At 42.0% G+C, this 53,591-nt stretch overlaps 2 protein-coding genes and 1 pseudogene across 2 annotated transcripts; all 3 read right to left on the minus strand.

Moving 5' to 3' along the window:
• Nucleotides 1–559: 559 nt before the first annotated feature.
• Nucleotides 560–3,273, minus strand: LOC118924503 (cyclin-G1-like; annotated as a pseudogene).
• Nucleotides 3,274–3,453: 180 nt separating this feature from the next.
• GCSH (glycine cleavage system protein H) lies at nucleotides 3,454–19,813 on the minus strand. Its single transcript, XM_036909348.2, has 5 exons — nucleotides 19,564–19,813; nucleotides 15,459–15,538; nucleotides 14,218–14,281; nucleotides 8,489–8,620; nucleotides 3,454–3,585 (listed from the first exon to the last, which is right to left on the minus strand). The coding sequence occupies exons 1-5, from the start codon at nucleotides 19,709–19,711 to the stop codon at nucleotides 3,488–3,490; spliced, it is 522 nt and encodes a 173-aa protein (XP_036765243.1). The 5' UTR covers nucleotides 19,712–19,813; the 3' UTR covers nucleotides 3,454–3,487.
• Nucleotides 19,814–29,873: 10,060 nt separating this feature from the next.
• LOC118924536 (polycystic kidney disease protein 1-like 2) lies at nucleotides 29,874–50,945 on the minus strand. The gene is given in 10 exon segments (XM_057492898.1): nucleotides 29,874–30,321; nucleotides 30,323–30,542; nucleotides 31,486–31,491; nucleotides 32,394–32,523; nucleotides 32,525–32,615; nucleotides 41,062–41,209; nucleotides 43,706–43,816; nucleotides 47,304–47,489; nucleotides 49,629–49,793; nucleotides 50,645–50,945. Coding segments are annotated over 10 exon segments (1,806 nt in total).
• Nucleotides 50,946–53,591: the final 2,646 nt, after the last annotated feature.

Consider the following 53,591-nt stretch of genomic DNA (forward strand, 5'->3'; position numbering starts at 1 on the left):
GTAATGATTTGTATGTTATTTATTTACCTACTATCTCTAGGTTCTCATATCTGCTGTTTATTCACTATTGTGATAGTGGCTGAATCTACTAATACTACTGATACTAAAAGAAAACCCTTTTCTTGTAGTAACTGGGAAAATGATAGGGGCAAGCATTTACTCTTGCTCTGTGTGTGTGTGTACATATATATATTTATAGTTAATATGTGTATATACAATATCCTCCCTCAAATATCAGCATACCACAGCTGGCTTTATTAGAGAATATGCTGTATTAGCCATTTAAAAATACCACTTGGCACTCTAAATATGCTTAAGCTGTAAAGAATATTCACTATTTAAGTTAGTGTCTGAGCTCATAATTTCATTGTCGACTTCTCCCATTAATGAAGTGGAAACCTGAGTGTGGTACTTACACCTTTCCTTGTTTTTCCTCTTTTCTGACTTAACATGAGAGAAAAGATGATTTCTTTTGATTTTATTAAAGATGACCCTAAAAAGCTGCTTAATGCTATCAGGCAGTTAGATCTCTGCTTACAAAAAACCAGATCTGTGACCCTTTTTTTTTGCATTTCAATAACTTTATTAAAAGGTATATCCCTTAGTAGCAAAACTTAATGGTAGTTGGTTAGTTTAACTCTGCCAACTCAAAATTAACACTGATATATTAAAAATATTGGAACATAACATCCTTTGGGAAAACTGAAAAGTTATCCACAAAACACAGTTTACAGAAGTGTTATACTGTGGTTCTTTAGTTTACTTTCCAGTTATTTACCCATAACGTGGTGTCAAAATTGGGTGTGGCCATCCTGGATGAATTTGGGCTGCACATTGCACTGAGTAACTATTTACAACACTTTTAAGATTGTAGATCTCCTTACACTGACTGACTGACTTAGAAAATCCTGAGCACTATCTTAGCAACCTCATAATTATGAAGATGCCACTTTTCTTAAGATTTTCCTTTTGGCATAGTAGGGGCAATTAGTTGGAAGTATATTCTCTTCCTTTTGAACAAAACTCAAATTTAGAAACAGTGGCAGTATTATACAAACAGTCCTTAGTAAATACTTCTGGTGTGTTAAGTTTTTGGAGTGATGTTGATTTGAGTTACTAATACAACAAATTTTCTTGATAGAACTAGATTGAGGCAGATTTTGCAACATCCCTTGTTTTCTAGAAAACACATTAAACATAATATGTCAAGATTACTAGATCTGCATTTGTTTGCTTCATATAACATGCTCTCAAATTTAAATGTAATTTTTATGTAGCAATGAAATCCACATCTCTGGTTAGTCAATTACTTGCTTTATGGATGACAACAAACCACTTTTACTGCCTAAAATAATAATACTTGTTATACCTTAAAAGTGCATTTGTGAAATGTTGGTTTTGATATGCCTCATAAATTTAAAATTTAAGTAGGTCACCATTTTTAGTATCATCGAAATATAATATATTGACCCAATATAGAAAGTTGGATCAATGTTAGAAATGAAGATTCACAGTTTATCTTGACAGGCTTGTCATTAGCATCTCACATTTATGCTCTGAACCTTGATTTGTATGCTTCACAAATGAATTAAAATTTTTAGCATAATTCCCACTGAAGGATAATATTAGACAGTTCCCCCAAACCTGAGAACATTAATGCTACTCTAGTTGTGATGTTTTGAGGCCTCACACCTTAAATCCATTATATTATAATGGAATTAATAGCTCAGGATTGTGGAGAAGGGCTTCAGAGGAGTTTTTCATTGCCATAGTAATTCAGTTAAGGGACCATTTCAGGAATTGTTGAAAGGTGGGCTATTTTGTAGTAACTGTGCTTCAATTGCCATGCAGTACACCCAGAAACAATCCATTTCAACTTCTGAACATTTGATTTGTAACGCTTTGACAAATATTTAGTTAAACACTTGGATAAGAGTTCTTGCCAGAAGGTCAAATCTCTGCCATTTATTTTGGAATGTGTCCGAAGACATTCTACTCCTGTGAACTCTACACACTTCTTGCTTGGATCTCCAGAGCAATGATAGACAGTGTCAACACACAAGGCTTTGCATTAGAAAATATGATTCTGCAGTGGCATGCCTTAAGATGAACTTCTAGTCTTTCAAAATTAAGGCTATTCCTCTTTTCAAATGGCAAGTTCTCTTGAATGAGTAACAGTGTCACAGAAATTGAAAGGCAGTAGTAGCTTTGACTTTCCAGCAAACCTGTATTTTCATCAAGTCTGAAACCATGAACCTATACTGGTTTATTTGGATCAAGTCAACTGTCAATGGGACATTGCTTTCCTCTTCTATTGATTTTACAGCTAAACAGAAGCAGCTCAGACCAACACACCCAAGATGTTTGGGCTGTACCTTCATTTTGGACAGGACTGTCCAGTAAATTGACAAGTAGAGAAAAGGTCTCAGTGTCGAACTCAAAAAAATGAGTCAGGCTAAGAAGATCTTTTGCTTCAAAGTCCCTTAGCCTTACAATCATTCTGTGGCCATTATCATGTGCTGATTCAGTTAGTCTCAAGCAGCAGACCTTTGGCTGACATCTCAACTCCTGTCCCAAGTGCATTCAGCGGGTGTAGCAGTTTCTGAGAGTCAGTTGTTTCTACCTCTGTCATCTTGATTGCGACTGCGGTTCCTCAAGCAGCGATAACCACCCTCCCTGGGCCTGCTCTCACCTCACCCTACAATATTAGATCTGAGAGGTTCACAGTCTAGGGGGCTCGTGGGTAAGAGGTGAGAGGCAGGTAGAAGGAGAGCTTTCCTGGATGCAGGTCTCTGCAGCGCCACCTGTATGATACCGCCCACCCCAGGGTCAGCTCAGAGCCAAAGGGCTTAAATATCCTTTTAAAAAATAGTTTTCCATACATGAAAATTAGCATCTTCACAAATACTAGCAGAGTCATAACAGCAAAACAGAAAACATTATTATGAAGATGTTAGCTTTTTTATTATTAAACTGTTTTTATTTTCCTGCAAACCTATTGCTTCACTGTATAAAAATAGCACCAGCTAACACAGTATATTGCAAAATTAAGATAGTATTGTTCTTCATCTGACAATATACAACAAAGACTTTTCTCCTCTGCCAGGCATTCCCAATGGAAAGATCATTAAGTATTTTGACCCAAATCCAGGGATGGATATAAGCAAGTTATGTAAGACTTAAAATAATGTTATCCTTGAATCATATAATTTTTAAACCGACTTTTTGCACATAATTTTAGCAACTATGAATATTGTAACTTGTAGCCTAGCCTATAGATCATAGGGTATTGTGGAAAAGATGCATAGTGTATTTATCTGTAATTTCAAAGTTAAGGGGATTTTTCTTCCCACGCACTGTAGAAAGTAGTTTCTTCTTCCACTGGTACTACTTAAAGTTGCTCTTTAAAATTTTCTATCCACCACTAATTTAAGACAACTATGCTAGATTAAGTTGTTTCATACTAGTTTATTTAGGAGTTCCATTTTCAGTCCTCAATAGATTTTATGTATTTCTCATATGCTTCTTCACTCATAAGTTCATCTAGTTCTGAAGGATTACTCAGTGTCATCTTGATCAGCCAACCTGGAACCAAAAAAAGTGTCTTGTATTCAAAAATTACCTTTTAAGAGTAAAAGTCTAATTCACTCAAAATGTAAAATTTTTGAGGGCCTCAGAATTAATCTAGTATTTACGTAGAATCACTCAGTTTTTTCAAGGAGCTTAAATTTTAGCCTTAATCATTAGGTTAATATCCTGCATATCACAACTGAAAAAAAATTATAACCAGAATTGATTCTACCATAACAGATTAAGAACTCTTCGGTTGTAGTAACATTCAACAATGGACACTTAAGACTTTACATATGGATCCAAATAGACAAGACTTGGTATATCTTTCTTTAAAAAAAGAACACCAAGACTCACCTCAAACCCAAAGACAAACACAGACTAAAAGTCAAGGGATGGAAAAAGATATTTCATGCAAACAATAGGGAGAAAAAAGGTGTTGCAGTACTTATATCAGATAAAATAGACTTCAAAACAAAGAAAGTAACAAGAGATAAAGAAGGACATTACATAATGATAAAGGGCTCAGTCCAACAAGAGGATATAACCATTATAAATATATATGCACCCAACACAGGAGCACCAGCATATGTGAAACAAATACTAACAGAACTAAAGGACAAAATAGAATGCAATGCATTCCTTCTAGGAGACTTCGACACACCACTCACTCCAAAGGACAGATCCACCAGACAGAAAATAAGTAAGGACACAGAGGCACTGAAGAACACACTAGAACAGATGGACTTGACAGACATCTACAGAATTCTACACCCAAAAGCAGCAGGATACACATTCTTCTCAAGTGCACATGGAACATTTTCCAGAATAGACCACATACTAGGCCACAAAAAGAGCCTCAGTTAATTTAAAAAAATTGAAATTCTACCAACCAGCTTCTCAGACCACAAAGGTATAAAACTAGAAATAAATTGTACAAAGAAAACAAAAAGGCTCACAAACAGATGGATGCTTAACAACATGCTCCTAAATAATCAATGGATCAATGACCAAATTAAAACAGAGATCAAGCAATATATGGAGACAAATGACAACAACAGCACAAAGCCCCAACTTCTGTGGGACGCAGCGAAGGCAGTTCTAAGAGGAAAGTATATAGCAATCCAAGCATATTTAAAGAAGGAAGAACAATCCCAAATGAATAGTCTATAGTCACAATCATTGAAACTGGAAAAAGAAGAACAAATGAGGCTGAAACTAAGCAGAAGGAGGGACATAATAAAGATCAGAGAAGAAATAAATAAAATGGAGAAGAATAAAAAAAAACAATAGAAAAAAATCAATGAAGCCAAAAGCTGGTTCTTTGAAAAAATAAACAAAATAGATAAGCCCCTAGCCACATTTATTAGGAGACAAAGAGAATCTACACACATCAACAGAATCAGAAATAAGAAAGGAAAAATCACGACGGCGCCCACAGAAATACAAAAAATTATTAGAGAATACTATGAAAATCTATATGCTAACAAGCTGAAAAACCTAGAAGAAATGGACAACTTCCTAGAAAAACACAACCTTCCAAGACTGACCAAGGACGAAACAGAAAATTTAAACAGACCAATTACCAGCAAAGAAATTGAATCAGTAATCAAAAAACTAGCCAAGAACAAAACCCCTGGGCCAGATGGATTCACCACTGAATTTTATCAGACATATAGAGAAGACATAATACCTATTCTCTTTGAAGTTTTCCAAAAAATAGAAGAGGAGGGACTACTTCCAAACTCATTCTATGAAGCCAGCATCACTCTAATACCAAAACCAGGCAAAGACCCCACCAAAAGAGAAAATTACAGACCAATATCCCTGATGAACGTAGATGCAAAAATACTCAACAAAATATTAGCAAATCGAATTAGAAAAATACATCAAGAGAATCATACACCATGATCAAGTGGGACTCATCTCAGGTGCAAGGATGGTACAACATTTGAAAATCCATCAACATCATCCACTACATCAATAGAAAGGACAAAAACCACATGATCATTTCCATAGATGCTGAAAAAGCATTCAGTAAAATTCAACATCCATTCATGATAAAAACTCTCAACAGAATCAGTATACAGGGCAAGTGCCTCAACATAAAAGGCCATATACGATGAACCCACAGTCAACATCATACTTAACAGCAAGAAGCTGAAAGCTTTTCCTCTAAGATCAGGAACAAGACAGGGATGCCCACTCTCTCCACTGTTATTCAACATAGTACTGCAGGTCCTAGCCAAGGCAATTAGACAAAACAAAGAAATACAAGGCATCCAGATTGGTAAAGAAGAAGTCAGACTGTCACTATTTGCAGATGACATAATATTGTACATAAAAATCCCTAAGGACTCCATTCCAAAACTACTAGAATATCTGAATTCAGCAAAGTTGCAGGATACAAAATACACAGAAATCTGTTGCTTTCCTATATACTAACAATGAACTAACAGAGAAATCAGGAAAACAATTTCATTCACAATTGCATCAAAAAGAATAAAATACCTAGGAATAAACCTAACCAAGGGAGTGAAAGACCTATACCCTGAACATTACAAGACACTCTTAAGAGAAATTAAAGAGGACACTAACAAATGGAAACTCATCCCATGCTCTTGGCTAGGAAGAACTAATATTGTCAAAATGGCCATCCTGCCTAAAGCAATCTACAGATTCAATGCAATGCCTATCAAAATACCAACAGCATTCTTCAATGAACTGGAACAAATAGTTTTAAAATTCATATGGAACCACAAAAGACCCTGAATAGCCAAAGCAATCCTGAGAAGGAAGAATAAAGCAGGGGAGATCTCGCTTCCCAACTTCAAGCTCTACTACAAAGCCACAGTAATCAAGACAATTTGGTACTGGCACAAGAACAGACCCACAGACCAGTGGAACAGATTAGAGACTCCAGATATTAACCCAAACATATACGGCCAATTAATATATGATAAAGGAGCCATGGACATACAATGGGGAAATAACAGCCTCTTCAACAGCTGGTGTTGGCAAAACTGGACAGCTACATGTAAGAGAATTAAACTGCATCATTGTCTAACCCCATACACAAGTAAATTCTAAATGGATCAAAGACTTGAATGTAAGCCATGAAACCATAAAACTCTTAGAAAAAAACATAGGCAAAGATCTCCTGGACATAAACATGAGTGACTTCTTCATGAACATATCTCCCCGGGGCAAGAGAAACAAAAACAAAAATGACCAAGTGGGACCAAGTGTATCTGTACAGCAAAGTATACCACCAATAGAACAAAAAGGCATCCTATAGTATGGGAAAATATATTTATAAATGACAGATGCAATAAAGGGTTGACATCCAAAATATATAAAGAGTTCATGCACCTCAACAAACATAAAGCAAATAATCCAATCAAAAAATAGTGGAACTGAACAGACAGTTCTCCAAAGAAGAAATTCAGATGTCCAACAGGCACATGAAAAGATGTTCCACATCACTAGTCATCAATGAAATGCAAATTAAAACCACAATGAGATATCACCTCACACCAGTAAGGATTGCCACCACCCAAAAGACAAACAACAACAAATGTTGGCAAGGATGTGGAGAAAGGGGAACCCTCCTACACGGCTGGTGGGAATGTAAATTAGTTCAACCATTGTGGGAAGCAGTATGGCGATTCCTCAAAAAACTCAAAATAGAAATACCATTTGACCCAGGAATTCCACTCCTAGGAATTTACCCTAAGAATGCAGCAGCCCAGTTTGAAAAAGACAGATGCACCCCTATGTTTATCACAGCACTATTTACAATAGCCAAGAAATGGAAGCAACCTGTGTCCATCAGTAGATGAATGGATAAAGAAGAGGTGGTACATACATATACACGATGGAATATTATTCAGCCATAAGAAGAAAACCAATCCTACCATTTGCAACAACATGGATGGAGCTAGAGGGTATTATGCTCAGTGAAATAAACCAGGCGGAGAAAGACAAGTACCAAATGATTTCACTTGTCTGTGGAGTATAAGAACATAGAAAAAACTGAAGGAGCAAAACAGCAGCGGAATCACAGAACCCAAGAATGGACTAACAGGTACCAAAGGGAAAGGGACCGGGGAGGATGGGTGGGAAGGGAGGGATAAGGGGGGTGGGGGGGAGAAGGGGGGGCCTTATGATTAACATGCATAATGTGTGTGGTGGGGCACGGGGAGGGCTGTACAACACAGAGAAGACAAGTAGTGATTCTACAGCATCTTACTGTGCTGATGGACAGGGACTGCAATGGGGTGTGCGGGGGGGACTTGGTGATGGGGGGAGTTTAGTAAACATAATGTTCATGTAATTGTAGATTAATGGTACCAAAAAAAAAAAAAAAAGAACATAAATGAGGTTAAGGGCATTAGGAAGCAGTCTTAGAGAGAAGGGCAAGGTAGCAGGCAACAGGACTACAATGAATCCTAATTTTGTTGTTTATTGGCTATGTAACCTTAACAGATAAATCCTTTCAGGCCTCAATTCATCTATAAAAAATAGAAAGAATTTTTGTTTGCTTATGGCCTACCTCATGGGTTATTCTGAAGATGAAAACATGAAAAAAACTGAAATTAACACAATAGGTATTATTCTACTACCACCTACATCACAAAATATGATTGGATGCTTTGTGTCTGAAGCAGTAAATACTTTCCAAGTTTTTACAATGAGTCTACAACTATGATACAAAGAGCCCTGTAGAATAAGACAATATTTTCATCAGAGATCTTAAGCATAATCTTACATATTCAGCTAATGTCCTCCTTTTCTAAGGAGAACATCTCTTTAGTACTAAAAAGTGCAAAGAGATGAAGCTAAAGCTTGCTTTAAACTCTAGATTAAATGTTAAGTGCAACAACAGTCCTTTGAAAATTTCCTAGCAACAACTTACCATCTTCATAACAAGATTTGTTGACAAGTCCTGGATTTTCGGCAAGAGCTTCATTAATTTCAGTTACTTCTCCTGATAGAGGAGAATAGAGTTCACTAGCAGCTTTCACACTTTCCAAAGCTCCAAACTCATCTAAATTGAGAAAATAAAACATTAAATATCTAAAATTAATGACCTTTGAAAGGATAAAATATGGAGAAATGGTAACCTTTAAGACAGTCACGATAAAAAATTCTAAGTATCTTTAATTAAAATAAAGTTAAGTTTTGTCCTATCACCTATAAGGAGGACATAAATATTCTCAATATGGACCCATGTCTTCTAGACAGAGTGAACAACAAATGGTGGTGTATCTGAATACCAGGTATGCTTAAATTAAGTTCAGTAAGAAAAAAAATTTCAATTTACTGTGGCTCAGGAAAAATAAAATTGTAGGAGATGCCAGTAATGGTGAAGTACCTCATATCAAACCAGCCTTCCTGCAGATAACAATTACTAATTCTGAACAAAACATAAAAACAATTATGAACTCTGTAGAGTGACCAAAACGTGAGTCAGCCCTTGAAAGCAGAGACCCAAACTGGGTTAAGACTTTCATTTATGCAATACACACCCCAATAACACTGCACCATCCAAAGAGCAGAGTGTAACTAGAACATAAATACAAAACCAATCTTATTTGCCTGAGCAGTCAGAGGATAGCATGTAGGGCTGGCTAAAAAAGTTGGCTAGAAACTGAGGGCTGAAATCCTAGAAAGAAAGGAGCCAGAGTGAAGAAAAAGTCTACAGAAAGATCCTTAAATGACCCACAGACTCACTTTCTGAAATTAGCAGAGAACCTAAAGTAGCTATTGAAACTATGTTCAGTGACTTAAAAAAAAAATTGTAAGTGTACATATGGGGGAATACTTGCAAAGAAATGGAAATTCTAAAAAATGAACATTCTAGAACTGGAAAGAATATCTAAAATAAATTAACTGGATGGCATTAAAAGCAGACTGGATACAGCAGGTCAGTGAAGGTGAAGAAAGATTATCAGAAATCAAAAATCCAGAGCAGAGTTAAAAAAAAAATCTTAAGTCACCTGTGGGACAGTATCAAGTGATCTGAACAGAATGACAATGAGAATACAACATACAAAATTTGTAGGCTATATCTAAAGTAGTGCTTAAAAAGGAAATTAATATTTTTAGGTTGTATTTAATAAGAGTATCTTAAGAATCAATGACGTGGGTTCTACAGACACTAGGAAATGAACAAAAGCAGTTTGTGGAGAGGAAGCAACGCTCAGAAGAAGGGGTGACACTGGTAATTTTTTTTAATGGCTTTTAATCTGAAGAGAGGTACCAATCTGTGCCATGAAAGCCAAAATTCTGAAAGAAAACCTCAGTTTTACTGGCTTAAAGGACCAGAAAACAAGTATTTGGGGCCCCCATACCTATTGAAAAGTGAGATGGGAAATCCCAAGAGGCTAAAATGGAGAGCCATGAAACAAGTGTGTGCAGGGCAGACTCCAAGTATCCCAGCTAAGGCTAAAAGAATTAAACTTAGATTTTAGCTGCCACCCACCATGAGGGAGGCAGTGTTTTACAGTGAGTTTAAAAAGTCAAGTAAAAAAATACTAAAATGGACAAAACCCAAGTTTCCACCTTAAGAAGCTGAAAAGATAAGAGCAAATTAAATCTAAGTTGAAGGAAGAAAATGATAAAGATACAAACAGAACAAATGAAATGGAAAACAGAAAATTAACAGTAAAAATGGGTTCCTTCAAAATAAAATTGATAAATAGTTAACAAGACTTCTCAAGAAGAGAGAAAAACAATTACCACAAATGTGAAGGAATGAAAAAGGAGTCCTCACTACAAAGCCTACAGACATGAAGGATAATAATTGAAAAATGAGTATCTTTATGCTGAATTCGACAACATAAAATGGAAAATTCTTCAAAAAAAAACCTAACAAAATGTAAGGTAACAATATCTAATAGACTTATATCTATTAAGGAAATTAAATTTCTATCAGAAACTTTCCCACAAAGAAATCTGGTTCAGATTTCACTGGTTAATTCTACCAAACATTTAAGGAAGAAATACTAAACTCATACACATTCCCAAACTTATTCTCTGAGACCAATATAACTCATTCCAAACTTGACAAAGCCATTGTAAGCTAAATATCTCAAGAACATAATGTAAAAATTACTCATTAGCAAATCAAATCCAGCAATTTATTTTTTAAAATAATGTTTGCATCATGACAATCAGCAATTCAAGGTTAAACATTCAAAATTAAATCAGTATTACTCATTATGCTAAGAGAATAATGCAATTGTCAATTTGTCAATTGATGGGAGAAAATGAATTCGACAAAACATCCATGAATAATGAAACTCTTATTAAACTAGACATAGAAAAGAACCACATCATCTGACAATGGGCATCTATGAAAAACCCCAAGCTAAATATCATAACTAATGATTAACAATGTTTTCTTCCAAGACCAGGAACAAGGGCTTGCTCACCACTTCTATTCAACATTATACTGAGGGCCCTTGGCCAGGGCAGTAAGGCAAGGGAAAAAAGTAAAATGCATAAAGATTGAAAGGAAAAAATAAAACTATTTACAGATTGCTTTCAGTGTCTCAGTAACTTTTTATGGTGATCTCTAGGCCAAAACAAATAGCTAACAATTAAATTTATTAAGAGATTAAGCCCAATAGTAAGTTTTTACATCCTAACAACTGAATAGCTGTTTGAAAAATTAACACACATAAATGGAAAGAAAAATATTTTTCACTCTTTAATGACAATATACATGTGTCTGTTCCATACTGTATAAGTTCTCCATCAGAGAATCAGACTGAACACTGACCATTGCCCTATTTGATGTTCTACACTGATTTTTTTAAATCTTTTTTTGGTATCATAATATACAATCACATGAGCAACAATCAAATCCCCACCACAAACCCCATTATAGTCACTGCCCATCAGTGTAGTAAGATGCTATAGAGTCACTACTTGTCTTCTCTGTGCTATAGTGCCTTCCCTGTGCCCCACCCCCCCACATTGTGTGTGCTAATTCTACACTGACTTTTGTGTAGAATTTGCTTCAAAGATACATTATGCAAAGTGTTATAGTGAGATCTAATACTGAAACTGTTAACTCCATTGAGCTATTAGTGTGGTGTCCAACAGATGTCCAAAATTTTAAGTATCCCACAGCACAGCATTGAGGTATGTACTTTGGGAACCATGGAGATAAAGATTTCTTAGAATAAATAAAGATTTGTTCTATACAGAAGAAAGAACACTGAATAAGTTGCTCTTGCTAAAATTAAAGCTTCTCATAAAAAAAAAGTTAAAAGTGCAAAGCTACAAACTATGACAAAACAGTTGACCCTTGAACAACAAGGGGGTTAGGTGCCAACTTCCAGTGCAGCCAAAAATATTAAAAGCCACCTATAACTTCTGACTCTCCAAAAAGTTAACTACTAATAGCTACTGTTGAACAGAGGCTTTGCTAGTAACATACATAGTTGATTAACATATTTTATATACATAGGTATATATTGTATACAAAGTTCTTAAAATAAGCAAGCTAAAGAAAAGAATTTTTTTCAAGGAGTTCCAAATCTCCAAAAATTTTTCCAATATATTTATTGAAAAAAATCCATGTGTAAATGAACCTGTGCAGTTCAAACCTGTGTTGTTCAAGGGTTGAAAAGAATTTGTACCTAGATTACATGAAGAATGCCTAAAAATCAATGGTAAAAACCCAAATGAAGGCTTGGTAAAAGGCTCGACTAAAGACCTCATAAAAAAAAGATAAATGGCAAAAAAAGACATGGGAAGGTGCTCAACTACAATTTGTCACTAGGGAAATGCAAGTTAAAATCACATGAGGTTTACAGTGCCTGCCTCTCTCATACTGCTGGCGAGAATGTAAAATGGTACAGCCACTTTGGAAAACTGGCAGTTTCATATGAAGTTAAACATATACCTACACTGAGCCAGAAATTCCACTCCTACATATACTTAACCAAGAGAAATGAAGACATGCATTCACAAAAAAGATTTATCTAAAAAAATTTTATAGTAGCTTTATTCGTAACAGCCAAAAACTGGAATTAAAATGTGTTATGTTCATATAATGGGACACTTCAGCAATTAAAAAAATGAACTACTAATCACTGAACATGAAAGACTCTCAAAATCATGATATTGCACAAAAGAAACCAGACACATTATGTAATTCCTTTTAAATGAAGTTAAAGAATAGTCAAAACTAAGCTATGGACAGAAATAAGAGGTTGTCTGTTGAAAGATTTTAATTGGGAAGGTTCACAGACCATACATGTTTGTCAAAACTCATTGGATTGTACACTAAGATCCATACCTTTCATTTTATGTAAATTTTATATCAATTTAGCAGAAAGTTTAAAGAGGAAATTCATTAGAGATACTACCTATTTACATTAATAGAATTTTTTTTTAAACCACAGAAAGGTTCAGGCTACTCAATGGCTGTAAAAGAGATGTTCAGAAGCTTAATCTCCCGCCTAAGCGCAACGAGTGGGTACACAGTAAACATGAGAAAAGAAAACAACGTATGTTCTGATGTATAGAAAAAAGAAAAATGGACAGATGAAGATTATCAATCACAACAAGGGTCTTTCTATATCGGAAAAGGTTCCTAGGAAGATTTTCAGAAAGAGAGATATAACCTTTATTGTATCATGGCCAACCAGGATATCGAAAGCCAGAAAGCAGAAAAAGTTCAAACAAGATAACTGATGAGGAAAGTTTAAGAAGAAAAAGAAATGGCCAAAGATACTTAGAAAATTAAATTCTGTAAGGCTGTCATATATGTCAAAGAACTTACGAATAATATACCCATACTATGGGCTAATATTTATCAAAACGAATCTTATGCCAGATATTATGCTTCATTTAATCCTTTCAGCAACTCTGAGGTAGGTACAATTATCCTAACTTACAGATTAGAACTAAAGTAAGTAATTTCCCCCCAGATCATACAGCTGATAGGTTGTGGGGCCAGAGGACCAGTTTTGACTCCTGAACCCATGTTCTTTCCTGATATTCTATACTACCTCCAAAGAAAAGCAGAGGTTACCTTTTAAACTTTAGACCTCAGCTATATTACACTGCATCAGTGTATGTGTATGTACTAGAGGGAGGGTACTAAAGGCCATTTCCCTCTACTTCTTCCTACCTTCTGTTCCAGACTCTGAAAATGCTTGTTGCTCTCTTCCCCATCATCCCTTGCAACTAAGGGTGGCAATACAACTCAAACCTGGAGTAAGATACAAGAAAACATGTGCTGAGAGACTTCTGGTTGAGATGTTCTTTCCCCATAAAGAGACAAACAAAAGCTTGCCCTTCTCTTCCTACTTTTGGATATCATCATTTGAGAATGTGATGCTTCAAGATTTTTCTGCCATTTTGTGACCTCTGACACAGTGAGGCATTGAAAAATTACCAGGAGAGATTGTGTCCTTGATGTGCCTTCATTGTGCCACAGAGCCAATCCTCTATCTCAATCTCCAGACTGCCTGAATGAGATACAATAAAACCCTACTGGTTAGTCTACTTTTAGTGAGTTTTCTGTTACTTGAGAAAAAAAGCACTCTAATTGAGCCTGAGAACAAACAAGATTTTATTCAAGGTAAATAAAATTTATGACACAAAGATGAGAAAAACACTCACCTTGTTTGTTCAATTTTGTCCCAACTTCCGGCAGACTACAGTAAACAACATCTCCCAAAGCTTCCTAAAAACAAAACAAAAACACTAAGACAGCAAATTAAACTTCCTAGTGATTTAAGAACTAGCCACACTGAATCCCCTCCCTATAATTTGTAATACACATTTTATATTTTAGGGGCTACATTCTGCTTTTTCTTATCACCCTTTAAAAATGCAAAACTATTTGTAGCTCAGCTGCAAGGAAACAGGCCACAAGCTGGATTTGGCCCACAGGTAGTAGTGACCCCCGTCACAAATCCTAAGCCCTCCAAAAAGATTACTGGCTCTGAGAACAGATAGACTGTGCTTTTCCACCTGTGCAGTTTTTATAGGCCATTTCCCTTGCTATATTTGCTGAAATCCTACCCACTGATACTACAAATAATAGTCCTCATGCCTTATACCCCTGCAGACGTGGTATCCAGTAAGAAGTGAGCTCTCATCAGGTGAGCTCACTTACAACCTCCTATACCGTCTGGTTCATTCATCATGTAATGTTCTGCATGCTGTTTTCCTAGTAGGTGATTCCCCTCAGAGATAAACTCCAGTGAGAACAGCTCTTCCACAGCACAGTATTTCACAAAGGACCCTGTCCCAGGCTGTACAGGTACAGATATGCCAGTGAAGACAGATACAACTGCCATGATCCTCAGTGCCCAAGATTCCAACATTTCTGAAAATCATATACTCCGGCGGTTAATATCCCTTTACCATCCTGCCCCGCCCCCAAAGGTGTGGCTGACAGTCATGCTATTTGCTGCTTATTTTCTTTTACACAGTATCTCTAAAGGAAATCAGTGGGAAGGGGGAAATTAACAGAAAAGATTGGCTAAAGGGAAGTTCTGCCTTTCTGTAATCTATGCCAATCTAGGTTTTCCCTCTTCTCCATGTCCCCCGCTATGTGTACATCGCTATATCCACAAAATACTTGTCAACATACCAGCATTTTGGCTGGCTTTTCTCCCTTAACTGTCCTAATATGAAACACACACATTTCTTTCGTAAATAAGGTAGGTTTCCTATTTCTAAGTGTTATCCTTTCAGTACCTCTTAAAAACACTACTACCCTAACTCAATTATGTTTTACTTGTTTCACCTATGATTGATTTCTAAAGACACCCAATAAACAATTTTTTAAAAGTAGAGACAATCCACAATTTAGGCAAGAGCAGTCTTTTAAGTATTTCAGGACAGTCCAATACCTGTGCAAAATTGCTGATTCCCACTGTTCCGATACCATTTTGTGTTGTTATCCATTCATGTTTGTCTGTGAATTTACGCACTAAAACAAAGACCAATATTTCAGAAGAGCAGTGGCATCACTTCCTAAAAAGCACTTTTCATTCAATGCTGTCAGAAGGCAAGACTTTCTCAGCATTTGTTTGACTTATTGACATTGCCTTTCAATAGTATCCTGCCCAGGAAAAAACAGGTCAAGGGAAAAGATGGAATGAGTATCTTCTCAATAGTAGCATCATTTACGCAAAGGTGGGTTGTTGTAAACACCTTGTGCATCTTTTGGAGATTTGATTATTTGTTCTGACAGACTAAATCACAAAATATTTTGGAATACATTTCAAAATGTATGTTCATCTGTTATTGGTCTGTCATTCAGAAAGAAGTCTGTCCCTGTGACTGCATTGGGGTATGGGTAGGGACTTGATAATATGGGTAAATATAGTAATCACATTGTTTTTTCATGTGAAACCTTCATAAGAGTGTGTATCAATCATACCTTAATAAAAAGTAAAAAAAGAAAGAAGTCTGTCCCTCTAAAGACAAACTTTAAGTGATGAGGAACTCAGAGTCAGCATAAAGTCTGCTCATAAATGATACAAACTTAAAGAGAAAGTGCCTCTTCAGGTAGTGTGAAGAGAAAAAGGCTTCACAGCAACTTGGTTATACAGGAATGAAACTGACCTAAAACAATAAGTTCTTAAAATTCCACTTAAATCAAATTCAAGCCTGCCCTGGAAAAAAGTGGCTACCATCATTTAAAGAAGCAAACTTTAAGATTAGAACTCAACAGTCACTTCAGAGCTAAGCCATTAATTGGTAGGAAGTCAAGCTCTGCTCAACATTCATTAGACAGGTTAGTCCTTGGCTTTATGAGCTTCTCTCCAAAGATGTGGTCAAACTATTGAAGAAGTCCTGGAAGAAAGACTGATGGAAGTTCAAGAGATGTGAAAAAAGTTATTTAGGATTTAATGTTAAAAGTACATGGCTTAACGAATAATTTTTTTAAAGCATATGCTATCTTCTTAAACATGTATCACATTCTGAAGCCAAATACTTTCCTAAAAATAATGCATCAGAAATGAATAGGAAAATGGATCACTAATTCAAACCTTACTTATTCACTCTTACCTTTTACCCAAGACAGTTGTACTTAAAACAGCATTAAGTTGCTTTGACTACACAGCTCTGATATGCAGAATGTAAATAAAGAGTACATTACTTTTTCTCCTAATCATTAAAAAACTTTAATTTTATACTTTTCAATGGAAGTTACAAAATCTGTCACAAAGGAAAATGCTTTGGTTCATTTCACTTCAAATAACTGAAAGCTTCAGATAGTATGATCTTTCAGTAAGAAATATTAAGGCTTATACTTGGTATTGTGACTGTTAGTTAACTGTCCCCAATTGCCTTTTCTTGACTACTTAAGGTCTCACCTTCAAAGCTCTTCCCTGCCAGAAGCTTTCTCTAGCCCTCTTAGTCTGGTTTCCTGGGCCAACCAATTTGCTACATACAACACTACACCATTCTCTCCCCACCCAGATTCCCCAACACACTCACAATACTTAACACGGTACAGATACAGCCTGTCAGCTTCCCGCCCCCCCCCACCCGTAAGTAGACTGTAAGTACAATGCAATCAAGAGCAGTTTATCTCATTTTCATTTGTATTCCTGGTTCTAAACATAGTGCTGGGCACATAGTGAGCACTCAAAAGTTGAAGGGGTGAAGTAATTCTTTGAAGTTATTAAGTAAAGGGGATTCTCTACAAAAAATAGTTAATTGAGAAAGACAAGTACCAAATGATTTCACTCATATGTGGAATATAAGAACAAAGGAAAAACTGAAGGAACAACAGCAGCAGAATCACAGAATCCAAGAAAGGACTAACAGTTACCAAAGGGAAAGGGACTGGGGAGGATGGGTGGGAAGGGAGGGAGAAGAAAGGGGGCCTTACGATTAGCATGTATAATGTGGGGGGAGGCACAGGGAGGGCTGTGCAACACAGAGAAAGGCAAGTAGTGATTTTACAGCATCTTACTATGCTGATGGACAGTATGTTGGGGGGGGACTTGGTGAAGGGGGAAGTCTAGTAAACATAATGTTCCTCATGTAATTGTAGATTAATGGTACAAAAAAAAATTCAGTGGAAAAAAAAATAGAGTTAATTGGCTACAACACTCATTTCTCTCTATCACTGTTACAACTCTAGAACTGGCTGATTGCATTATCAATTATAAGCAGTTTAAATCTAAATATACCTTTTTAAAGCAAGGGTTAGACAACTATAAATATACGACTTCTCTGAGACTATTGTCTTGGTTCTGGCCTTGCCATTTTGCCTAATTGTAAAGATAATCTTAGGAATAAGGTTACTCTCACATTCAGCAACGGAGCAACCACAAGTTTAGAGAAAAAGGGAGCAACATTACTAAATAAGCTAAATGTACCTAGGTGCACTTCAAAGTCCCTAAATCTTTACTAGACCATACTGTTTAGACTAATGACAACGATCAGTACAATTTTCCTTTAACCCTTGGTCCAACAAAAAAAAAGTGGACAGGAGATTAATAATTACTTTCTTCCTGTGACTTGGAAAATAAATGGTATTTGGCCTTGAAAATTAGGCATTTTGAATACTGTATGAGAAGTCTGTATGTTCCTCCAAAGTCACTAGTCAGATAATATATAACTATTGGTCTTTTTTTTTCCTATTTGATTCTATGCACTAATATTTAATAACAAATAACATTTTTCAAGTACTTACAATGTGTCAGGCTATATGTACAGCAGTTACACTATTTCATTTCATCCAACAACTGTAGTAGGTATTAGCATTTCCATTTTTCTGATGAGGGAAACAGACTCAGAGAAGTTAATGGGACCTCTTCTCTCACTACCCATGATTCTGCCGAAGATCACATAGCTAGTAAGAGGTAGGACCAAAATTGAAAGTTGGATCTGTTATTAAAAACCTTGGTGTTCAACCAGATAATGGGTATTAATATTTTGGGCAATATTTACCTAGGTAACTGGAAAATGCAAAAAACTACCAACAGTGCCACAATGAATAACCAAGAAACAGACCTGAAATACAATTCTTATCTGACAAACGCTTTCTTCTTCTATTCAAATTGGTAATGTATTGATATGTCATTAACATAACTGAGGGATATTATTAGCGAGAGGAGAGAGGCTACTTTTATATTTCAGATTTTGGAATAAACAACTTTATCAACTCTCCAGTCCCAATCCAAAATAGTTAAGTTAGTGAGACAATAGCCATCACAGACCTATGCAGCCTATGTAAGAAGCCTGAGTTCTTGGAGATGCAGTTAGTGTCCCAAGCATTTGCACACGAAGAAAACTTTTCTCTGCTGCTAAAAGTTGTGCCAAAATCGAGTAAGACGGCCAAGGCGTTTATGGGCAGGTCTCCCAGTTTAAAGTCCGTCGAAGTTAGGCCTCATTTCATCCCCGGCACATCCATGAGTCTACATAGACTTTTGCAGAACATCTCTAGAGTCCCGTAGACTTTATCTCGCTGCTTTTAGGAAATCGGTGGGCCTTCAAAATTAAGCTCGCCTTAGCTAGTAAAAATCTAGATCCAGTGCTTTAATTTCAGAAAATGCTCTTGCTTTAATTTTATTTCAGCGTCCTCAGCGATGGTCCGTGAAGCAAACTAAAGCCTATTTGTCTCCACTTGTAGGGTTCTTGATGCACACAGATGAGAGATAACCTAAGGTCAGTAAGAAGCTTAGGCAAGCCTGCAGGGTTCCCCAGCTGCGGGTGGCCGACGCTCCCGTGGGAACGGGCCGGGACACGGCAGCTGTGCGTGTGCCCCCTCCCCCCACCTCCGCCAACCCGGACAAAGGCTGCGCGTCGTCCACACCACTTAGGGAGGGGGGCAGCGCCACGCGACTGGGGATCCCAGCAACGAAAAGCATGGGCAGGGGCCGCCTCGCCGGACCGGGGACGGTCTGCTGTGGGGACCTGAGGTTAAGGAGCGAGGCGCCGCAGCCCCTTCCCCAGAGGCAGCCCGGCCTGCCCCGCGTGCCCGGCCGCACTTACCGGAGAGCAGAGCAGGGCCCGTGCGCAGCGTCCGGACGGCGTTTGCCCTCAGCCCCCAGGGACGCAGCGGGCAGGGCGTGACGGGCACCAAGGCGGCGCGCAGGCTGCACAGCGCAGCCTGCAAGCTCCGCACCGCTCGCACAGCCATGTTCGCGGGAGTGCGGGGCCGTGGTGTAGGGCTCGGGGCCGCCAGGGGCTGGACGGGGTTGGGGACGGGGGCCGACCGGAGCGAGCCGGCGCGAGCCGGCTGGGCCGGGGCAGGGGCGGGGATTCCCCGGCTGGCGCAGCCTCGGATTGGGTGACGCTCGGGAGGGGCGTGGACATGTGGAAAGACCTGCGGCCCCGGAAGGGGCTGCGGTTGAGGGGCGGGGCTTTGAGGGCAAGTGAAAACGCTGTGTCAGCAGCTCCAGACTCCACGGACGGCGGGTGGTGAGAGAAGTCCCACGGGATGGCTCCGTGGAGCCTCCGCATTCCCGTGCTTTTGGCCCTGGGGTCCCCCAGAGGGCAGGTGCGCCTGGTCCTGTCAAAGGATGAGTCCTGCCCTTCTAGAGATGATCAGAGTAACTAGAGCAGAATTCATAGCCTGCTCCAAGCAATGTTCCAGGTGAAGATGGGCCTTGGCCAAAGAGCACAGACACATAGTTACTCTTTGACTTTTTGAAATCCTGAAAACAATGCGGAAACCCAATTAATTACTTTATGGATCCAAAGAGGCCCAGGAACCTGAGACAAGGGACAGACAGAATCATGATGTTCAGAGAGGGGCAAGGACTTGTCCAAGGATCGGGAATGGCTTCTTGGTGAAGACTGGACTGGAGCCAGTCAGCTAATGCGGGAGCAAGCGTGGGCAGTTCCTTGCTTAAGGAGCCAGCCGAATGACCAAGGCCTTTCCAGAAAAGCAGAAGACATGTACCCACCGGAGGAAACAAGATAATTACCTTCTGAGAAAGACCTCGCCTTCAACAGATTTCAGGAAGTGAGCGTTGTTGATGGATAAGTTAAACTCACTTTGAAATAGTGTTTTATTTGAACCAAACGACTTCTAACCCGGAAGCGTTGATTGCCATGGGTAAGCAGGGAAAAAATGTTCAAGAACCCAAGTCATATAAAAGGTTTACAGCTACTGGAGGAGAGAGGCAAGCAATAACTTAACAGGGGTACAGTTCATTCGCATAAGAAAGGCGATATACCGCCTGTCTACGGAAATTAAGCAGAAGGGCAAACATTCTTGCTTAACTGTTAGCCTGAATGCAGATACTAGTTATTTAGCTTTTAACTTATTTAACATGGTATTCTAGGGTGAGAAAGTAGTGTTCACCAGTGGCTGTTTTGTGACTTTGGCCTAACCTAATTGCAGTTTCAACTTCCCCCAGAAATGTAGTCAGGAATTTCCTAGTCAGCATCAATAAGGTAATCTGTCACATGTGCCCTCTCCATCTCCCAGAGGAAGACTAGGTAACCCACCTAATAAGACCCGTTTGTCCCTAAACGAAGGTGACTTCACCCAAAATAATCCTTTTTTTCTGTTTATGACTTCCTTGACCTGCCTTTAAAAACCTCTCCCCTTCTATAGTACTTTGGAGTATTTACTTGCTGGAGGAGATGCTGCCTGATTCATGAACCACTTAGTAAGTCCAATTAGATTTTCAAATTTACTTGGTTGAATTTAATTTTTCAACATTTATTCTAAACTCCAGATCTTGGTTATTTTCTGTAATGTCGATACTCTGTTTTTATTGTTTTGTTAAAAGCCTGTAGCATGATATAAACCATGCCCTAAAATATTGATTTCTAGCTCAACTCATTTGGTGGGAAAAACAAGATCACATATCAGTGTGTGGGCTGTATTAAATAGAGGCTCTTCCACCAAAACAACAGGAAATGCATCATTTTTTTAAAAACTCTAACAAACATTGAAGATAATAAAAACTTCTTTTTTTCCCCCAACTAGTAATCTTTGAAACTTCTATGGTTAAAGATTTGAAAGGTCATTCCATTGCACATTTGGTACAGATAACTGAAAATTGCAGGTGGTCATTTCTTTTGAGCATCTCAGAAGGATCAGAAGGAGCCCATTCATCTCTTTGAGCTTTTTTTTTCTCTCATAACAATATGATTGAAAAAGTTGCCAGTTTGATATTTCTAGTGTTGAAAAGCCACAGGCCCAAAAGCAAGGGCTGGGCCAGGACACTAAACCCGAGCTTAATGCCTAGCCTGACTTGCAGTTTCATCTTACCCCAGAAATGTAGCCTTAGTCCATCAGGAATTTTCTGGCCAGCACCAATGAGGTAATACGTCACATGAGCCCTCTCCAGTATCACCAAAAAGAAGATGAGATAATATGCAGGCTAAAACCTCCTGCTCTTCCTCCTTAAGGAAGGCTGACCTGGCCTGAAACAGTCTCTTCTTTTCTTTTGCTAATAACTTTTTGGCCCACCCTCTTATCTGTAAAAACCTTCCATTTTGTATAACACCCTGGAATATAGCATTTTTCTATTTGCTGCATAGGATGCTGCCAATTCATGAATGGCTTAATAAAGCCAATTAGACTTTCAAATTTACTTGGTTGAATTTTTTTTTTTTAACTAATAGTAAGGATGTGAAGGGTAGATGGGAAAGATGAGAAAAATAAAGAATTTGCAACTTCTTCAGATCTAAAACTTTTCCTGTTTAAAACAGACTGTGTATATATCCAGGTAGGTTTCTGTACCAGTCAATCAGGAGATATGTGCCCACCTTGCTATGTTTTATTTGATGGGCATCTCTGCATATACAGTTGCTGTTCATACCTGACAAAATAAAGAATGGGTGATGAGCTTCTGGGGGGATATAAGATGATGAAATCCCCCAGGTGTTTTGTACATTGCATGTTATGTGGCATTTTACAAAAGATCCAGGGTTTGGATTATCAGGTGATATCCTGATTCAATTGTCAAAGACATTTAAGCTCTCATCCAGATAAAAAGCAGTAGTTAAGCTCAGGGGTTGATTAAATCAACTGTTCTGAGTCCTCATCAAGCACCCATATTCCTCTCATCTTTCTGCTTTGCCATCTACAGCTTGTTCTCCATGGCAAGGTAGCTACCAAAGTTCCAGGAATCTTACTCAGACAAGGTGGTGTCTAGCAGCATTGGAGCCCATCTCTGTGTCTTTCATTATCAAATTGACTCTTCCCAGAAGTGTCCTAGAGACCTCATTTTTCATTGGCCAAACTGGGTCATGTGGCCACCCTAAACCCCCTCACTGTCAAGGGAAACGGATTATAATTACTAAAATAAATCAGGATTTACCTTGAGGTGGCCACAGGTAACATTCCCATGAGTCATGTGGAGGGTGGTAGATGGCTACCTACAAAATTATTTTTCTGATAGCAAGGAGGAAAGCGCGGAATGGACTCAGGGCAGGCAACCTGGAGTATCTGCCACAATGGGTGTGTGAGAAGGAAGGACAAGACCGGGTGAGCTGGAGAGGGTATAGGAGGTGCTTCCCCTGGGGAGGGGAAATGTGCACTTACCACACAGACATCTGGAAGCCTTTTGATCTCTAGATCTGTGGTTCTCAGAATTTAGAGCATGGTTATTAAGTCTTACTGCACATTGAAATCATTTGGGGTGCTTAAAAAACATTGGGTCCCAGCCCAGAGTTTCTGATGTATTGGGATGAAATCCAGATTCTAGCATGCAGCCAAGGCTGAGAACCGCTAGTGCAGATCAACAGTTCCCAAAGTATCATCTAAGGAACACTAGCCCCAATTGAGGTGCTACAATACCAGGTGCCTCGGTCAAAAGGGTTTGGGAATCATTACACACTCTCTCTCCTGCTCATTTCATCCCAGGAGACTCACAGTGCACTTTTAGCATATTAAAAGCAGCTCTGACAACTCCCATACTACAAAATTTGTGTAACCTTTTATAATCCATTGGTTTCCCCCTTTTATTTGGTCTAGAAACAATTCTGGGGAGATGATGCCTGTTATGGGTTGAATTGTGTCCTCTGACAAGATACATTGAAGTCCTAACATCCAATGCCTCAAACTGGGACTGAATTTGGAAATAGGGTGGTTGCAGATGTAATTAGTTAAGATGAAGTCATAATGGAGTAGTGTGAGCCCTTAATCCAACATGACTAGTGTCCTTACAAGAAGACAAGAAAGGAAAAGGGAGAGGCCATGTGGGAGCAGAGGCAGAGATCAGAATGCTGCATCTACAAGCCAAGGAACCCTAGAAGCTAGAAGAGAAATTCTTATCCAGAGCCTTCAAAGGGAGCAGAGCCCTGCTGACACCCTTATTTTGGACTTCTCTCCTCCAGAACTGAGATCAATTTCTATTGTTCTAAGCCACCCAGACTATAGTACTTTGTTCCAAAGCCCTAGCAAACTGATATGACTCCCATTAACATCTCTTGGACATAGTGAATCATTCAAAAGCAGAATCAATCATTCCAAAGCAACCTCTGACCAACCAAGGAGATGAAGTAATTAGTATATGTAGAGGAGACTTATTTTTTCCTGAATTCTAGGTAACATTTGTTTTATTTCTAGGAGGAAATACATTTGATTAGTCTATCACAGTATTGACAGTTGTATGTATGTATGTGTTTTTCCTTTTTTTTTTACCTGTCAGGCTTGGTAACTTTATGGACACAGGAGAACATCAACCTGGAAAGATTACAGAATCTATAAGTGTGGGCCCAAAGCTGACTTTCCCCCACTCTACAGATGACAGCATGGAGGAGCAGCTTAGACTGTGGGTGTAGCTGGTACAGGATGAGGGGCCTGTGCCTCTGACAGCAACTCGAGCCACTCACTGCTGCTTCCAGGCTCCTCTCTTCTATATTTAATGCCCAGGAAACTGAGTATTTTCATCAGTAGCAAATCAACAGTCTCTTCTTCCTCCAACAGCTGCAGAGGGAGAAAAAACATGTGACAAATATAGAACGATCCTCTTTGGGGACTTTTCTTTATAAGGGAAAGCCATGGTCTTATTTTCCAATTTGGTTCCTTTTAGTCACTTCACTGTTCAGAGTCACTTTTGTGTTGGGATTCCCTCTCTTCTGGAAATTCCAAGGGTATGTGCTCCCGCCTTTATCCCCAGGTATCTCCTCCTTCCCCTCTGATGAGAAGGTAAAATTCCCTCCACCACTCCGAAAAGGGCTGTTTGGATTTATGTACCAAGACCCTCATGTATTACTGCTGGAAATGTGAAATGGTGCAGTTGCTTTTGAAAACAGCTCGGCAGTTCCACAAAATGTAAACCAAAGTTACCGTATGTCTTGCCAATGGGTTTCAGTCCCAGGCAAGTTTGCTATGGATTCGACGTGACCAAAGAAAATGACAGCAAAACGTTGTTGGGGTGAAAGGATTATGCCCAACTTTATTTCCAGGTGGCTGGTCAGTCACTAGAATCCCGTTCACTCAGAGCAAGTCTGTATGCAGCAAGCCAGTCTCTGCCTCTGGGCCCCTCTGTCCACTCAGCTGTCCTCTGGGCCTCTGTCCTCAGTGCTGCCACCACTCCAGCCTCTGTGCTGCTCTCCTGCAGCCTTGCAGCCCTGCCACCATGTCGCGCCCAGAGCACTGGGTGGAGCCCTTTTTATAGAGTCAACAGCCATGTATTGCCCACAGGTGTGCAGTGAGCGAGCCAACCAGGGCCAGGTGAGAATCCTGACCACAGGAACTCTCATTTTATCCACACCATATAACTTGTTGATAAATTTCTAGGCCCAAGATGAAATTGCTCCTGCCCGTGGTTGTGTCAGCAAACTGAAACTTAGATAACTTTTGTGTCCCTGTAAATGCTCCCCTTGACCAGAAATGCAGTCTATCCAGTCAGCTAAGCCCCAAACATCAAGCCAGCTCTGGGCTCTACACTTACTTCCTTTTCCTTCTCACTACAAACAAGGTTGACTGTGTGGTCCAGTCAATCAGGTGTTTTTCACTTTTCTCTTCCTTGTTCTTTATTCTTTATACTATAAAAGCTTCCTGCCTTCCACCCCATTTTGAAGACTGTCCGCTTCACGAAGGGTTAAAGTTTGTATCACCTAACTTGTTATCTTTAATCATTTTTTTAACAGGTTCTCAACCTAGGCTGTATATTAAAATCACAGAGGCTATTTCAGAAATACCAATGCCTACATCATTCACCCAGGGAGCCTGTTTTTATTGGGCTCAGGTGCAGCCACAGTGGTTCCAAAAACCTCCAGGAGGTTTAATGTACAATCAGCTGAGAATCACCGGTGTGATGAACAGAGTCCCATGCTGGGGATTGGGAGACCCCGTCTGAGTCTGCCCTTTTTTCATTTGTGATATTGGGAAGTAATTTCCTCCTCCTGGGCCTCAGGAGGAGCTGCAGTGGTCTCTTAAGTTCCCCTAATGTCTAATGCTGTTCAGCCTCTTCCTAGTTCAAGCTCTATGACTATTGAGGAATAGGCCTAAGGGACTCACCTGATAGTATTTTTGCTCCTCATTGAAGACCACTGGGATGACAGAGATAAACAGATTCACACCATAGATGTCATGAAAATAATGCAGGACCCAATCAGGAAGGAGCCAAGCACTGGGCTATAGTCCAAGATCTGTCGGGAAGAAAGCTGGAGTTATCCCCCAGGGTCTTGTGTCCTAGCAGCCACCTTCACTACCAGGTACTCTCAGAGGGAAAACTGGTCCTCAGAGCTGGTCAGAGCCTGGATCCAGAATGGCGCCCTGCCTAGTGGCCGAGAGTATGGGCAAGAGCTGCCAGAAGAGGGAAAGGGCAGCACCTACTCCCTGCTGCCACCATTTCTGAATGAGGCCAGGAACATTCCTTTCCGGCCAGGCTTCCACCACCACCCCCTGCCCCCAGCACAGTGCTCCCCTGAAGAGCCAGTACCTGATGTTTTTCTGCAAGCAAAGGGCCCCGGGGCCGGCTGTGGGCCCTACCTGGGGCAGTCTGCCTAGGGGAAGGGGAACCTTCTTATTTGTCCAAAGCTGCCTTGAGTTTGCCAGGCCATGGGCCGAAGGGTGGCATCCACTGGGGAGGCATTTGAAGGGGGTGCTTAAACTAATTTTCATAAAGGCTGGTGTAGGTGGCAGTGTCCCTCCACCCCACTCCATTACCACCTCATAGTTGAAGATTCCTAGCTGAAGGCTGATCATTTCTGCTGCATCAAAGAGAGTTTTTTGTTGTTGTTGTTGTTGTTGTTATCATTAATCTACAATTACATGAAGAACATTATGGTTACTAGGGTCCCCCCTTCAACAAGACCCCCCACAAACCCATTACAGTCACTGTCCATCAGCATAGTAAGATGCTGTAGAATCACTACTTGCCTTCTCTGTGTTGCACAGCCCTCCCCGTGCCCCCCCCACATTAGACATGCTAATCGTAATACCCCCTTTCTTTTTCCCCACCCTTATCCCTCCCTTCCCTCCCATTCTCCCCAGTCCCTTTCCCTTTGGTAACTGTTAGTCCATTCTTGGGTTCTGTGATTCTGCTGCTGTTTTGTTCCTTCAGTTTTTCTTTGTTCTTATACTCCACATATGAGTGAAATCATTTGGTACTTGTCTTTCTCCGCTTGGCTTATTTCACTGAGCATAATACCCTCTGGCTCCATCCATGTTGTTGCAAATGATATGATTTGTTTTCTTCTTATGGCTGAATAATATTCCATTGTGTATATGTACCACATCTTCTTTATCCATTCATCTACTGATGGACGCTTAGGTTGCTTCCATTTCTTGGCTACTGTAAATAGTGCTGCGATAAACATAGGGGTGCATCTGTCTTTTTCAAACTAGGCTGCTGCATTCTTAGGGTAAATTCCTAGAAGTGATGCTCATGGGTCAAATGGTATGTCTATTTTGAGCATTTTGAGGAACCTCCATACTGCTTTCCACAATGGTTGAACTAATTTACATTCCCACCAGCAGTGTAGGAGGGTTCCCCTTTCTCCACAACCTCGCCAACATTTGCTGTTTGTCTTTTGGATGGTAGCCATCCTTATTGGTGTGAGGTGATATCTCATTGTGGTTTTAATTTGCATTTCTCTGATAACTAGCGATGTGGAGCATCTTTTCATGTGTCTGTTGGCCATCTGAATTTCTTCTTTGGAGAACTGTCTATTCAGCTCCTCTGCCCTTTTTTTTTTTTTGAACGCAAGTATTTTATTTTGCAACAGGAGTTTGAGCACAAGGCAGATCTTCTTAGAGTGACAAAGGAGGTAAAGGAGGATGTGATGTCCCTGTCCCTGGGAAGTTAGAACTCAGTTGGCCTACAGATGTCCCTGACCTGGCCTGATCTGGAAGTAGGAGACAGAGAAACAACCTCTAGCTGCCCCTCTCATGAGCAGGGCCTCTGGTTAGTCCCAGCTGCAGAGCACCAATTAATCAGCCAAAAAGAGCCACTCTCTGATCTGCACTAAGCATTTTTTTTTTTAAATTTTTGTCATTTTTGATGTCTTTTGAAGAATTTTTTTTTTTTTGAGAGGGCATCTCTCATACTGATCAAATGGTTGCTAACAACAATAAAATTCTGTATAGGGGACTCAATGCACAATCATTAATCCACCCCAAGCCTAATTCTCAACAGTCTCCAATCTTCTGAAGCATAACAAACAAGTTCTTACATGGTGAACAGTGCAAGGGCAGTCATCACAGAAACTTTCGGTTTTGATCACGCATCATGAACTATAAACAATCAAGTCAGATATGATTATTCATTTGATTTTTATACTTGATTTATATGTGAATCCCACATTTCTACCTTATTTATTTGTTTATTTTTTTAATAAAATGCTGAAGTGGTAGGTAGACGCAAGATAAAGGTAGAAAACATAATTTAGTGCTGTAAGGGCAAATGTAGATGATCAGGTCTGTGCCTATAGACTAAGTATTAATCTAAGCTAGACAAGCTCTGCCCATTTTTTAATTGGATTATTTGCTTTTTTGTTTGTTGAGGTGCGTGAGCTCTTTATATATTTTGGATGTCAAGCCTTTATCGAATCTGTCATTTATGAATATATTCTCCCATACTGTAGGGTACCTTTTTGTTCTATTGATGGTGTCCTTTGCTGTACAGAAGCTTTTCAGCTTGATGTAGTCCCACTTCATTTGTGCTTTTGTTTCCCTTGCCCGGGGAGATATGTTCATGAAGAAGTCGCTCATGTTTATGTCCAAGAGATTTTTGCCTATGTTTTTTTCTAAGAGTTTTATGGTTTCATGACTTACATTCAGGTCTTTGATCCATTTTGAGTTTACTTTTGTGTATGGGGTTAGACAGTGATCCAGTTTCATTCTCCTACATGTAGCTGTCCAGTTTTGCCAGCACCATCTGTTGAAGAGACTGTCATTTCCCCATTGTATGTCCATGGCTCCTTTATCCTATATTAATTGACCATATATGTTTGGGTTAATGTCTGGAGTCTCTATTCTGTTCCACTGGTCTGTGGGTCTGTTCTTGTGCCAGTACCAAACTGTCTTGATTACTGTGGCTTTGTAGTAGAGCTTGAAGTTGGGGAGCAAGATCCCCCTGTTTTGGGTTTTTTTAATTGTTGTTTTATGTGGGGGAGATAAGGCTATGCATTAACTAAGAGTGAGCCCAAAAGCTACAGGGCATGCAGAGATGTTATCTTTTATCCCCTACTGAGTCACTTTTATAGAAGACAAAAACTAATTTGCATCTGAATTAAAGCCTATATATTGTGTCTATTTTCCATTATCATTTCATCTCATTCTGGATTCTTCCTGTTCCAAGTTGGACCTTTGGTACCTGGCAAAGTTCCAGTGTTTTTCTTTTCAAATCTATTGTGCCTCCTGTCCATTCTTTTCCAAATGCCTTGCTGAGGGCTGGTCGCCCCACACCTGCACAGTATCACCCCCTTTCTTACCCGAGTCAGAGATGCAGGGCACGGGACCCTGTAGGCTGGGTCCTGGGTGGGCTGGAGATTTTCTGTGACCCTCATCACATTCCTGCCTGCTGACCTCACCACACTGCCCTCAAGGACTCTCTGTTCTCTCCAGATTAAATGCAAATGTGTGCTGCGGGCTCCTCCCCTGGCTGGTGCCAGCCAGTCTGTCCCCCAGCAAGTCTGTCATCCTATTTCAATTCCCACCAGCACCCACTCTCTCCCACTCTTCAGTTTTTACCTCTCTCTCCCCCAAGGGCATGGACTGTACTTTCCTGAACCGCACTCTCCTCTGGAAATGATGGAGAAATCGGGAATACTGCTATTCTCTTCCAGTGTCTCAGTGGAGGGAATTCTAGTCCCCAGGGGACAGTGGGCAATATCTGGAGACATTTTTTGGTTGTCATGACTTACGGGGCTGGTGCTGCTGGCATCTAGTGGACAAAAGCCAGTGATGCTGCCAAACACCCCTCGGGGCACAGAACCGTTCCCATAGCGAAGAATGATCCAGTCCTAAATGTCCCAAGTGCCCAAGTTGAGAACCCCTGTGACTGTAATCTCTGTGAGGGCAGATATGTCTCCTTATTTTGCAGCCCAGGCTGGATGGTGTGAACCAAGTTTGTGACGAGGACACACTGAAAGCTGGCTGCCAGAGCTGGACACCAAGTCAGGAGGGGAAGAGGAGGGAAGGGAAGACACCAACCCCAAGTACCTTCAAGAGGAAGTGCCACGTGGTAAATCCCAAACAGCCTCCCGAGGCTCTCTTGCTCATGCGAGAAGGTTGCATTAAGTCCTGCCACCTCAAAGGCCAGCCCCTCTGGAATGCCGTGAGCCACTGAGACATTAGCCAGTAGGTCCTGGCCAAGCTCCAAATGGTCAAAAAGCCTGCAGTCCTGGCAGAGGCTCTATGAAGCGCACCGTGATGTTTCTGGAGGGTGCAGATGTGGTGGCATTGCTGGCAGCTCGGACCTCCAGGTGATGCGTCCCTGGGCCCATCCTTTGCTGGGCTGCTCTGTCCAGGGTCAGATTGTAGGGGAGTGGGCCCCTCTGTGTGGTGAATTCAGCCAGGGTAGTGCCACCCAACAGCACCGTGTAAGTCACTCCTGTTCCCAGGTAGGGTGAGAAACATTTAAGGATGTCGGTAACAACCATGCAGTAGATTATGAGGACATAGTTCAGACCCAGGCTCTGAAGTCAGGTTCTGGATATACACATGGACAGGGATACAGCTCTGTAGACATATGCAAGGATTTACACCCTGCCCCCAAATAGTAACAGTGATTATCTCCTCGTATTGGTTCATGGCTTTTTTCTTTTGGGGTCCTCTTTGCTCATCTGCATATTCTAATTTATTCTATGCACATGTTCCAATAAACTTAAAAGTCTGTAATAAAGGTATTAGAACATTTTGTTGCAGGGGTGTCCTTGGGAAAGGAAGCCTAGAAAGGGAGCATCTTTGTGCTGATTTTTATGGATGAGAATGAGCCTCAAGTGTTGTTTTAAGCAGGATTAGGGTGAAACCAACAGGGACAATCAGCCTGTTCACATAAAGATGGGGCTCCCTTACAGACTGGGGCTGGGTGTGTTGACTGGATGCTTAGTATTGTGCTTAACTCTTAAAATTTTATTTAAACCACCAAATTAGGATTCTTTCCGATAGGAACCAAGCTAGTGTGTTTTTTGCTTGAGTGATGGGACGCTGATAACGTAAGTGCTCTTAGAGCAGGAGCCCTGACTTTCATGTTTGCTGTTGCCTCCCATGCACCTGGCAAAGAGTAGGCACTCAATTATATTTGTAGAATGAGAAAATAAATGAAGGATTATTTTGTTTCCCCAGGCGCACTGAGCAGCCGTCTTCAGCCAACAACCACGCCAGAACAGAAAGGAGCCCCATGCACAGCGCTGAAGGCCCCGTTCTGACTCCACTGAGTCGAGGCTCTGAGGGAGGCTCTGGGCGTGAGGTTGGGTGGAGGCCCCTCCTCCCAGCCGCAGCTCTGGGCTTCACGGTTTATGTCAACAGGCTTCCATCCAGATCTCAAACTGGACCTGTGCCTTGGGGAAAGACACTGCCTTGGGTGAGAATGGGTCTTAGTTGCTGGTGTGAGGGCAGGGAGGTCACTGTTGAGAGAAGGGGTGATATTCAAAATACTTAACTGCATGGGCACCAGCCAAGTAAAATGCGTGTTCTAATAAAGCAGAATGGACACTGACCAATGAGAATGGACACCTTGAGGAGTCAAAATGGACATGATGGACAATCAGAATGGATACTGTGTGACCAATAAGAATGGACATTGTGACCACTGAGAAATGTTGCTATGACCAGTCAGAATAGAAGCCATGACCAATCAGCATGGACACCTTGACAAATCAAAATGGACATGATGGCCAATCAGAATAGCATCTATGACTAATCAGAAAAGAAACTATGACCCATCTGCATGGACATGAGCCATAACTGCTACTGTGGCTGTATCGGTGTGTGCAGCTGAAAATCAGCCCTGACTAGGGGCAACATAATTTTGCCAGGATGATCCACACTGGCTGCCCTGAGATGGGCTCTGGTCCACCAGAAATCATCCCAGTCCCATTCAGATTCTTCCAGTGAACTGTGGCTTGGAAGTGCAATTCTTGCGATGGGACTAAGGGCATGCAAAGTAGGACCTTTGGGAAGCAGGAATCTCTCACTAGCTTTGCGATTAGGGGCAAATTTTAGAAACTTTTCTCCATTTCTTCATCTGTAAAACGAAGATGACAATAATACTACTGGGTGGACTAGTGTATGTAAAGTGCTGAGAGCAGTTCCTGGCACACAGTGGGTACTAAATAAATGAATAGCTAAAAAACTAACTCAATAAGTGATTGCTATTAGTACTTAATAAAGCCTGAGAGTTGGGTGGAGAGATTTGGGTAAACCAAGTTTGCGTGGACCTTGACCATTTCTGCAGACTCACCTCCATTGAGCATCACCTGAATCCATAGAGGGTCCCCGAAGACAGCCTGGCAGAGAGGGTTGGCTCATGACTGGGACAGGCCAGAGCACCCAGTCACTCTGAACCTCTCCATCTTGTCTCGAATTGTCACCTTGCTTCTGAGCCGTCACGTGCCACTCACTGGTTGTACATTCTGCAAACATGGTGAATTCCCCAGGGGCTGTGAACTGGTGAGTCACATTGCTGGACAAACTGCTGGCAACAGTCAGAAACGTTATCAGCATTGGGGATACACAAACACGAGAATTCACACATGCCTGCACACATGTACTCACCCCCTCCCACCTGTCCTGCTCTGCGAAGATAAACATGAAGAAAAAGGTCCTACACAATCAAGCTTTCATTGTTCATAAAGGTTACATCGAGACTTTCAGACCAGGTAGGAATAGAAGAAACCAACTAGGGTCACCAGCCCTTTTTCTGCCATTTATTCCCTTTTTGGCTCACATAATCCCTCTTCCTGGGTCTTCTTGTTTCATCTATAAAATACTGTGCCCCAGCCTACCTTTCCAAGCCTTCTTTTCCCCATCTGTAAAACGGGATCAGATTCCAAACATATCAGAATAATGGATATGTTTTGTTTCCCATTTTCCTGAGGGGACTAATTAAAAATCTCTAGTACGGCCTGCAAAGATCCACATGGCCTCCACTCCTGACCTCCTCCCAGCCCCTGCCGCACTCCTCTAACTAACTCTGCGTTCACTCACACCTTTTCAATTCCTAACATGCTACTTCTTGCCCGCCTCAAAGCCTGTAAGTGCTCTGCTCTTTGCCGAGAAGGCTCTTGCCTGTCTCTTTGCTCATGTTAATGCTCCTTCAGTTCTCACCTTAAGCATCACCTCTTCCTGGAAGCCTTCCTTAGGTTCCCTTTATAATTGCCATAGCTTCGCTGCTTCTCCTAGGTGACACTCAGCCCTTGTGTGCTTGCTTATTCACTGTCATTCTCCCCTGCCAGGCTGTCAGCACAGTTTCTATCTAGTTCTCTGTTCCATACTTGGTAGAGCCCAGCACAAAGTGAGTGCTTGAGAAATAGTTGAGAAATGGACATATTTGTTAAAAAGCTTAGGAAACAGTAAACTGATTCTTAGTCTGCTCAAGATTAAGCCCACCATAGCCTATTTCTTTCATTCATTACAACTAAAAACCTGAGCAGAATTCAAAAAGAAACTACCAAAGGACTCTGAAAAGAAAAGAACAGCAGGCAGGTTGGGGAGGAAAGTAAAAACTTTAAGAATCACCCATAAAGATGGGAGTCTCCTGTTTTGTGTATGTGTGTGGTTTTTTTAAATTTTTATCCTTTATCTATTGGCTTTGCCTCTAGGGTAGCCTGAGTCATGGAATTACACAGTGAATGAAGAAAACACAAAACCCTAAGAGAAATTCCTTCTGTTTAGCCAGAAAACCAGGTAAAGGGACTCAGGTAGCCTGAGAATATAGAGGATATACTGGTTTTTATTTTGCATTTTTCTCTTTTTTTCTCTCCTGGCCCAGCCACTCTCTTGGGGCAGCTCTGACTGTGTCCCCAAGATAAAAGCCATGTCTTTACCCAGAGGAACCATGAAAAGGGAACCTGCAGGGCTGGACAGTATGGGAGAAATCCTGAAAAGGAGAGATTTAGAGAAGAGGATTCTCTACTTCTGTGTATGGTCCAACATAAACCAAGAGCTCACCCACAAATTACTCATGGGCCTAACAGACCCAAAGAAACATAGCAAAGGTTTTGTTTGAACTAAAACAGCAACGTAACTATCACTCTGAGTGGTAAATGAGGTGAGGCAGACCCAAACAGCTTTGAAAACTGAACCGACATGGGAGCCATCACTAACAAAAGGCAAGTCAGAATGTGTAGTCTGAACCTAAAGGGGTTGGTTGCCTGCTAAAACAAAAGCAAAACAAACAAATCAACATTTTCCAGAAGATTTTAACAGGACCCAGAGTCTCAGAACCTACTATTGAAAATATCCAGAATACAACCCAAAGTTACTTGACATATGAAGAATGAGGAAAATGTGAGCAAATTTCAAGGGAAAACATAATCAAGAGATTTCAGCCTTGAGACAAGTCAGATGTTGGAATTATCAAAGATTTTAAATCAGCTATTACACCTGTGCTTTGTGAGGTAAAAGTAAAACCCTCTTGAAATGAGTGGAAAGATAGAATTCTCAGAAGAGAAATAGAAACTATAAAAAAGAACCAAATGGAAATTTTAGAAATGATTAACACAGTATCTGAAATTTAAAAATTCACTAGATGAGTATAATAGTGGAATAGAGATATGAGAAAAGAGCCAGTGAACTTGAAGATAGAGCAAGAGAAATTATCCAATCTGAGGAACACAGAGAAAAAGTATGTACTGACTTTTCAAAAATGAGCAGTGTCAGCAATCTGGGTAATAAATATCAAAAAGTAAAGCATTCCTCATTGATGCACCTGTGAAAAGAAAGATAGATTGGTGTACAATAACGTATTTGAAGACATAATGGCTGAAAATGTCTCAGATTTGATAAAACACATACATTTAAAGATTCACAAAGTTCTGTGAACTTCCAAATGGAAAAAACTGAATGACAACTCCTGCACGTATAATAACCTGCTGAAATCCAAGATAAAGGAAAAAAATCTGGAAACCAGCCTGAAAAAAATGACATATTACATATAGAGAAAATGGTGATTTGAATGACTGTAGATTTATTCTCGGAAACTATGGAGGTCAGAAGACAGTGAATGCCATCTCTGAAGTGTTGAAAGAAAAGAATTGTCAACACATAATTCTGTATCCAGCAAACATAATGCCATTCTCAGGAATAGAGAGATTTTCTAGAGGAATTTGTTGACAGAAAATCTGCTCTGAAGGAAATGCTAAAGAAAGCTTTTCCAGTAATACCGGAAGGAAACGTGGAACTCAAAGAATGAAGGGAAAGCATAAGAAATATGAAGAAAAGTATAGACTATTTTCCTCCTCTTAAGTTCTCTAAAATATATATGACTGTTGAAAGGGGTTTTCAATATATGTAGATGTCCTGCATATGATAAAGGAGGGAAGGCAAAGGGATGCTAATAAGGCTTCAACATTTTACCTGAAGTGATAAAATATTAACTCTAAGTGAAAAGTTAGATGTTTATATTACATTCTCTGAAGCAACTATTAAAAAAGTAATACAAAGAGATATAACCAAAAAAGCCAATAGATAAATTAAAATGGAATACCAAAGATATTCAAATAATCCAAAAGAAGGCAAGAAAGGAGAGGAACAGGGGGGAGATAAATAGAAGGTGCAAATAATCACATTAATTGTAAATGGTCTACACACCCCAATTATTGTGATATTAAAAAACAAGAGTCAGTCATTTATAAGAAGCCCACTTAAATGTAATGCTATAGAGAGGTTAATGGTATAAGGATGCAAAATATACCAGCAAACACTAATTCAAAAGAATGCTGGAGTGGTCCATATTAATATCAGACAATGCAGATTTCAGAACAAGAAAACTAACTCTTTATGGAAATGTAAAGGATGGTTTTAAACAGCAAAATCTAGCCTGTTTTTCCATGATCTGTCTAGAAGATGCAATATGTCCCATTTTTTTGAACTCTGGTGCCAACTGAAATTGTCCAGGACTAAAAAGCAGAGAAATGGATTTTTCCAGATTTCTCTCACAGTGATCTCACCCAAGGGAGACCGCAAAGTGGTTTTAGAAACTGTTGCCAACAAAAGGAAAATATGCTCAGAGTACAAAACAATGGAGGTGACAACTTAAAAACTTGTTTTATGATCCTATGACCCAGCAATTCCACTCCTGGGTATAAACCCAACAGAAATGTGCACATATGTACACCAAAAGAGGTACTAAATATTCATGACTGAACTATTTGTAATAGCCCAAATGGGAAACCACCCAAAATTCCTATCAACAGTAGAATGGATAAGTAAATTGAGGTATATTCATATGATAGAATGTTATACAGCAATGAGAAAAAAGAAATCACAATTATATACAACAATATGGATAGATCTCAAAAGCATCCTATTAAGCAGAAATCAAACACAAAAGAAAATGTTATTTATGATTCCATTTATATAACTTTCAAAAAGGTCACACTAATCAGTAATGTTAGAAATCAGTATCCTTGGGGGCTTGAGGGGGCTTTCTGGGAGACTGGTCATATTTTGTTTCTTGATCTGGGTGCTGTTTACATGGGTGTATTCATTGTGTAAAAGTTAATTGATTTGTATCTTTTTGTTCACTTTTATCTTCGCCTTCAATAAAAATCTTAAAAATTAGCTCAAGACTCTGTTATTTAGTGATTTGTACTCTTTGGTATTTGACATTAATTGGATGTAGCTTTTCTTTACAGAGAGAGAAAGTGGAGAGGAAAGCTCACATTTTTGGACTTTGCTCATAGCGTCTAATTGTTAAGAATACAACAGTCTGTGTCATTCTGTCTATGTTGCTTACAAGTTGCCAGCCAGCTTGGTAGATGGAGCCATTGGCCTAAATCGGGCAACAGGGTGGGGTGGAAAATGTAGGAAACTGGAAATGAGATCTACTCAGGCTCCATCAGTTACCTGCATAACCGAATGACTCAACTAACCTGAGTCTCAGCGTCCTTGTCTATCAAATGGGGTGAGAGCCGTTCCTGGCTGGGTTGTTATAATGTTTAAATGAGACATTGGCTGAGTAAGTATTTGGCATGTCATAGACTCAAATATTGTAGCTTTTTGTATAATACGATGACATTTAGCCTTTTAAAATAAAAGTAGTGTATCCTTTTATGTAATATAAACATAATAGTAGCAATTACCCATTTTTTAGAATCAACTCTGTGCCAGTTACTTTATTCTTTGTAGCCCCATTTTTTCCTTAAATTACTGAGTGAGTATTAATAACATTTGCAATAATATTAACAATCACAGATCATGTTAACTTTGTGGGCTAAAGATTTTTATTTCCTTGGAAGTGGAAGTCACCCAGATTCTATCCTTCAAGGCCTGCATCCCGCCAGCACCCCTGTGCGTTGAGAGCTCACAGCTGAACCCATCTCCAGGAATTCCCCTTAGCCAAAGGAGCTGCTCCCTCCAAGGTAACGTCCTCTCCCCTGGGGCATCTGGCATCCAGTGGCTGGGTACAAAAACTCTGTTGTCTCAGTTCAGGACAGGTTCTAGCTCGAGCACTTTCTGTGGAGACCAGAGGGGCCTCTGTTGCTACCACATCCCAGTCCAACTTCTCCCCTGCCCCATCTAAGCACTCCCCAGGAGCCCTGCTGCGCCCTAAATCATGGCCTGTTTCCTGTCTTGTAAGCAACATAGACATGGTCTTGTAAGCAACATAGACAGAATGACACAGACTGTTCTTACCTAAACTACATGCTCTCCTAAAAACAATCTCTTTAAACTGTCTGGCGCCAAGGCTCTTCCTCACCAGACCCCTCTGGAGGTTTCCAGCACCATCCTTCACTTACTGCACATACCCTGAACCCCCAGGGCAATGAGGGGCCCGCTGTGACCCAAGGATACCACACTCCTGCTCCTTCGTGCCCACCACCTCCCTTCCTCTACATCCACCGCTCCCGCTTCATGTTTCTGGTTTTCCTGACAGACTCTGGCTCTCGAGTCCCTTCTGACCATCACCTTCCACAGAGTTCTCTCTACTGCACCTCCCGGCGGCCTGGGTACGTGTAGGTCACTCTGAGGCTTGTGTTGCCTTGTGAATTGTGTATTTCCAGGGAAGCCCCGCCTCCAGCCTCAGCTGGTGCAGAGCCCTGAATAAAGACCCAAGAATGACGGCAACCCCGGATCTGTCAGCAGGTGGCGCTGAGTTACCCAGTGCACACATAGTGTCAGGAATGTAGAAAGCTTCCCACTGCAAACACAGACACGAAACAGCCTGATGTGCGAATGAACAAAAGGCTTGGAGAATACAAGAAGGGCGTTCTGAAGGAGAAATCCTTTGCCTCTTAAACTATTTCTGTCTGAGGTTGGATTCTCCCCCATCAGCTCATGCAATTTGTCTATGATGGAGATGGAGCATCTGATTTAGGTCTTGGCCTAACAAAGAGTTAAGCAAAAGCAGGAGTCTGTATAAACACATTTTAAAAAGTGTGTCAACATTCATACAAAGCACATGACCTCTGTATATTTAAAACTCATGCTGTTTTTCATACTCTTAAGTTGAGCACTGCATTTGCTAATGATGATAAAGCATCAGGAATATATCTCCCAGTGGTAATGAAAGTGATAGAAGAAGGTGGGTTGGTAGTTTCAAGGCCCACCAAGTCTTTAAAGTAGATGAAATTGGATTATTTGGGTGAAGTGATGGTGGAGGTGATCTATTTCTTTTGAAAGAAAAAGAAAATCCCAGTGGCTTTCACTTACACCTAATGTCCAGGATTGAAAAGCACTGCTTACTGTTCTTTTTCTTAGATTTTGAAAAAATTTAACCCCAGAGAATTCCATAGGGCAATATGTCCACTATCCTTGGAATCATCATCCTGAGTTGGCAAATATTTGTGTTTTGTCCCATTTGCTCCAGTTTTTACTGTTTGTTTATCTCTGAAAGTCCTTGTGTAACTAAAGGTCTTAACATGTTACAGACGGTCAATTTTTTTGTTTTTTTTGTGTGTTTTTTTGGTATCATTAATCTACAATTACATGAAGAACATTATGTTTATTAGGCTCCCCCCTTCACCAAGTCCCCCCCACAAACTCCATTACAGTCATAGACAGTTTTGACTGAATGCCAACTGCAAGTTGTATAAAATTGGGGGGCTGAAAGACTCACTTAGCATGTGTTGTTTTATTGATGAAATGCAAACAGGAAGAAACCTGCAGGATGATGCCATAGGTATTTGTATTATGTAAACATTTTTCCCCCCAGATAATCTCCACATATAATTTCTCATGTGAAAAGGAAGGAAAGGAAATGGAAACCCAACACCAGGGATCGTCTCCAGGTCTCCTGTCTTACGAGCAGTGGCTGCTGGACACCATTTTATTTGTGGCACAGCACCATGCCTGAGACCTCAGAGGATTGTTCAGTTTGAGACCTGCACTCATTAGGGCAGATTTGGACTGTGGACAGGGATGGCCCCTATTTGCCCCAGCCCACCCAGGGCTTCAGGGAATGTAGGGTATGCACAGGGCTGGATTCAGAGCCTCTAGTTCCCACAGGGTAGAACCAAAGATGTTTTGGGATTGGGGAGAGGGGCTAATGGGCCTCCGTGATTTCCCTGGGGATTCATTTTGAACTGAGTCATCCCTTTAAGGAGCCCTAGAACCCAGGAGAATCTGGAGATTCTGGAACATGCTGGGGCATCCAGCAGGGCAGAATGGAGCTTACCCCAGGCCTGATATGAATGGGTTCAGCTGCCATCAGGTTGGACAGGTACTCTTCCGCCAGAGAATGCAGAGTATAGTGCCCTTGCCCAGGTGCTGCGTGCTTTATGACCCACTGGGGACCTAAGAGCCTGAGCTTTGATGTCAGACAGTCCTGGTTTGCATCATCACACTGCCATTCACTAGTTACATGGCTTGGGCAGTTTTACTGTACCTCTCTGGGCCTCAGTTGCTTTGTCTGTAAAGACGAGATAATAATTATCTAGCTCAGCACCATCCATTAAAAATACAGTGTGAGCCACCATGTGTATGTTTAATAGCCACACTGAAAAAGAATAAAATTAATTTTAATCAGTTATTTTCTTTAACCTCATATGTCCTAAATACTTTCATTTCAACATGTCATCAATATTTAAAAATCATTCCTGAGATATTTTACATTTTTTGTTGGGGTTGGGTACTAAGTCTTCAAAATCCAATGTGTATTTCACATTCACAGCATATTCCAATCAGGACCAGCTACATTTCAAGGGCTGAACAGCTCATGTGGTGAGCGGCTATTGTATTGGGCAGGACAACTCTGGTTTACAGGGTTGTTGTGATGATTATTGAGATTATGTGTGAAAGCTGCTTGGCTTGACTATTACTAATATTGCTACTATTTTTTTATTATCTTTACCAATAAAAAACATCCTCATACCCAGGTGAGCACCTTCTTCACCCCATGATGGACTCCTTGGACAGTGACCAAGGAGAGATTCTACACAGAGCCAACCTGAAAGGACCTGGCTCTCCGTGACTGTTCATGGGACCGATGCCTCCCATTCCTGTATGTATACCCCTTTGTACTGTGGTTCTGCACTTCTTCCATCAACCGGTGAGTCTTTTTGTCTACCGTGAATCTGGGTTTGGCCATGGAACTTGCTTTGGCCAATAGGACATTAGAAAATTGACACAAGTAGAAATTTGAGAAATGCTCACACATTGGACCTTGCTCTCACTTGCTGATAGAAACCCTTCTGCCTCAATGCAAATGAACCTAGGCTAGCCTATTGGGTGATAAGCAACATGTGCCCCTAGCAGACATCCAGCTAACCACTACATGTGAAAATGAGGACTTCCTAGGCCATCCAGCCCCAACTGAGCCAGCCCCGACAAGAAAAGCCACCTAGCTGATCAAAAGAACTATGAAAAATAATAAATATTACTGTAAACCACTAAATTTTGGGATATTTTGTTACGCAGCAGAAACTGACTGCTACATCTTGACTTAAGGCTCAAGAGATTCTTCTTACCTAGGAGGGTAGTAGGGATCAAAAGTGTAGCCATCTCCCATACTAATTATACAGGAAAGGTTTCCAATGTAGGGAGAGAGGAACCATGTCAGGGAGATGGTGACATTGTCAAAGATGGAACTCTCGTTGGACATCATCAGCTGCAGGCCTGCAGATCAAAAAAGAAAATGGTATGTGCCATCACAAAGCAAAATTGCATGTTTCTGTTTGAAGCCCACTCTCTTCTCTCTATTATCTTTTATCTTTGGGTGAGGTTTTTAAAGTTTTTAAATTTTATTTTTACTTTTGCAAGTTCTTTTGAGTTGTATTTTTCATTCATAGGTAACACATGACCAAGATACAGAATTTGACGTGTATAAAAGGGTATATAGTGAAGAGAAAGCCCCTCTCCACTGCCTTCCCTTCGTCCTCCGGTTCTGCTCACTAGAGGTGACCGTGTTACAAGTGTCCTGGGTCAACTTCTAGACGTATCACTAGAATGTACTGACAAGCACAACATAGTTTTCTGTTTATACAAAGGCACATGCTATATTCATTATTTGGCACCTTCCACTTTTCTCATTGTGTATATTTTGGAGATTGTTCTATACAAATTCAGTTAGAACTGCCTTGTTCTTTTTAAAAGCTGCATAATGTACCATAATTTACTTAACCAAGATTCTATGGATTGTCTAAATGCATTTTATAATGCTTAAAAAGACAAAAGCCAAAACACCTTTGAGAAAAATCTAGTTGGCTGAGGTGGCCAATGAGTCATTGTAAGCCATTTAATGCACATTAAATTTTACGAAACCTTGAGCTTTGAAAGTTGGCACAGAGGCTAGGAAGAGGGGTAGAATCTGCTGGGGCTTTATACAGCCCTAGGCTAATTTGTGCAGCATAATCTTCTGGTTTCTGAGCACAAATGAGAAGAGAAAAGATGGAAAAAGTTGAATGCAAATGAAAAGAATTTTCTTGAGCTAGACGGAAAGCCATCTCTGTTCTGACTCTCAACTACCTGAGGAAACTCAGCATGCAGCCAGGCCTGGGCACAGTGGTGTGTATGAGGGGTGGAGGGAACTAAAGCAGGGAGAAGGCGGGGGGCTGCTAGATAAAGTCCTCCCTTCACACACCAGATAATGATTGTGATCAGAACACACCCCCTGTGTAAACAGGGGCAGGACATTTGAAATCAAAATAGGGGCAGCAAATCTGGTGCATGTGGTCACCAGACCCAGCACACCCCTGCTCTAAGCTACGCATTTGCCCAGTGATGGCAGCACTGCGACCGGCAAGTCTCCAAAGGGCACCCTTTGTCCATTAGCAAAACCATTACATAGAAATCATTGCCAAAACATGTGGCCGCCTCTTCCCAGAAAACAGAATGCAGACAGCTGGCGTGTCCCGCAAACTGATGCCTCTGGAAAAGCTCGTCTTTGATGCTGCCTTCTCCTTCCTGCGCCCCACTCTGTGTGGTCCTCCCCCCTCCTACACCCCGGATCTGCTCTCCTGATGGTCTCTGGGGACCCCAGTGCTCCCTGACTCCTTTTCCTCTCAGGGCTCCTTGCACCATTGCTCACACCTGAATAGGAGTTGCTGTTCTGACCCCATTATTTTCCTGGACGATAGCATAATGTGAGCTCACCAAGTCAAGGGAAATTGACACTCTCATGCCCTGAGAATAGGAATATAAACTGATATGGCCATTTGGAGGGTAATTGGCAAATATCTATTAACATTTAAAATGCAGATACCCTGTGACCCAGCATTTCCACTACAGGGATCTTGCCTCTAAAATGTCAAGATATATGCACAAGAATGAGCACTGCAGAGTATATGTAACAATGAAAAATCAGAAGCAACCTAAATGTCCATCAACCGGAGAACTGGTTAAATAAATTCTAACATAAATCTTATGAAGGGTCACTAAAACAATACTTAATATTTCATTAATTCATTAAAAGAGCAGTCATTGAAAGAGTAAGATAGTGACTTGGAGAGATGTCCAGGATATATTGTTAAGTGAAAAAATTGAGTTGGTGGCTAATATATTTAACATGTTATATGTTTTTATAAAAATATACCTATATGCATCTTACAGTGATGTCTATGAAAACATTTTCAAAAGCAGGGAAAATTTTTTTCTAAGCAACTGTCAGTGGTTTCCTGTGGAGAATAGGACTGTGGAATTGAAGAGAGGGATTCCTCCTTCCTGATTTATGAAAGTTTTATAAATTGTGTTAATATGGGTTATTTTTATGGCTTTCAAGATTTGTGTGTTTTTTTAAAGTCCCTGTGTGTTCTAAAATGGCAGCCTGTGGGAAGGGTGGTGGTTGAGCAGAGGTGGGAGTGAGAATCTTCGACTCCTTTCAACCACACAGCCTTGGTTTTGTCTGTGTGTTTATTGGGTCATGCCATGAAATCTAACTCAAAGGATCCTGGGGCTAAAACAGTTTTTTTTAACTTCTGCCTTGATGGTTTGTTCCTGGAGTAATACCCTCACTAAGCCAGAGATCTGGCCACAGAGCAGCGGTTTGGGGTCAGCACATCTGTTTGCACAAAGCAAATCACCCCCACAGGGCGCTGCTCCCTCTGCTCTGAAGGGGGCTCACCCGGCATGGAAATAAGAAGGGAATTCCCGTACCCAGGCAAGCTGGGGACTCACCTTCCCAGCACTGGAAATGCACCCACAGGTAGCTGCCCCCGGTGGGGCACAGGTCTCCAAAGTAGGTCCCATCTGCTGTCACCTGGCATGCCTGCAGCCCCTGACACTGGGCTGGGAAACTTCCGCACCCCAGCGGAAGCAGGAACAGTGAGGACAGAAAGGGACAGGTTTAGACAGAGATGAATGACCTCTCATTCATTCACTCACCCACCACCTGCCCAACAAATAGCTGTTGGCTTCTGCTGAGGACCAGGCACTGTGCCAGGTGCCAATGGAGAAAAGCAGGGCTCCTGCCCACCCCCAAGTCTCTCAGGGTCCAGCAGAGGAGTTCTCAAACTTTAGAATACAGAAGTTCCCCCTTCTCCACAGGGGATACATCATTGCAAGACCCCCAGTGATGCCTGAAATGTAGATAGTACTGAACCCATATACACCATATTATTTCCTAAACATACATACCTGTGACAGAGTTTAATTTACAAGTTAAAGAGGTTACATATATTTGTGCCTGTGTGTGTGTGTGTGTGTGTGTATATATATATAAAGGAGTGAACAATAATAACTAGTAATAAAAAAGAACAGTTGTAATAATATACCATAATAAAAGTGATGTGAATGTGGTCTCTCTCTCAAAATATCTTATTGTCCTGCACTTATGCTTCTTCTTGTGATGTGAGACGATAAAATGCCTCCATGATGGGAAGTTAGGGGAACGGCGTAGGCATCGTGACACAGTGTTAGGCTATTAGTGACCTTCTGATGATACGTCAGAAGGAGGATCATCTATTGCCAGACCTCGGTTGACCTCAGGTGACTGAAACCTTAGAAAGCAAATTGTGTTTAAGGGGAGACTGCTGCACCCCAAAATCCCCTGGGGGTTTGTGAAGGCAGGTTTCCAGACCCCTCCCCAGCAATTCTGATAGAATAGGTGAAGGGCAGCTTGAGAATTTGCTTTTCTAATAAGCTCCCAGGTGGCACTGCTGTTGGCCCAGGGACCCCACTGGGCCAGTGGCCGCTAGTCAGATGGCCTAAAATAGAAACTTTCATCCTGAGAACTGGCAAAGAGGGGACAAGATTAAGAATCCTGTACCTACGGGGGCACCAGTGCCCCTGGGAGGGAGGGGCATGGGGAGCCCAGGCCCCATCACCTTGCTGGCTGGCTGCTGGGATCACCCCTAGCTCCTAGAGGCCACTCTCTGGTCTTTGCCCAGGGCCCTGTGCATCTCAGAGCCTGCAGTGGTGTATCAGATCTGTCTCACATTTGAATCTCTGACTGCTTCATCTGCCACATCTCTCTCCTGCTTCTAGCCAGAGAAAGTTCTCTGCTTTTAAAGGATCATGTGGTTAAATTGTGCCCGCTTGGGTAATTCAGAATAATCTCCCTATTTTAACATGAGCAGCCACAATCACATCTGGAAAGTCCCTTTTGCCATGTGAATTAACATTTGCACAGGCATGGTATCTCATCATACCCAGAGTTCCAGGGATGGGTGGGAAGTCTTGGCCTCCCAATTCTGTCTACCCCAGACAGGGCACATGAGAGCAGGGCACTTCTCATCCTCTCTTCCCATCCCCTCTCTCACTAAGCTCCCTCTGCACAAGCCCTGCTCTGTGGTCTTCACTTCCATAGGCCAGCCCTGCCACCGTTCTCACGCCTGCTGGATGACCCTAACTTCTGGTTTCAGTAAGACCTTTCCCTCTGGTTGTCCCTCCAGCCCTTAGGCGTGATAGCAGCTTTCTGTTGTTGCTAATCTCAGGGTTGCATCATTACTCCCTGTTTGGCTTCTCAGCACTTACATGACTTCGATAACAAATACCCTGCATGAAATCCCCTCTGTTGAAAGATCTGACATGATTTCCTGATGGGACCTCATCCTCAGTACCCTTCAGTCTGAGTTCTGTACCCCTGCTATGTGCATCCACAGCCCTAGACTACAGTCTCCAAGAGAGAGGGCTTGTTCTGTTTTTGTTCACTGCTGTATCTCCAGCACACAGAACAATGCCTGGCACATAGCAGGTACAAAGGAAGTTTTGCTCAAGTAAATAAATAAATAAATAGCATCATGGCTCCCCTATGTTGTGGCACTGAGCACACTTGAGGTAATTGCCTGTATTCATATCCGTCCACCCATTAGACTGTGAGCTCTTTGAAAAACAGACTGATTCATCCCTGGATCCATGAGCTCAAGGTAGAGCACAGCACAATGTTGGTGCTCAAGGAATATTATGGGCCCACTGATCGAATGAATAGTGATGGGGGCACTAAATACAACTAGATCCCCCTGGGGCCCTACCCAGGTCTTCTCCTCAACCCTTCCTAAAAGAATGTGGTTCCCTCCAATGTGTGATCTGGGGTGTGGTTGCAAGATTTGGAAACTTAGGTCTGGGCCTTTGAGGAAATAGCCCACTCAGGCCCATCAGTGCCTCTGGCCCTCCATCAGCTCATCTCACCCAGACCTTTTCTCCCTAGAGGGGCCCCAGCCTCAGCAATGACAGAGCAACAAGAGTTGGTGAGAACCAACTAGCTGATTTCAGCATTTCCTTCCCCCACACTGTCTCAGGGGGAGCAGAGACAGTATGAGCCAGACCTGGAGGGGAGAGGAGCAAGTCATTTTCCAAGGGAGATGGGGCATGCTTCCCCAAAGTGGGGAGGGAGTCCCTTGGCAGGTTCTGGGAGCACTGGGCACCCCTCCCTCAGTCTTCACAGGGCCCTTGGCAGAGCTACCCTGGGCACATTGGAAAGACTTGGCCAGTTTCCAGCCTGGGCCAAGACTTCCGCCTCCTCACATAATCAGAGCAGCAGACCACCTGCCTTCATGGGACCCTGCAGCCCAGCAGTGGTCACATGGCAAAGGGGAGAGGGCTCCCCTGTGTCCTGGACAGCAGAGGTTTCTGAGGCCTTTGCACCTCCCAGTAGGGTGCAGGGAGCCCCCATAATCCCTGAAATAGCACCCTTGTCACCAGGCAAATGCAACTCAGAGGCAGATTTAATCTGATTTAGAAAAATGAGGCTGTAGAGAAACTCTCCCACATGGACAAGAGATGTCACCAGGAACATTTGCTTCAGCATTATTCACAATAGCAAGGATTGAGAAACAGCCCAAACATCTCTCAACAGAGGAAGAGACAAATTATGGTATAGTTACATGAAGGATGAAACAAACTAGTTACAACATGTACCAGCCTGGGTAATAAGTTACGCTTTACTCATTTCTTTAATGACGGAATCTTAAGCAAATGTGGCAAAATGTTGAGATTTGACAAGATTGAGTAGTGGGTCTATGGGAGTTCACTGAAATATTTTTTGCTGCTACATGTTTGAAATATTCACAAATTTTTAAAAATTGAAAAAGTGATGATTCTTGTACCCAAGTGGGTGGGGAGAAAAATGACCCCCTGACCCACCCAGATGGGTTTGATGTCAGGAGAAGGGGTGAGCCACGGCCCCATACTGCCCTGCTCAGTGCTGTGGGCAAAGACTGGCCAGTTTTCCCAGGATATGAAGATTGTTTGAGCCTTCCAGAACGCTTTACTGGGCACAAGATGCTGGGGACTGCCCTGTGCTTGCTGTCGGAGCTGCAGAGCCCTTGGGCCCTACCTGTCACTTTGTCCTTGATGCTGACCCAGCTGCATTCCTCTTCCAGGTCCGAGGGGCATCCAGCATCCTGGGTGCAGTAATGGGGGGTCTGGCACCCGTAGAAGGCATCCTGGATCTGGCTGACTTCCCCCAAGCCACAGTGCATGGTGGCGTTGAGGCCATCACAAACCAGAGTCTGGCCGACACCTGTGCAAAGGTAAGGTGGCACCTTAGGAGGGATCTCGGTCCTTCTTGATGGGAAGTGGAGGAGTTGCAGGGTCAGGACTAAGATGAAAGGACACGGCCGGAGCGGGCCCCACAGAGGTGTGAGATAGAATGTGGTGGTCGTGAGCATGTCTCAGGGCCAGACTGCCTGGCCGCAGGTACTGCCCAGCACGCATTGGCTGTGCGACCTTCTGCAAATTACTTAGCTTCTCTGTGCCTCCTCTGTATAGAGGGGTGTCAATACCATACCCCAGAGGGTCATTAGGAGATTTAAATGAGTCTGTATGTTTAAAGTAAGGGCTAAACAGGTGGCAACTATTATTCCACTTATTTTGAGTACCTTTCTTGAGCCGTATCTGAAAACTGACTGGCACATAATAGTGCTAAACAAATATTTGTGGAACGGATGAGTGATTTTATTGAGTCTTCATACCAATCCTATGAGCTGGGCTATTATCCTCCCCATTAGGAACATCAGGCTCAGTGGGGTCACTGTGCTGAGATCCACTCGAGCTGGCTCCTGGCATGTGTTCCATGCTCAGGACACATTTGTTGAAAAAGGATGACCTGGCTCAGGTGTGCAGAGCCAGAAAGTGGGAAACTGGATTCAAGCTCAAGCCTGTCTGCCTAGTGGGAATGCCACGGGGTAGGGGCTGAGACCAAAATCTGTGCTGGTTTCCTGTGGCTGCTGTAACAATTTACCACCAACTTAGTGGCTTAAAACAGCACAGATTTATCATCTTCCAGTTATGAAGGTCAGAAATCAGTCAAGGTCGAAGAAGGCCGTAAGTCCAAAATGGGCCTCCCGGGGCTAATCTCAAGGTGCGGCCCCAGCAGGCTCTTTCTGGGGGCTCCAAGGGAGCGTCTGTTCCCATGCCTTCCCAGCTCCCAGAGGCGCCCTTGTTTGCTGAGCCACGGCCCCTCCTCTACCTGCAGAGGCAGCAGCGCAGCAGCTTCCTGTCTCCCCCTCTCGGACCAGAGACAAACCTGGGTTCCAGGCACGTCTCTGTCACTTCCCAGCTGCATGGCCTTCGGCAAGGAACTTACCCTTTCTGGCCTCACTTTTCTTAGCTTTTTAATGGGCCTGCAACAGAACAGTGATGGTACTTCTACTGTGATGAATAAACGCCCCCAGAGGGCACAGCTCAGTGCAGGGAACTCCTGCTTGGTGCGTGTTAGCTGCTCAGAGTGTGACCTCATGCTGGGGGCACAAGGCCCTGGGGGCTGACAGATTCTGAGATAGGCTTGACGTTGGGGTGGGGAAGGGGTGGGTCTTTGGGGGCTGTGAGAACAGAGGGTCCCCAAAACTTCCAAGTTTGCAGAATTAGCCAAACACAGGGAGTTAAGACTACAAGGTACCTATTTAAAGCCAGGCAGGGGGAAACAGAGGAGGGGCCCCTGTGAATGTCCAAACCCAGAAAGGGTTCTGGGAGCCAGGAATCTCTAATGATTAGAGCCAGGGAGGGAGCTGGGCCCAGGGAGCCCAGAAGCTTCTGTCAAGCCTGGCTTGAGGGTCAGGAACTATGGGGTAGCTCAACTCCAAGACCAGGCCCTGATGTCAGAGCCCCCATGGCAGGCAGGACCCAGTGTGGGACCACAGGTCTCTCCTGCTGGGGCGCTAACACACAGTCCCCAGGGATAGGTCCCCAGGACTTGCCAGGGGAGTCAACCATGGCAGCAGCTGGAAAGGACCCAAAGCGGAGCATGGGGGAGTCCCAGAGTCAGGGAGGGTGGGATGTGGTGGGTGGGGTCCCAGACTCAAGCGCTCCAAGGCAGCAGGAGTCGAGGGTGAATGAGAAGAACCTCCTGGACCGTGTCTCCCTTCATGGGAAGGCTGGAAAGGGGGAGTAAATAGGACTGAGCTTGTCCCGCTAGCTGCAGGTGTATGGGAGGGAAAGTCAGAGGGGAGTGAGGCTGACAGGCAGGTGGGTATGTGAGTGGGCACAGAGAGGAGGGCCTGAGAGCTGCGAGATGAAGGAGACACAGAGAGAGAGAGACAGGCGGGCATTCAGCTAGACACAGACCGACAGAGAAGAGAGACACACAGTAAGAGACAGAGACAGAGAGAAGCAGAAGGAGACCAAGAGAAGGAGGGAGGCCCCACCACAGAGGCCAGCTCACCAAACTAGCAGATGAAGGCGAATGGCTGCATGCAGTTATCAGAGGCCATCCACCCAGAGGAAGGGTCTCGCCTGATGTAGCCGCAGGTGTTAGGAGCGGGAGCTGCCTGCCCTCCACGCCAGTGGCTATAGTTCACATCTGAGGTGTCCAGCCAGACCCCAAGCCCTGGGAGGGGAACACAACCCAGGACTTGGTAGTGTTCATCTGATCCCTTTCTACATACAAGGCTTGCCTCAGCTCAGGTCCTTGTGCGCAGGTGATGCTCAGTGAATGTCGACAGGCTCAAGGCCTCTCTTTCCCCTGCCAGTGAAGGGGCATTGCCTACCCTTCCCACATTCAAACAAAAGAACTCAACCTAAAAGCTGGGGTGCCATGTCCCAGAGCCTGGCTTGGTTTAGTAAGTGATGCTGCCAACTCTGTCTAACCATAGTCTAAAAAAGAGCGCAGAGGTGTGCTATAGGATATTAAAAGGTGTTCCAGAGAGAAGCAGGGTCCCTTGTCAAGTATTTTTGGGCAGGTTGAGTTAACATGAGAGCAGTTTTCCTTACTTAAGGCTTCAGAGCCTTGGATACACTACGTAACCTGCTTTAATCCCAAAGAAATGGAGAAAGACTTGTGGAAGTGCTCTGAATGTAACTTAGTTATTAATTCCTGAGACTTGTTTTTCTCATCTGTAAAATCAGGACAACAATAATTGTCTCATTAGTGATCATAAGATTCACCATGATAATGGATGTGAAACACTCAGGTTAGTGCCTGACACTATTCCAGCAGGAGCTGAAGAAACCATAGCTAGTTTCTTCCTTAGACATTTCTAGAGCATCAGCTATATGCCAGATTCTGTGCTAGGTAGTTACATGAATTGTTTCGTTTGATCCACAAAACAACCAAAGAGGAGGGTATCCCTCCATGAGAATCAGTACATATTAATTTGTTCCAAGGAGTTCTGGGTAAGAAGCAATGGTGAGAATCACAGCCACAAGCTTCCCGTAAAATATAATCATCACAGCTCCTACCTTCTGTGGTTCCATTCTGAGCCCAGTTCCCTGTGAGTCCAATCCACCATTCCCTGTCCTGGGAGATGTGCTTCTGCAGAAACAGCTGGGTGTCTTCATCACGAATGAAGACCAGATGGCCTCCTTGTCCCTCGCACCAGCCCTGGGCACTGTAGAAGGTGTGGCCGAGAGGCACAAATTCATAACAAGAGTCTCTGAAAGCCACTTGGCTCTTAGAGCAAAAGCTGCCCTCACCTGGCTTAGCAGAGGTGGCCCTAAACCCCAGAGCAAGTCCCAAGAGTACCAAGCGCGCTGCACTCATGCTGAACCGCCACAGGAGCGTCTGGATGGAACTGGCTCCCAGGTCCTTCATATGCTAATGCCGCGTGGTCATCTACCCTCCGTCCACCCTTTTCTCTTCGCACTAAACAATAGTGACTACCTCTTGTTTAAGAAACAGAAGACTCAGGATGAATGTGTCTGCATTTTTGCTTTCCTCAGCTCTTTGTTTAATGCCCAGTCCAAATCTAGTTCATTTGCACAATGGTCCTCGAGAGAACGATAAAGCTGCTGTATCACTGTCTGCTTGTCATTTGTTCCACTGTTAGTTTCTGATAAGAACTCCTTGCTATTGGTTTTATGTCATTATTCTTGAGGGCCAAATGTTTCACGAGAAGCCATCGGTGTGAGGGAAGTGTGTGATAAAAGAAAAATGGCAGGAAAGTTAAAGTTATGGGGTGGTAAAGAAACCATGCTTGCATTCATATCCAATCCTATTGTCTGGAGGGACAGCTGTGTCCAAATGATAATCACATTCCCCCCAGCATGGCTTAAACCCTAATGGATATTTTTTCCCCTTTCTGATTCATCACATTACTACTCAGACCTGTTAGAGAATCCAATTTTCCTACAAAATGTATTTGATGTCATCATAAAAATAAGCTTCTAAAACATCAAACCTGCCCATCCTCAGCCACTGCCTAAACCCTCCAAGGGGTGTCCATGGTCTACAGATCAAGTTCAGACTCTTAGCTTTGTATGCAAAGCTCTGTATGAACTGGCCATGACATTACTTCCAAACATTCCCCCAAAATGTGGAGACACAGACGCTCATCCTTTGCTGCCTTTGCTGATGGGAGTGTAAATTGGCACAACCACCATTGTTGGCGGTTTGACCACATTTATCAAAATTTTTAAAGCACAAGCACGATAATGTAGCAATTCAACTTCAGGAATTTTACCTGCAGATAAATTCATATGAGAAATGTCATATGGATAAGGTTTTTCATGGCAGAATTTTGCAAAAAGGAAAGACTGGAAACAACGCAAATGTCCATTGACAGGAGAGCAATCAACAAAATGTGGTACATCTTCTATACCCACCAAAAAGTGAGCAAATTCTTTATACACACATTTGGAAGGAGCTCGAAGATTTTTGCTAATATTGAAAACCAAGTATGAGACATTGTTTATGGCCCAATTCATTCACATGAAAACGTAAGTGAATATGTATTTGTATGTGCGTGATGTTTGTGTGTGTAAGAGACATACAAGAGCCTGCCGGGAGTGGTTCTCTCAGGGAGGGAGGAACTAGGGGAGTGCGAGACAGGACAGAGCAAGACTTTTGTTTCATTTGAGCATATTTTTTAAGCCTTTCTATTTTGTACCATGTGAATGTATTACTTGTTTAAAAAGACTAAACTCTTTAAAAGAAAAAAATCTCACAGGCCTGACATCCCCCCACAGGCTCAAAGTCACAGCTCTTCCCCACATTGTAGTTCGTCACTGGCCACCTTCCCTCCCACCTCAGGGCTGGCGTCGCTCCTTCTGCCAGGAACCGCTTTCCCCCTCGTCCTTCCCCGACCACCTTCGAGACTCAGCTCAAACGTCACTTCCGTTGTGAACTTCGTAGTGCTTGTGTTGTATCATATGCCTCTCTCCTCTGAGGTTCTTTTTATTAAGGTATAAGCCACATGCCGTGCAATCCACCCGTTTAAAATGGACAAGTCAACGGTTTTTAGTATAGTCCCAAGGTTGCACAACTATCACCATGATCCATCCTAGAGCATTTTCATCGCCCCAAAGGGAACCCCGCAGCCATCAGTGTTCACTCCCGGTTCCTCCCTCCCCCCAGCTCCTGATGATCACTAAGCTACTTTCAGTCTCTATCAATTTGCTCATTCTGGAAATTTCACACAAATGGGGTCATACAAGGTGTGGCCTTTTGTGTGGCTTCTTGCGCATTGGCAGTGTCTCCAAGGCTCACCGTATTGGAGCACGTGTCAGTACTTCGCTCCTTCCTTCCTGTCCTTTTTTCCTGTTGGCTTTCCATAAAAGTTTGTAGAATAACTGTCAAATGAAGGGTTTTTCCAGAACAAATATATCCCCACCATAGCTCTTTATCTGTCTTCCTAATGTTTGTTGTTCATAATAATTTTTAAAATTAATTAGATTTGGCAAAATTAATGTGTTACCTAAGTGGTGGGAAGAACGGTTTTAACTACAAAACTACTCTATTACTTAAGTGGTGGGAAAAACCGTTTAATACCAGAATTTCTCCTGGGAACGTTTTCTTTAGGAAAATACCTATATGGGCCATTTGGGTGGGATAGGGGAGACACCAAAGGCATGGTTTGTACTATCAGAGTAAAACACAGCACAGGATGAGATGAGCTGCATAAAAAGTGAGTAATTTGAGATTGGGAAAGGGAGCCATGCAATGTGGTAAGACCCTGGAACCCTCAAGAAGGATATTAGGCAAACAGTTTCTCATGGCAGTGTGGCCAAAGACCGCATTATCTACCACCTGGTTATAAGCTGTCACCTGCTCTGACATCATTCATTCACCTTTTTTTTTTTTTTTTTTGGTTCCCATTCCTCTCTCTTCTAGCCCCTGGCAACCCCTGCTTTCTGTCTTTTTGGATTTATGGTTTCTGGACATTTCATATAAATGGTATCATACAATCAC

The sequence above is a fragment of the Manis pentadactyla genome, chromosome 15, assembly GCF_030020395.1.
Source record: "Manis pentadactyla isolate mManPen7 chromosome 15, mManPen7.hap1, whole genome shotgun sequence".
Classification (NCBI taxonomy): Eukaryota; Metazoa; Chordata; class Mammalia; order Pholidota; family Manidae; genus Manis; species Manis pentadactyla.

Bases quoted from the DNA above. Each gene is read 5' to 3' on its own strand.
- GCSH (XM_036909348.2), bottom strand. From the start codon at position 19,711: ATGGCTGTGCGAGCGGTGCGGAGCTTGCAGGCTGCGCTGTGCAGCCTG. The intron at 15,539-19,563 runs GTAAGTGCGGCC...TCTTTGTTTTAG, and splicing joins GGGCCCTGCTCTGCTCTCCG to TGCGTAAATTCACAGACAAA. The intron at 14,282-15,458 runs GTATTGGACTGT...TTTTGTTTTTAG, and splicing joins GAATCAGCAATTTTGCACAG to GAAGCTTTGGGAGATGTTGT.